Source organism: Sturnira hondurensis, unplaced genomic scaffold, assembly GCF_014824575.4.
Source record: "Sturnira hondurensis isolate 20B ecotype Veracruz unplaced genomic scaffold, ASM1482457v3 Scaffold0008640, whole genome shotgun sequence".
Lineage (NCBI taxonomy): Eukaryota > Metazoa > Chordata > Mammalia > Chiroptera > Phyllostomidae > Sturnira > Sturnira hondurensis.
In genome coordinates this window covers 968564-1040652 of record NW_028081271.1, presented here as the reverse complement: position 1 = coordinate 1040652, position 72089 = coordinate 968564, and the positions used below count along the sequence as shown (strand labels likewise).

Sequence of the window (72089 nt, the reverse complement as noted above, 5' to 3'; positions counted from 1 at the left end):
GTAATTGGGGAACCATCCGTGCCAGCTAATTGGCTTTATCCAGAGGAAAACCAAACTTCTTGTACCTTTCTGACAGGAGGTAGTTCTGCGACTTGGAGCAAAGATCCCGCTGATGGTCTGCCCCTGGCCCCCCACAGACACTGGGAGACAAGATGCTACCTCTCCAAATGCGTGCATTTCAAAGAGACGGTTCCCGGGTCCTTGAGAAACACTCCTCTTAGTCAATAAGCTGACAAAGGGCTTCAAAACGACATATATACATTTCAAAGAGTAGAAGTGCTTGCAAGTTTTCTAAAGCAAACATTCTGAAAAAAGATGGGGAGAATCTCATTTTCAACTGGGGGAATTAAGCCATTTACTTTTCATTGGTTTTTCTCCTCATACCTGTCCAGGGGGGAAAGGAACAGAGTTCAGAGAGGGGGATGGAGTGCTGAGAAACGCACACCAGCTGTCCAATCCCAGGTTGCAGACGCCACCAGTGCCCGGCAGGAGGACTCTCACGAGGCTGTCCTCGGGCGGAAACCAGATGGAGTGAGCCAGAGTCAATATAAAGAACTTCAGTGACATTAATGATATTGTCTGGGAAGAGAGGACAGGGCGGTGGGACGAGTCAGAGGTCCTCTGCTTTTCCTTAGGGTGGGAGGTACCCAAACATGTTCCAGACTGATGGGGAGGGTCTTGGTAGGAAGAGTGAACATTTCAGGGTAGAGGAGCGGTGCTCATTGGGGTGAAGTTCCTGAGGATGGGAGGAAGGATGGGGGGCAGGTCTCAGGGAGAAGGATCGAGGCCCCCACACGAGGAGGTTGGGTGCGTGTACACAGTGCCATGTCCTAGGAAGAAGCACTGAGCATTTTGATGTTTTGAAGAGAGATAGATTTTGTTATATCTTCCTGCGAGGGCTGTATTAACCATGATCCCAGGAGGAAAGAGCATTTAACCCCATGTTAGTTCAATGGAGAGACTTTCATGAAGGAACTACTCACAGAAGGGTGAGCTGGACTGAAAAAAAAAAAAGCGAGCATCAAATTGCTGGAGTTCTTGGTGAAGACATACCGTTTCCAGAGGCAGGGGCACTGGGCTCGCCCAGCACTGAGACTGTGGGGCAGGGGTCTCAGTGGGGGCTGCACACTTGCTGAGACAGCCCTGCTGGAGAGACAAACAGGGGTGCCACTGCTCTGCAGCCCTCATCTCTGTCACCGGCTCCCCAGTCCCTGGCCACAGGACTTCTCCACTGGAGATGAAGGGAAGGGTTCCCCCAGCCTCAGGGGCAAACAGCTGAGCACAGACCAAAGGCAGGAGTGCCGTGAAGCCCTCTGTATTCTTACTACACCTTTAATCTTGAATTTACTTGAACTTTGTATCTGTCTTCTTTGGGAAACATTAAACACACAGCAAAGAGAGTGTGCCAGCTCTGGGTGCTCCTGGGGTGCCCTTCCCCTGCTTTGCTCTGGCTCCTCTGATACTCCCCAGATTTCTCCTCTTGTGCCTCAGCCTCGAATGTCCCCCTTCCTCGAGCTGGGTGCCTGTCACCCTCTCGCACATGCGCCCTCCTCTGTCTCCGCCACTCCTGCGGCTCCAACGCTCCAAGTCTCAGCCACAAAGGAACGGCTCCAGTACACGCGCTATCTCTCTCTCTCTGAAACTTGGACTCAGAAGTGCACACCCCTTCTGGAAAGCCCCACTGGGCTATCCCACAATCATCCCAAACTTGTCCTATACAAACGGAACTTACTTCCTCTCTAGATAGCTTCCCCCTACCACGTTTCCCATCTCAGTTCAAGACCTTGGCATTCTCTGTCACCACGCAAAGCAGTGGGAGTGCACTTCACCCCATAAATACTTCACCATCCATAGGTCTTCACCACCCTCGGGAGTACTTAGTTACGTAGATGGTCCATCCTTTTCTCTCAAGAAGAATGTTCCAACTGCTACCTATGTACCCGATCTTCCAACCTCCAACCATGGATCTTCTCTGATCCAGTCTCTGAACCCCAGCCAGAGCACTCTTGCAACAACCCAAACGTGATAACAAACACACTTTTTTTTTCAGTAGTTACATTGGTGCTAGGAGAGAGGGCTTATCTTCCACATGCTGCTGACCGCCCAGACTCACTTTGCACACCTGACCGCTCCTTGCGCTCTCTCCAACCCTGCCCCCTTTGTGCAGGGATCTCTCCTGGACCTCCCCTCTCCCTATGGTAAACTGCACCAGACTCGCTGGGGCTTGCTCACCCTCTTAGTCCGGACCAGCTCTCTCCTATGGGCTTGCCTTCATCGTAACACTCACCGCACTGATCTGTTGCTGCCTGTCATTGTCTTTCCCAGATGATAAGACAGAGAACCACTTCTGTGTTAAATACCGTCTCCCCAGTTGCAAGCATCATGCTTTAACCTTAGTCGAAAATCAATAGACATTTTCATGCAAAAGAAGAAAGGGAAGAAGCAATAAAACTCCCATGGAGTGAGATTGGGAATGGCCATAAGAGAGTTCTGCGGAAGTATAGGGTGCTAGAGCAGCTGACACTGACGAGGAGATGGGTTCAAGTTCAGAGAGCCGGGCCGGACAGACTTGTTTATTACTCCTGGGACCTGTAGGCAAACGGATCTTGCCTTCTTGAGCTTGAAGTCAGAGGGAGAATTAATTATATTAAAGCTTTCATCATAAAAGCACATTTATTAGTGATGAAAAATGGTCTCTGTGTACATTGGTATATGACAGTTTAGTAGGACGTGGCAGGCTGTGAGTCTGCCTGCGATAATCCATGCCGTGGGCGTTGTGCACACGCGTGGTAACACCTGCCATCTCTACAGTAGGCAGGATTTTTAAATCCAGCCTCTAACATGTTAAATTTAAAGTTTCCCTGTAAAAATATTTTTCCCAGATATTTTTTTCTTTAAGTACTTTAGTAGCAAGCAATGTAGAAAATAAAACAAAAAAAAACCCTGGATGTTCTTTTTATATTTACTTTCTGGACTTCGATGAACAACTTCAGAATCCACTACATCTCTGGTACTCGGCCAGGTGGAACGGTGGGCACAGGAGGAAGGGAGGGCTGTTCCAGCTGCCTCCCTCCTACCCATCAGTCTCTGCACCCCCTGCAGCTTTCGGCCACCTCTCAGGAAAGGAATTCCTTCCTGCAGTGGCTGCAGCCCAGTGGCTATTTCGATATTTTCTTTTCTGTGAGAGAATATCCTTCATCTTTTCGGACAGCGTGTCTCACCTCTTGGTAAGGTGGGGAGATGTTCCTAAAACAGGGGCTTCCTGTCCAGAGACAGAAAGTGAGAGAGGAAAAATGTATACCTCTCGGGAATTGTCCTTGGCAAAATAATTAAACTGTTGAGGATTCACTTTTTGACAGAACATAAATGAGAGAATATATTCATCACATTTTTTTCTCCACACATTGAAATGTCTATAATCAGCATGTTTGTTTCTGTCTAATGCATAGGAATTAGACAAAATTCTATGCTTCAGGGAATATAAAAGATGCAGGTCTGTGAATATCATTACGTTAAAATTTTGCCTGGGTCAGCTCAGGCCAGATAATATAACTCAGTCAGTTAGGGCATTGACCCCATACATCAAAGTTCTGGGTTCGATCTCTGGTCAGGGCACATATAAGAATGAACAAAAAAATTTTGGCATAAAATGCATAAATAAGTGGAACAACAAATCGATGTTTCTCTCTCTTTCTCTAAAAAAAAATCAATAAAATTTTCCCCTGGGTTCACTTTGCTCCCCGATGAACTCTGTGGCCAAGCGCCCTTGCTTCTTGCAAGATTTACTTGGAAGTCGTTTTCCTTGGTTGCCCTGGAAACCCCTTCCTGGAAACCTTTGCTCTAACGTTAGACCACCAGCAGGCTCGTTCTGGGACCCAGTGGACCCACGGCGGAGGACACTCTCGTGAGTGGATTGCACCCTTCCTTGGATCTGGGAGCAAGGGGTTTGGCGCATCTTCTTCCCTGCAGCTTCCATCTGCATTAGCTCTGAGTGCACATTAGCCCACAAAACACCAGATAGAGCAGCTTCTTTGTGGATAAATCTGCCGTTTTTTATCTGGGCTGCTGAGTCAGGAAATTGGTATTCTACCATTGTGCCTTCAAAAGTATTTGCCACAACTTCATTTTTTTTCCCCTCTGACAGGGGAAGCAGAAAGGTGGGTTAGCTTTCTTGATTCCAATTATCTTCCTGGTGGTATATCGCTGATATGTGACTGTGTCAGATAAGTCATGTGAAGTAGAAGAAAATGTCACCTGGTAAAAGTGACAGTGTTTGGAGGAGGGCTTGAATGGTATTTCTTGTTATTGATGAGTCTCCAAGAACTTTTTTTTTTTAAAGACCGGTAGAATTCTTTTGAAATATTTGAGTTAGATGTCTTTTTTCAGCCCAATGTGCTGGAAGATTACCCCGCAAATGTCAACTTTCTGTTTTTAGAAAAGACACAAACTGAGGCGGTGAAGTGTTTTACTTGATTTCATGCCACAGTCCAGAGTTGGACTGGAAGGTGTGCTTCATGGCACTTGAACTTGGCTTCTTTATTTTGTCAGACAGTAGGTCGTCTCTCAGAAAAGTTAGCTTCTGGCTGCCACCAGGTGAGAGATTTGGGACAACGGTTGGATAATACCTGCTGGAAAGGTGGCTCCCTGGGCTTCTGTTTCGTGGGGGGAGGCGGCGACCCAAGGCGGAAGCCGCTGGGTGTTCGTTCAGAGCAGAGAGCAGTCGGTGCACAGCACTGCCGGCAGGTCCAGACCGTCTGGGGAGGCGGGTTCTCCTCTTTTCCGCATTTGTTTCATAATCACTTATGATCATTTTAAAGATGCGTAGCATTTTCTGTTTTTCCTGCTGAGTCACCCTTCTCTTCCCACCACATTGAGAGAATCTGAATCACAGTTAAAGTGTAAAGTGTTATTCCTGTTTTGGAGGCAGGGATCCATCCCTGGACACTCTGTAAGGTGAGGAAGACACCAGGGGAAACGCAGTGACTCTTTACAGGGACTATGGGGACAGTGACGGCTGAGCGCTAAATCGGGGGTTGTTTGCCCTATGGGTCATGTCACTGTGTCTTTGCGTGATATCAGGGTATCACTGTGATGTGAAACCTGTGATCAGGAGAGGTGGCCTCTCTGGGATGATGGGAGATCAGCGCATCGCCCCCTCACCCCAGTCTATGACCCTACAAAGGGCTAAGTACCTGCCAGGGAAGAGGAACCCAGCAGCCTCGTCCCCCACGGCGGCCAGTTCAAGAGCAGCTGGGTTTCTTTGCACAGCAAGCCCCCACGCTGACCCCAAAAGGGAAGTCTGGGCTCGATCATAAATTTCCCAGAAACGCAGTCTGAAGAACGCAGCCTCCAACTCTTGAAAGACCTTAGTAAACGTCAACCATTTGAAAAGTACACTCCAATGCCACGTCAAGGACCGCGCTGGCTGGAAATAGCTCATTTATAATCTGAGGGGAAGAGTCGGAAATAAAATGTGGGAAGGCAGCTTTTAGGGTATCGTAGCAGTTGAATCTTGATAGGATTGATGTTAGAAAGTTGCGGCATTAATGATATTTATCACAACAGCCCGCGATGAAGGCATCAAGGTCACTTTTAAATGTTCTTCCGCGGCGTTGCTTTCCAGAAGTGTAAATATGACGGAGCGTCTAGAAGCTGCCTCACAGTGGTTTCATCATAAATTCTGAGTGATGAACGACTTCCAGACAGTCCTCAACATCCCACAATGGGTTCTAATGACACTGGAGGAAAATTTTATGATGAATACAAATCACCCCTAAAGCCCATAATACATCATGCTGAGCAGTATCACAATAAGGAGGGAAGAGAAAATGAAAGTTTAAAGAGGCACACGCTTTTATGTACTTTGACTGGCATTTGTACTTTCTCTACCTATGCCCTCAATCCAGCAATAAATACTACTATAAAAAAAATAACGAAATATCTTAAATACCTCTTTGAAAAATAGACTTGGAAAAAGACAAATACAACACTTGTATTATAAGATATTCACATTATAATATTTACTTCGTAGTTGAGTAAAATGGCAAAGCTTTGCACAGGCTCCCTTCTGAAAGGATTTTTACTCGTACTCGTATTTAAACTTTAATAATAATCCCATGTTGTAGACAAGGGAACCAACATGTTAATGAAGACTCTTTGGCTGGCCCACAGGTTAATGAGTGAGGAAACGAGCCACAGGAACCTCAGTTGTTTGCAAATCATAAGTCTGCCTTGCTGAGATTCATATAAATTAATTGGGTAGCTACTGCTGCATTAATAGTGTTGTGCGAAAAATGATTCCCAGTTTCAGAGGGGTTTTATTTTGCTTTGCTCGTGACTGTGAGGAGTCTGGGAAGGGCTGGGCTGAGCAGGTTTCCCTGGGGACTCTCCCATGCAGCTGTGGCCCAGGTGTCAGCTGGGACTACTGTCACTGGGGGCCCTGCGGGGCCAGGGGTCCCATGCGGTCATTCCTATATCTGCATTGGCGACTGCCTGCTGGCTGGGAACTCGGCTGGTGTTCTCTCTCTGGGTCCCCCAGAAGATGCTTATCCACCCAGTGGGGTGCTCAGGGTAGAAATACCTCCTCCATAACGCCTGGCCTTCCTGCAGAAAGAGTATCTCAGAAGAAGGGGGGAAAAGGCACTGCCGTGATGATCTAGCTTGGGAAACCACAAAGCGTGTCTTCTATCACACTCAATCCATATGAGCAGCCCCAGGCTCTTCTCGATGTCAGGATGCCCGATAACCTGTGACCTTTTATTTTTGAGCACCAGTCTCTAAGGTCACAATGCACCTCTGATTGTGTTTGAACCAAATATATCTCACCTAAGCTTATGATACATCTTTTAATAAAACTAAGGAACATCACTGAACCAATCCCTTCCTCTGGAGGCAAGACAACATTCCAGGTGACTCCATCAAGTAATTTTAAGAGGGAAGACATGCTTATTTTGCTTTTGTGATGGAAATAAAACAGTTCTGATTAAGAAGATGACATTCTAAAATCTGTCATGGCCACAGGGAGGAACAACAATGAAAGTGATAGCTCTTCCCCCAAAGAGAAAATAGGGTCACAAAAAGATAACAGAACACACACTTCTGGAATATTTATAAAATAGTGGTTTTTCCCCTTAGTGACAGTTTAGCACTTCTTTTCTAAAAATGGGGAGAAAGAAGGCTGTTCACCCAGGCATTCCCTGTAACTAATGGTCCCGTGCAGTGAATTATAACATGGCCTGTCTCAAGTGTGCTCTGTAGCCATCTCAGTTTTTTCTGGACAAAGGCATACACACACCACAGGGCACTTCCTACATCAATTCTTCCTTAAATTCAGTTAAGCTGCTTAGAAATGAGAGATGGGAAAAGCCAGTGCGATTAAGTTTAAGATACGTTATTTGGCCCTGGCCGGGTAGCTCAGCTGGTTAGGGCACCAAGGTTGCGGTTCCATCCCTGGTCAGGTGGGCCCACAAAGTGCCCTGTCTCTCTCTGAATAACAATGACAGCACTGCCACTAATAAGGACGCGTCATGTGGCCCTAGGCACTAGTTGATGCTGGTATTCTGTGTTCAAGGTTTTGAACTGTTTCCCCAGGCTCAACCGCTTTTGACCCCCACAAGAACCTTGCACAGTAGACAGGATCAATGCTTGTGTTCATATTTTAATGAAACATATGTAAGGTTTGTAAAGGCCACATGACTTTCCCATGAAACTCCCACGAGTGGGTACAGGAAGCCTGCAGCTGGGGCCTGACCCATCCAATACTCTCTCCATCAGACTCCGGACAGAGGGGAAGCAACTGGACTATGAGAAAGGGGGATGTGACTGGTCTGGCTGTTTGGCCAGAACAGGTCGGAACTTTTTCTGAAACCTAGTTTATTTGGAGAAGCTAGGTACTTCAGAAAAGAAAATATGCACAGTGAAAAAAAGGGAGAAAGCATCAGTCCAAGAATTGAACAGCGGGGAAATAACCGGTGACATGCTTTAAACTCCCCAGTGAGCTGCTTTGCATTGCGTATGATGAATAGACCACTTTAATTTTTCCTCTAGAATTCAGTGGGTCTAATCAATCAGCATCTTCTCTCAGTTATTCTCAAGTTTCAAAGATTATTTGCTACGTTAACACTCGCAGGCTTTGAGAAAGGAATGGATCAGTCTACAAGATATAATTGCAACTATATAAAATTATGTAAGTGAAAGATAGCATAAAAATAGATGCTGTTGTGGTAGTTAAAACCCTTAGGGGATATATTGCTGCTTTTCAGTGTTGTTAACATATTGTATTTTCAATTTAAAAATAAACTAGATTGATTCCTAAAAGTCTAGCTTTCAGGAGAAATGATGTTAAGTATAACAATACATGCAGTGCTTCCTAATTGCTTATTTGTGAGTTTTGCTCTACGTTTTATTTTGGGGGCGTTTTTACAAGCAGGAGGTAAAAGAGTGGATTATATGAGTTTGTAATGCAAGGTTTTACCCATGCCGTAATGGTAAAACCTCTCTTTTAGGCAAGAATCATTTAGGGAAGGATAAATGGCTACAGACTTGGACAGCGCCCACGCAGTGACAACGAACCTTACTGGAAGTATCTGTGGCTTAAGCCACTACATGATAGGAATCGATGTCTCCTTTCAGAGGAAACACTTTAAAAACATCTATCCCTCGGTTACACAGCTTTAAGAAACAAACTATGACAAAATACAGGCATTGTGAAGCAGAATCAATAATCAGCAGGAAATCTATACACTGGTTAATAACACCCTGGAGCAAACCCAGGAAAAGTGTGTGAATCGAGGAAAATGACTGCGTAATTCCTTGTCCCCCTGCCCTGCCTCCCTTCTTTCTTCTGCCCACCTCCCTGCCTTACGCTGCCTCTCATTTTCTCCCGCCGATTTCCACCCCCTCTTCTCCAACTTTCTACACAAAGAAATGCACAGATAGCAAGTTCCCTGGCAAATAAGAGGCGAGTGTTGTCAACATATCTTTTCAAAGATGGTTAAGTTTCTCCAAATGAGAACCCCAAATCCACATATCGTGGTGGGTTAGAGACGAACTAGGTTAGACATCCAGAAGCCAGAATAATTTGGGGTGCGCTAACAGCACCCCAGCCATTTAGGTTAAATGTCTTGAGGTTCTCGATTATTCTTTTCTTCTTCATTCCCTCCATCTCCATGTTCAATCTAATTGCCTCAAACCTCGGTTGTAATGACTACAATGTCTGGACCACTTCCTATAAACAAAAATGAATGTACTTCCTCTAATGCTCAAAGCAACAAGTAAGGTGGACCTCATAACCCTCATCTGGGAAGTAAAAGTTCTAAGGCTCAAAGATCTTCGGTGAACTACCCAAAGCCACGTGACTGGCAAGTGCTGAGAGTTGTATTTCAGCTCACAGTCCTTTCACTAACTCGCATCCCTTTCAATGCTAACTCGCCCACCACCGGCGTGGCCTCATCCCCCCTTACTTACTGTTACTGCAGTGACTTTGAGATTTTTCGACTCAGCTCCTTCTTTCAACCCACTCACAGCCGTTCCAAAATAATTTCCCGAGCAAAGCTTTTACATCAGAAATAATTTGTGACAGCTGTTTGGTGCATACTTCCAGAAGAGGGTAGTGGAAAGCCAAAGGATCAAAAGGAAGGTAATTAAAGAAATGAAGAGAAAGGAGGGGCAACCGTGTAATCAAGAGTAACTGAATTGGGACTCTGGAAAGTTACAGCTGAGAGACCAAGGACAGATGCCAAAAATGAAAGAAGAGGAAGGGGGGGAAACACAGCAAGTCAGAGAAATGCCATGAAGTGGAAAGGGGCATGACCGGGAGAACTTTCAAAAGTCTAAAAGGAAGAGCCATGTGACAAGATGAATAACAAACTTCTGGGAAATTCTTCTGTGGGATGTTAAGTGTAAAACATAAATGGCTTCAAGATGGTTTTGGATACATCAACAGAGAATGGCCTTGTAAAGGACCATTAAGGGGAGCTTCTAGTCCATATTCGGGACAGTCGTTCTTCCTCTTTGAAGGACACCCTGAGGCTATGGCTGGAGATGTGGTCCTGGGCAGAATGGCTATGAATCCCCGTCTACAGGGGAGGTAGCCTAACTCCAGTGACACTGCCACTTACTCACCTGGTCAGTTCACATGTTCTGTCTAAGCCTGAGGTTCAGTAACTACAAGACAGGGGAGACGATAATTCCTACTGTTACTGTGCTTGGCTGGTTGTTAATAAAGGAAGGGGGGGAAGGGAAAGGGATGTTAAGCCCCATCAGCTAGAGAGCCGAGTCAGACTACGTACGAGCCTGGGTCACAAGGGAACTGCGGCACCCACAGGCACCGCCCTCCCCGACAGGCACCGCCCTCCCCGACTGCTGCGTCCTCCGCGGAGGGAACCTGATCCCCACAGTGGGCGGGAACAATCAGCTAGTTACCAGTCATTGGCTGAGATTACCCAGAGGGAGGATAAAAACGGCAGGGGACAGTCCTTTGCAGGGTACATGCACATGAGACACCGGATGAGGAGGCTGCACTTTGAGGCAAGGGCTCTGGGAGCCAAAATGGTGACACAGAGGGGTAGAGCCTGGCCTGGGGGGGAAATCACATTGGATACGGGCGCAGAAGCCCAGAAAGTCCAGGAAAGGGGCTGATTTCGGGGGAAAGCCCAGCACAAGCTTGCACAGCATTAGAAAGTAGGTTGGACAGTTTGAGAGACAGCCTGCTTGTCCCCCAAACCAAGAAAATATATGGAGGGTTGTCAGGAATCTTGAGGAAGCTGCTGCTAGGGCCTGCCTACCCTCTACGTCCCCAAGGGCGTGTTATTTCCCCTGCACCCCCACAAATCTTGCCACTACGTTTAAACTTCGCCCATGTGTATGGCCTTTGAAATTCTTTTCTTGCAACACCACAAGAATCTATTTTTGCTGGTAACACTACCTCAGAGTATGATTGTGAAAATGAAATATCTCCAAATATATATATGTATATATATATGTACATATGTTTATATATATATATATATATACATATATATATATATATTAATAAGGTCTGTCTAGAAAAAGTCCTGCCATTGTCAATATAGCAAGAATGGTTTGCACGACATCAATGTACCCTGGCAGCCAAGGACAGTGGCCTGGAATGTGCATGTGTGAACAGTGACGACTTCACTGTACTAGTCAGTGGGGGTGGTAGATGCCCTTGAGTGAGCAGGTGTACTGTGTGGCCGTCATGTTCAAAAGGACTGAGCCAGCAGAGCAACAAAGCTGCATCAAATCTTGCATTAAGCTTGAACATTCCTCTGCGGAAACCACCGCATTTTTCCATGTATAATGAATGCACTTTTTTGCTTAATTTTTTGAGGGAAAAATAAGGATGTGCATTATACATGGGTAGTGCTAATTGTGTGTATATATAAATGCTTTTAATTATTTTATGTATGTTTATGTGTTAAAAGTGCAACTCTAGAAAGCATTAATGATATCTATATGCAGAATAATACCATGGAATATGATAATTGGTTGTTTCTAGAGGTAACTAAATAAAAAAGTTGAACTAAAAAATGAAAATGAAAGATTTTTTCCTGAAAGTTTGAGTCAAAAATATGGGTGTGCATTACACACAGCCAAATAAGGCATTTGAATGATTTCGAAGGCCCCAGCTATGGGCAACTGGTGATTGGCAGCTTTGTCACAATAATGCACCTGCTCATACATCACATCGCATGCAGAGTTTTTGACAAAACATCAAATCATCCAGGTGACTCAGGCCCCTACAGCCCAGATTTGGCGCCCCATGACTTCTAACTTTTCCAAAATCTAAAATTACCTTTGATAAGAAAGAGATTTCAGACTGTTGATGAGATTTAGGAATAATGATGGGGCAGCTGGTGGCTATTGGGAGAACTGTGTGAGGTCCCAAGGTGCCTACTTTGAAGGGGACTGAGGCATCATTGTCCTGTGTACAGTGTTTCTTCTATCTGTATCTATCTTCTTCAATTAATGTCTCTATTTTTTTCATGTTACATGGCTGGACACGCTCAGCACAGGCCTCGTATGTTGTGCATAGGACATGTAACTAACAGTTAGAAATATACGACCCTTCCCCATGACTTTGAGATAAGGAAGGGAACCAGGAAACTAGAAAGTAGGAAGGAAGGGAGGGGGGAAAGAAAAAGAGAGAAGGGAAAAGAGATTTTTAAAATGGAAATAAGTCAGGATATTTCAAATAAGAAATTTGCAGCATAATAAAATTGAATAAATTGAATACCAAAATTGCTCTGTTAAACAGTGGATGTGGACATTGCATTGGAAGAAAGGATTAAAACACAAAGCATCCAAATAATCTGACAAGTTAATAAATCCTTAAGTAACTCTGCAAGGAAGACAAAAAAAACCTCATAAGATTCTGTGCAGATGTGATTTACCCCCAAGACATTCCCAAAGTGGTGCTAGTTGTCTTCACAGATAAAACTGTAGATAGCTTGATACAGGGTGCAGCAAAAGGGGGGGGGGGCAGGAAAGATTTGGAATGGTGTCCAGAACTCAAAGTGTATAGGAATATTGGAAGAAATATTATTGAGATGTCCTCACCCCACCCAGGTGTCAGTTGGGGGAAGGGACGAATGGAGCAGGGCCATGAGAGCTGTTTTGCATAGCAACAGTTTTGCAGCTAGCCTCTGGAATGGTCATTTAACATATCTATAACCTTTAACTGGTTTCATAGATATGTTAAATAGCTGTGGCCAAGTTTTGGGCCAGGGAGAAGTGAGTGGCTGCTACCCAGGATGGAATTGGGGGCTGCTTCTCTGAGAGAGTGCCTGCAGGAGAGCCATGTGGCTTTAGTAGAGTGAGGACCCCCTCTTGGCCAGGTGAGGGGGAGAGCCACACTGTTTTGGAAAGATGTAGACCCCTGTAGCCATTAGGGGAGAGAGCCACATGGTTTCAGCAGAGTGCAGACCCCCTCTTGGCCAAGTGAAAGGGAAGACCACGCAGCTTTGCCAGAATGTAGATCCCTGTGGCCAGGTGAAGAAGAAAGACACGCGCTTTTGGTGGAGTGCGGCTTTGGTAGAAGAGACCCACGCGGCTTTGGTGTGCTCCCTTTGGCTGAGTGGCTTGGAAACCAGGAGAGACTTTGACTGGAACTTGGTACAAAGAACTCTTGCCAGTGGCAGGTGCTGCATGACTTTGGATTAATTGGAGATCCTGCCTGGACAGGCAGGCGACACAGCTCACAGTGCCAGCCACCTGAAAAATGGACGTGTGCTCTTTTCNAGAGAGGAATGGAGCAGGGCCATTGAGAGTTGTTTTGCATAGCAACAGTTTTGCAGCTAGCCTCTGGAATGGTCGTTTAACATATCTATAACCTTTAACTGGTTTCATAGATATGTTAAATAGCTGTGGCCAAGTTTTGGGCCAGGGAGAAGTGAGTGGCCGCTACCCAGGCTGTAATTGGGGGCTGCTTCTCTGAGAGAGTGCCTGTAGGAGAGCCATGTGGCTTTAGTAGAGTGAGGACCCCCTCTTGGCCAGGTGAGGGGGAGAGCCACACTGTTTTGGAAAGATGTAGACCCCTGTAGCCATTAGGGGAGAGAGCCACATGGTTTCAGCAGAGTGCAGACCCCCTCTTGGCCAGGTGAAAGGGAAGACCACGCAGCTTTGCCAGAATGTAGATCCCTGCGGCCAGGTGAAGAAGAAAGACGCGCTTTTGGTGGAGTGTGGCTTTGGTAGAAGAGGCCCATGCAACTCCAAGGTGCTCCCTTTGGCCGAGTGGCCTGGAAAGCAGGAGAGACTTTGACTGGAACTTGGTACAAAGAACTCTTGCCAGTGGCAGGTGCTGCATGATTTTGGATTAATTGGAGATCCTGCCTGGACAGGCAGGCAACACAGCTGACGATACCAGCAGCCTGGAAAAATGGACGTGTGCTCTTTTCCTGATTTATGGTACCCGGAGTTGGGACAGTGGGAGAAGGGAGCGCTGTGTGTGTGTGTGTGTGTGTGTGTAGGTGTATACCCTTAAAGACTTTAATATTTTAAGGAAGGCATTAGGCCTGAATAGCATTAAATAAACATTTTGTTTCCTTTTCACAAATCTCTGGCATTGAGAGATGTCTTTCCAATTGGCGGCGGACAGAAGAGCCCAATAGATATTAGTATATCATCCTTGGGAGGGGCCTCTGTTTTCTGAAGCAGTTTTTGGCATCCCTGGGTGGGCCAAGTATTGCCCCCTACCTTGGGCCCTTGTTTGGTAACAAGCTCAGGTCTGCACCACAGAGAGGTGCCCGCTGGCCCAGCCAGGGAGGAGGTGGCCTGGGACCCTGGTGAAACACACAGTGAGTCCGGAAGGGGAGCACCGTGGTGGGATCTGTGTAGTATTGCTTCCCTTTTTTGTAAAAGTTTGCTGTACTGAGAGTTTAAATTATGTATTTGAAACAAGGAGAGAAACAGAAGAGACAATAGTGGTAATGAATAATAAATAAAAGAAAAGTGGATACTCTCCAGTCAGGTGAACCTCAGGCCTGGCCTTTCACTACTTGTCCAAAAGCATCCTGAGAGTTCCTTTAGCCAATTCTCAGAGCCACAGCCCTGGAGTTGGCCTCCGTGGCAGCCAGCCCTCAAAGGCCACGGTGGGAAGCCAGCAAAACTTGAGACACCTCTGCCTGAAATTCTTCTTCCCGTCAGCGTGTGGTCCCCGGCCCGCAGTGTCTGTGTCATTATGGATGGAATGAGACATTCACACAGACTACTCGAGTCTGGTGGAGGAAAAGGGACAGCATAGCTTTTTCTCTTAAGGGGAGCAAAAGGCTCGGCCTTTGCCTTGACCAGCTTTTATCGGGTTTCTGGGCACATTATGTGATGGTCCTCATTTACTATGCACCGGTTGCTTTAGATGATTACCTTTGACAAACAGCAAAGCAGCCAATACCACTAATCACATCACAAAAGAGGGATATTTGCAAATGAAAAGGGCAAAAGTTGTTGAGCTGGTTACACTCATCTTTGGAAGGTTTAGCACAGATTTTAGGAAGTTACTTTGCAGTAAATGTTTGCCACAGATCCCGGTGAGGGAATTGGTAGCAAAAAGCAAGTCTCAAAGTGGCCTAGGCACATAGCAGGCCTGATCCGTGTGCGGGTCCTGTGCATCTCCCAGTGGGAGCCAGGCCCACGCCATACAGGACGGTCTACACCATTGTCAACCTCTTGCTATATGCTTAAATAAAACCCATTGTCCTCTTCTTCAGACCTGAAGGAACTCTTGCCTTCTCTTTCAGACTCCGAAGAGCAATCACTTTTTGTCATTCTCAGACAACTTGCAAACAATTCAGAAGTACGATTCCTGTAAAGGGAGGAAGTTGCTGCCTCCCATTTCCGTTTTAAGTTCCATACGGTTACTTGTTCAAATGAGATTTGGGGACTAGGGTTATTGCTGGGAAGAGTGTAGCTGGCTTGCTAGCAGGCTCGTGCACTGAAGCCCGTAAGCTGGGTGCATGGATTTTTGGCATTGGCCCCAAAGGTCGTTGGTCATTGTGGACTCTCAGCCTTTTAATTTTTTTTTAACGAAGGAAAAGTGTACTTAAATGGGAGAGGAGTGGCATGAAAAAAGATAGGTTGTCTTTTTATGTTTTTCGTAGGAAAAGAAGTCATAAACAGAAAACTTATTTTTATGAAACTGTTAACCTTTGCTTTATAGCCTAATTTTTATTAGAAAATTCTGTCACTTGTAGAGAACTGTTATGTGATTTATAGCAATAAGCTCAACTCTTTGTCCACACGATGCCAGGATGTTCTAAGGAACAGTACGCAATCTTCGGGATTCTGACGAGTTTACTCCGAGAGTTTGGACATCCTTCCCGTCGGGTAACTGTGAGAGGATGCGTTAAATCACTACTTACTCCTAGTCTCTTGGCTTCATTTTTAAAGAAAAAAATTGAGGTAAGCTTGAAAAAAAATCTGTCTTTGAATTAATTGTACAAGCTAGGGCGATAGTTCATTAACGCTTCATTTTTACTACTCTAATTAAATTCTGAAATGTCTTCTTACAGAATATAAAATTTGAATGAGTTAAGAGAGTGATTGTGTTCTCAGCACATCAAAGAATTTGGAAGAAGACAGAATAATGAAACCAGGAAGAAGGGACATGGACTTGAAAACAAATTCAAATACCACTGAGACTAGACTTCAGTTTCTCAACTTTGCTGATGGTAGAAACAGCTGGGAAGCTTTCAAAAATACGGATGCCCAGGCCCTTCCCTCGATGGTTCTGATTTGATTTGTCTGGTTTGACCCCGAGAACAGGCATTTTTAGAAAGCTCTCTAGCCTTTGTTAACGTGCAACCAGGACTGGGCCGCCCCTGCCCTAGGCCAGCACTTGGAGAGTGTGGCGTGTGGGCCCTGCCAGTTCCTGAGACACATCCAGATGGCCCACGAAGTCCTGACACCTGTCATAACGTGGGGAGGCTTCCCTTTCCTCCCTCCCCACGATGACATCCTCAGTGACGGTGTGAAAGGAATGACCGGTCAAACAGTCAGCACATTAGCACAAATCAGGACGCCGGCATCAGGCCGTCCTCATCACCGTCCTACTTTTCACCATGGCACGCTTGAGATTCTTAAAAAATGCCAGGTTCTTATACAAATGTCCTTGGTGAATCAGAAAATAGTATTCATTTCATAAAATGCCCACCCTTGACTGTAAGTCTTCTTAATATTCTGTTTGACGGAAATGGGAATTATGCTTAAAGTAGATTTGTTCCATTCTGAGGTAGAATGTTGTCCTAGGAAAAAACACCATGTAATGGAGTTGTCAGCTAAAATTAGACAATGTTTCTGCAAACACCATTTGGTCTGAGGGAATGGTTATATGGCTGTGGGTGCCTGGAAGACATTTTATCGAAGATACATAAAGAAAGCCCTGATACATCGAAAGAAAACAGCTGTCAGGATGCATTATCAATGGTAACATTTGAGTTTCCATGTGAAAATTAAATGTTGGGAGAGTTTCCCACAGCTTAAAGATTTTCTTATGAGGTCAGTGGTCATAATATTGTTTTTGATTCTAGTATGATGAGTTCATCAACGTTTGCGACAATATGCAAGTCAGTTACTCAATGTTTTCCAAATGGCTCAATGCATGATGTTGCAATATTATGCATAGGTACAAGATAAACCAACAGATTTCCTTGTAATAGCAAAAAAAAAAAAAACCCATTGATACAGTTTCTAATGTAATACATTGCACAAAGCCTTTAAGAAACTACCAATGGTGAAGAACTGGTATTGTATCGAAGTAGAAAATCCAAAATTATTTGAAAAGTACATTAAAATACTCTTCCCTTTTCCAATGGCATAGTTGTGAGAGGCCGGATACTTTCTGAAACCGCAGTTTAAAGAATACAGAATGCAGGCGTGGAAGTGAGAGACTACCTTCTCTTGCTAAGCCAGCCATTAGAGAGCTGTGCAAAAATGTAAAACAGTATTATCCTTCTCACTACATTTGTTTTGGGTTTGGAAAAAAATAGTTATTTTTCACAAAATATTTTATATTAACATGTAAGTTTTTCTAATTTTTAAATGAATAAATAGATGTTTGCAATGTCTGCATTTTAATTTTTAGAATGGCAAATGTCGACAGCGTGAACACATGTTCATGTCGCCATTCTCAGTAATCTGTAAGAGTGGACAGCGGTTCTGAGACCCAAACATCTGAGACCTACAGCACTAAAGCCAAAGAAGTAACAACACGTGCTCAGAGAAACACGGTAATGCAGCTACAACCCCATGGAGGAAATGCATTACATGAAGGAAAACCCCGAGGAACTAAAGGGACATTTGATACGACAGTCGAAGGGAATCCAGGACAAGTTTGGAGGAAGGATGCGGCGTGGTCACAGGGATGGACCAGAAATGGGGTCTTCACGGTGAAGACAGAGGTCCAGGCACAAGAAGACACACCTCGACCAGGGATGAGATTCTTTTTTTTAAAAATTTTTTTCTAGATTTTATTTATTTATCTTTAGAGGAGAAAGGAAGGAGAGAGAGAGAGACATCAATGTATGGTTGCCTCTGGTGTATCCCCTGCTGGGAACTGGCCCACAACCCAGGCACGTGCCCTGACTGGGAATTGAACCGCGATCGTGTGGTTCGCAGGCCCTTGCTCAATCCACTGAGCTACGACAGCCAGGGCCAGGGATGAGATTCTGATCCACGCAAAGGAAGACTGCACATATTCAGGCATCTCTAGAGGAAATCATTCTGATTTTTAAAGCGAGGAGTCCAAATTTACTCTGATGCGTTGTCTTTGGGTGACTGCTATGCAGGCAAATACCCTGCGGTGTGGAAGGGGTTGCTGGGAGGCGAGGCCTGATGGGGCTGGGGTAGAGAACACACAATATACAGGTGATGCATTGTAGAATTGTGTACTTGAAACTAATATGTCACCCAAGTAAATGCAATAAAACATAAAAGGAAACAAGAAGGAACTATATCCTGTTTTGCTCTGGTAAAGTTGATTCTTGCCCACCTTCTCTGTGATAACTCAGCTTCTTGTCCTGTTTTCAGTATCATTAGACAGTGTACCAGGGTCCCTGAATACACCAATTTATCATCTCAGGCTTGGGTGTGGTGGACAAGGTGGGGGGTGGGGGAGAAGCCTGTGGAGAATACCTTATGGTCTTAAAGGAAGAACTCGCTCCTCTGTGTTCCCAAGAACCTTAGACCACAATCGGAGAAGGGCAAAGAGTCGAGGCGATGAGCTGAATGAGGCGGAAGAGAAGCCACCTTCAAGCTTGGGATGTCATCTGCTTCTCAGAAAGCTGGGATTGTTTCTTCAGTCCGTGATACTTCAGTAGGCTTGACAGGATGCATTTACAAGAGCTGACTGGCGCACGCTCTTGCTTACCCATGCCTTCACCGAAGTGCTCCTTGAAAATCAAATTGCCACCTTCCATTTGCATCACCCGGGGCGCCTGCACTGTGGTCCTTTGAAACAGATTGGTCAGGGTGTGCTTGCTACTCACAGAAGAGCGATAAGCGACCCGCTTGATATTGCCACTGCGTTTCTGCTCTCCTTGAGAGAATGCCAAAGTAAATGGTCAAGGACTATTCCTGCAATAGAAATGAGCCTGTTCGGACCAAGTTGAGTATGAAAAAAAAAAATGACCCACAAGAAACAAAAACCTCTCTCCTGGCCTAAATGCCGCGTTATTCAGCGGCAGTCACTACACTCTCCAGGGAGAGCTGAAGAGTTCCGCTAGGGACTCAGAGGGAGGACCCCATGGCCCTGACTGTTCGACTACCACAGTCCTGACCCCCTCTTCCCGTGACCTTCAAGCACAGTAGCCCTGTGCAGTCACGGGCCACCCAATGCTGCAGGCAGCCGGGGGCGGCTGCCAGGCAGTGAAATTGGATTCCATTTCCTCAGCGACAGGTCTAAAAAGTCTGTTTTCAGGAAGTCGACTAAATGGCTTTCTGAATACTGGGTTCCTCCTGGGATCCCACGTGGGGCAACACAATTTCAAACTGGCCTCCGATGGATGCGGCCCAGAAATCCGATTGGAGATACGGCAGGATCAGGGAGGCCACTGCTGTCCATTAACTGCTCTTCAGAGAACAGTAATATCACAAACCCGGAGAGTTGCTCACTGTGACTGGGTACGATAGCATGATGTTTAATTAATTAACTTAACGGTGTTTCCAATATCGGAATTAATAAGGCTTTTAGTGGAATCATAAAATTTTATGAAATGATCAAAATAAGGTTTACTTTTTCAATGTATTGATTATAAGAGGTTGTCTAATGATGAATTGACTTCGCAGAACAAATGAAAGTACTACGAATCAATTGGCATTAGAGGATTTCTCTGAAAGTGACCTACTGACAAGATTTCCTCTGCTCAAGGCAGGTGGCAGCTCGTTTGCGGCAGAGGAAGCTGATACAAGTTCTCCTCTCCTTCCTTGTGTTTCTTCTGCGACCCAGACAACAAGGTAGTTGGGTGTAAGCGAGGGAGCGGAAGGAGGTATTTAGAGGTTTGATGTTGGAGGGGAGCAGAGGAACTAGGGCATGATACCCAAGAGATTCAGAAGAGGATGGATCAGGACTGCTGGCAAGTAGGAGCCCACTCGATATTCATCACTGTAAATGTCAAGTGAGACCAGCGGGGGATGGAAACCCAGTCACATTTAGATTTGGGGGTGCTGACCCGTGACAGAGAGATGGATTTGGGCGGGATGATGATTAAGACTGACCACGAACTTAACATTGGATAAGACCACCATGGGAGCAAGTGGTGAGCAGGTAAAAAGGTAGGAGGTTCAATTCATATTAGGCCTTGGTTGACTAGAAACAGGGTTAGAACTGAGGAACTAAAGGGAGGTGTCTGGACAGAAAGGGAGAATTAGAACTTTCTCAACACGCCATTGGCCCTCGCCTTTCTTAAGATTCATTTGGGTAAGGAATAGATAAGTATTCTGTAAATGAATCCTCTTTGTCCTGATTGTTTATCATGACCAGAAAGATCTTTCCATTCCAAGTTTACAAAGACAGTTGGGCATATTTTTAAAATCTAGTTTGATAGCTTTGTTTCTCAACATTTAAAATCTTTGATCCATTTGGAATTTGATATAGCATAAGGAGCAACAAAAGAGGGAAGTTAGAAGTTATATGAGAATTTTTGACTGCGTGGGGAGGAGGTTGTTGCCCCTAACCCCCTGCGCTGTTTAACGTTCTCTGTATGCTGGTCTCAAAGGAATTCTGTTGACCTCTTATTCTGTAGTTTGAATCTGTTCTCATTTCTGGAACTTTAATGCCAATTGATTCTTCAGTCTTTAAAGAACACAGTCCATCTTCCAGTTATGCTAGCCAGTGACTTGGTTTTGGTCTTTTTCCTTCAAATTTTCCCAAGGGCCCCAATAGCTCAGTGATCCTGGACTTGAACTTCTTGTTTCCTCCTCTGCCTTTTCGTCTGCCATCCAGTCCTGAACATGTCTAATGCCTGCCCTTACCAGAGTCTGGCCTACGCTGATGTTCTTATTTATATCTTAATCATTCTCCATATCAAATACCACTTCTGCCTCATTTATAGCCTTCTTAAATCTTTAATCCGTGAGTTTCAGATCTAGAATTCTGTGGCTAAACTATGTTCCCTCTCCATTTTTCAAAGCTCTATATTTTTGACCTTTTCTATAATCTTTGATGGTGCCTTCATCCGTTTTTTTTTTTTAACTCTCAGTTACTAGCTCACTGGCTTTATTCTTGATATCTTTTTAACTTTCTCATCTCCTTCTCTTGAAATAGCCCCATTAAAAATGTCACAATATACCATACCTAATTCCCAGAGCGTTTCCAGGGAGTTCGTTTTCGTTCTCATTCAACACAAAGCAGTTGAACCCCTGTAGCCTGGGCCAGAAACTGGGCTGGGTACCGACTAGAAAATACTATGCTATCCACAGGGCCTCTCTCATTAAGTATTTGCTACACTGAATACTCAGCGTTATCACTAAGAACATGAATTACTCCCCTATGCCGTAACAAAGGGAGGATGTTAACCAGGAGTGTGATAGGAAGGTCCCCGACAGTTTGAATGCTTGATCTTCGTTTTGTACGGTTTCCTGCATGTTCCTGTTCTTTGCTTTCATCAGTTTGGATACCAATGAGCAACCCCTCACCCTACCTCCTAGGTCTGTTCTCGTCTCCCGAGGTCTGGAAGCACAGACGACAGGCACAAAGGGTAAGTAGGCTCAGAACCTATTTAAGGCAGTAACAAGTCCTAGAAACTTAGTGCCTGGTCTCGGAGGCCTGTATTTTATCTCCTCAAAGGCACCTTTTGCTTGCCCTGCGGCCCTCTATTTCTATGCGACTGTGGGATACAGGGGTTCAAAATAAGATGTTATTAAACCTGTCAGTGAGGTGTCTAAAGGCAAGACGAAATGTTATTCCGTCTCCAAAGTGCGTGTAACATGGCCACACGCTTGCATGAAGAGAACAGTCTGGAGCCTTTGGGGAATGGCGATGTTCAATATCAGAAAGGTTGATTGTGAAATTAAAAAAAACTACAGAGAACACTATCCGTAGTTCTGTTGTTCCCTTTTAAATAATTTTTTTAGGGGATGTGTCAAGAGATTACATTTCCTACAGGTTAGGGATGTATGAGAAAATACGACAGAACCATGTTTGCATGTATTTTACTTTGTAAACTGGTACCGCTCCGTTGTGTCTTGAGAACAATCCAAGGGAAGGCTGGAGACAGACACGGGGAGGGTCTGATGGCACAAATGGGAGGGGTATCAAACACGCCACAGAACTGGGACTCGTTTAACAGCCTGCAAGGAAAATAGACCAATGCCATCATAACACACAGACTAAAGGGATTTCAGTCACTAGTATTTACCATGGGGTCCTTCAACTCTACTGAATCTTCCGGAATTTTTTTAAGACAATGCCTAGCTAGAGGATAGCATTTCTGGAGGAGCCAGAGGGAAGTCTCTTCTACCTGGTTTCTGTGAACTCCAAGAGAAACCTTTCTGCTGATCTCCCAAAGGAGAAATATCTATGAAGTCAAACTTGTGAATGAATGCAACCTACATGATGGTTCATTAACCTCCTAAATCAACAAACAGCAGAGTCAACGGGCCTCCCACTGGAGGGCCGCCCAGGGCTCTGTCTCTCAACCGCTGTCCCCACGGCAGGGAGAGCCAGAGGAGGTGCGTGCGTTTACAATGATGATCTGAGCCCACGTCACCTTGGGAAAAGTGAGCCTGAATGTGTATCGAGCTGTCAGAAATTTTTATTATTATTCTGTTAACAGTCTGATTCTGACTGTTCTGCTCCTCTTACGTGTAGAAGGCATTGACATAAGCTCAGGTCCTAGGCCCCTGATAAAGAATTCATAGAAATACACTGACCTAAACTCAGGCCCTAGGCCCCCGATGAAGAATGCACAGAAAGCTCTCTGACCCTTTGTCAGGAGTTACATGTAAGTCTCTACCAGCCCTTGGTGACAAAGAAACAGCGTAACCCACCGCTCCATTCCTTCAATACTGTTCCTGTTAAAAGGGTTAATGTAAAAGATGAACGGTTCAGTCATATGGAACCCGAGGCTAAGTGGCATATTTGTGTGAGAGTTCCGGGAACTCGCACCGGGGAGGCAGGCTAACTCCAGCAATGGGACGTTCTGGTCCTGGCGGACCTGCTGACTCTCAGCCATCAAACCGGCCCTCTGCTTGACCAGTTTCGAGAGGATCGTAGGAAAGGACTGCTGACTTCCACGCAGAAAACTCTCAGCCCCCTCCCCTGATCTCTTTATTCTACTTTCCCTCTTCCTAATATAAACCCCTGCCTGTGCCGAGAGGTGGAGACGGGCTTAGGGATGAGAGGCCCCCGTGCCCTCAGGTGGCCAGCACTTGAACAAACCCCGTCCTTTCCACCAGCACCTGTCCCGCGAGTCCAGCTTTTTGCAGTGCAGATTTGCTTAAACAGTAGGGCGGGAAAGAAAGAAGAAACTGGTGTGTTGCTCCACAGCCAATGGAGTTATTTCCCAGGCCCCGTGAGCCCTGGCGAAGGCAGGGGCACCACCTGAGGGTTTTGAGATAAAGCCGCTGAGCCAGAGTAAAGCCAGGGAGCTTCCAAAGGGAACAGAGGACTTTAGCTATCTGTCGAAATGACTTACCCTAAGGAGTGGCCAACAAGATTATGCGGAAAAATGTAGAAACACCCTCAGGAATGTGACAATAGCTGAAGCTTGATTGTACCCACTTATTTACAGCAACAATCTAATCAAAGTAAGTGGATGAAGTGGTAACATGATCCAGGAATAACTTAATCAGGTATAGTGAACAGATTAAGTGCTCTCATCACAATCAATTGCATTGTAACCCCCCCTGGAGAAGGACTGCCCTAACTCAAGGTGTGGGTTGTGGGGGTGGGTCTGCAGATGGGGCACAGTGAAGCCAGAATTCATCTGCCACCCCAGCTCCTCCCAGTGTGAGAAGCAGAGCCCCAGGGCCCTACTTAGTAAATGGGTAGGCCCAGGCTGTCTCCGTGGTGATGTGGACCAAAGGCCTATTCACATGTAGATTTGTCCAAAGAGAGTCCACCTATCAGCCAAGAGCAGCCTGTATCAGTTTTGAGGCCAAAGGATTGCATTTATAGAATTATAATAACAGCCAAAAAGCAGTCAGTGAAATCAGGTAATGGGAAAATATTAACTCAACAACCATTACAAAATTTTGCTGTTGTCAAGCCACTGGCCTAGGAGCTGGTAAGTCAGTGCGGAGGGAAGTCCATATCTGCAGTGAGCACTCATTTCAAATCCGCAGAAAGGTGTGTATTAATCAGCCAATTGTACTGATACAGGGTGCAGCCAAAGGGGGGGGGCCAGGAAAGATTTGGAATGGTGTCCAGAACTCAAAGTGTATAGGAATATTGGGGAAATATTATTAAGATGTCCTCCCCACCNCTGTCCCCCCCCCCCCCCCCCCACCCCGCAGGTGTCAGTTGGGGGAAAGGAGGAATGGAGCAGGGCCATTGAGAGTTGTTTTGCATAGCAACAGTTTTGCAGCTAGCCTCTGGAATGGTCATTTAACATATCTATAACCTTTAACTGGTTTCATAGATATGTTAAATAGCTGTGGCCAAGTTTTGGGCCAGGGAGAAGTGAGTGGCTGCTACCCAGGATGGAATTGGGGGCTGCTTCTCTGAGACAGAGTGCCTGCAGAAGAGCCATGTGGCTTTAGCAGAGTGAAGACCCCCTCTTGGCCAGGTGAGGGGGAGAGCCACACTGTTTTGGAAAGATGTAGACCCCTGTAGCCATTAGGAGGTAGAGCCATGCGGTTTCAGCAGAATGCAGACCCCTCTTGGCCAGGTGAAAGGGAAGACCATGCAGCTTTGCCAGAATGGAGATCTCTGTGGCCAGGTGAAGAAGAAAGACGCGCGCTTTTGGTGGAGTGTGGCTTTGGTAGAAGAGACCCACCCGACTCCAAGGTGCTCCCTTTGGCTGAGTGGCTTGGAAACCAGGAGAGACTTTGACTGGAACTTGGTACAAAGAACTCTTGCCAGTGGCAGGTGCTGCATGATTTTGGATTAATTGGAGATCCTGCCTGGACAGGCAGGCGACACAGCTGACGGTACCAGCAGCCTGGAAAAATGGACGTGTGCTCTTTTCCTGATTTATGGTACCCGGAGTTGGGACAGTGGGAGAAGGGAGCGCTGTGTGTGTGTGTGTGTGTGTAGGTGTATATCCTTAAAGACTTTAATATTTTAAGGAAGGCATTAGGCCTGAATAGCATTAAATAAACATTTTGTTTCTCTTTCACAAATCTTTGGCATTGAAAGATGTCTTTCCAATTGGCGGTGGACAGAAGAGCCTAATAGATATTAGTATACTGTCCTTGGGAGGGGCCCCTGTTTTCTGAAGCAGTTTTTGGCATCCCTGGGTGGGCCAAGTATTGCCCCCCACCTCGGACCCTTGTTCGGTAACAGTACGACACATTATTTTGTTACAATTTTGATTGTTTCCACAAAGAAAGTACACTGATGTTCTTATTTATATCTTAATCATTCTCCCTATCAACTCTACGGGATTTACTTGAACAACAACAAAAATCAGAGGCGCCTGAACTGACCCGAGGTCTAGAGAGCTTTTATGAGGCTCCCTGTGGTTGATTTTCATGCATATCTTATAAAGGGGAGCGAGATGGAGAAAGCCAAGAACAAATACAAGTCCAAGGAGTGAAATGAGGTGGAGACTGCGAGGGAAGAGGCTCAAAGGCAACCTGCGACAAAACCACCACCCACTCAGAGACTATTCAGAACGATGGTCGCTAACGTTCCTGGCAAAGTAACGTTCCTGGCAAGGTAACACAGAGCAGCCACGTTCCAGAGATGATGTGCCATCTGGAAATGAACTCCTGCCAGTAATTTTAGGATAGGTACCAGCTTTGAAGATTTCACAGCCCTGAACTTGACCATGGACCCAAATGATCTGCGTTCGCTCCTGAAAGGAAGTGAGAGTGTTTGCTGGACGCATGTTGTGGCCACAGCAGTTGGAAGGCACTGGACAGGGAGCTACAGCAGACCGACCAACAGAGGGTGCAAGGCCACAGGGCGGGACGTGCCCTGACCGCAGACTGATGGTAGAATAGAGCCTTCTCCTGTCACTTCCTATCTGAGGTCAAGGGGGGTATGGCAAAGCTTTAGATGCACCAGACACAGGCTCTTGGTGGGTCTCGAGGGCACGCCGGCCAAAGCTGCATTACCCAGGTCGGTGTGAGGAGCGGAGTTCCGAGACATGACACCCACAGAAGGCAGGAAAGCAAAGCGCTCACACACACATATAGCTCCCCGGCCAGAGATCACTCAATCATCACCTAAAGGGAGCAGAAGCGCAGGAAGCAGCAAACGTGTGCATCAAAAACTGGGAGCTGCTTGCAAAACACAGGTGAGCTATTTTGGAAAAAAGCTCCAAGGGTTGTAAAGAAAACTGGTTTACTGACCGTGCCCCGGTTATAAGGCACTAAGCATCGACTCTTTAAGCAATTATTTGTGGTGTTATGGTAAATGTTATGGGCGGGTGGAGGAGGGTTGCCAAATCCTTCCATTAGGAAGTTTACCGTTTACCATGTGCAAGATTTGGTGACAAAGCAGTTCTATAGGAAAACAATCAGCACACAGAAACCTAAGAAGATGGTGAGGGAGGAAGGAATGGAGAGAGAGAGGGAAGGAGGGAAGAAAGGAAGAAGGAAGAAAGGAGGGAGAAAAAGAAGGAAGAAAGAAAGGAGGCAGGAAGGAAGGACGGGAAAAAGGAAGGATGGAGGATGGAAGAGTGGGGCGGGAGGGAAATCTTCAGGCACTGTGCAGGAAAGGTCAACTTCTTTCCCCGGGTCTCCTCTAGCTTCCGAAATCTTAACTTCAGTGTGTCCTTGTTTTCTCTGAGTTCCACCCCCTGTCGATTGTTCACTTGACATTCAAGACAGGCCGTTGCACATGCTGAGATGAGTGCTACTTGTTTTGTTTCTAAGAGTCTACCGGGGAGTTTTAATCAGGGATCCTACGTGGGAGTTAACATGTAGAAAAGTAAGAGTACTTCACCTTAAACGGTGTAGTGAGCCCACCACTGACTCAGAGGGGGGGTGGAGCAGAAAGACGAGCAGCTTTAAAAGTCATGGGTGGAGAGCACAATGGCGGAGAACAAGCGGGAATGATTTCCGAAGACACAGCAGCCAAAAGACTGGAGGTGAGCCATCCCAGTAGTAGGGGGCAATGCAAGTAACTACGGTTAAAATCCGCCCAGGACCACAGTATTTTACACTGGGAAAGGCAGGGAAATAACCAATGTTAAAACCTGTTCATGACCCCAGTATTTTACACTGGGAAAGGCGTTTCAGAATCTTCCGATACAACCTCTTTGTTTTATGGCTGGAGACTCTGAGACCCACGTGCCATGGCTTGGCAGTTACAATGTACTGAGCAGCAATTATTACTGTTGCTTGGTGCTGGGGCTGGAATTGGAAACCAGGTCACCTGACCCAGTCCATTCCCTGGGCTTTTCTCAACCTCGCAATCCCTTTCCACTTCAAATTAATTTTCTTAGTAATACACAGTGCCAAAAAAGAATCACCCGTTTATGCAAATGTAGTCAATTAAAATCTTTTCTCAAACTCATGGGCATACTACTTCCCTTTCCAGAATGGTCATCTGGAAGGCTGGCTAAATCAACCTTTCTGGGCCTTAAACCCGGAGAGCCTAGCAGGCTCCAAGGTGAGGCTGACATTGCTAAGCCACCGTCTCCTCCCCACCTGGACTAGCACCCCTCTGGGAGACAGTGGGTGTAAAAGCCCACTCGGAAATTTGGGTGAGAGCGATCAGTAATTTGCAACGCGTGAGCAGCATGAGAATAATGACCAGAGCTGGTTGATTTTAGCTCTGCTTACCTTCAGCAGGCAAAATGCAGCAGCCTCCTCCCACGCCAGACAGGCTTTTCCAAACTCCTGGGTCTGCCTACAGGCTCCTCCCAAATGTGACCTGGCAAACTCATCTCCAGCCTCCCCTCGGGGGTGTGCCTCGGGGGGTCTTTCATGTTGCTGCTGGAGTCCCTTTCCCTACTTTTGCCCTGCACCCCATCTCTCTCCACCCTGCTCTCAGCACATCGAACTGTAACTGCAATTATTGCTTTGAATGTATCGTTCCCCCCAAAGTGGGGGACTCTTCTTCATCTCTGCTTTCGGCCTCACCCAGGACCAGGCACAGAAACAGTCCCTCAGTGAGTGCTTATAAACATGAGGATAACTGGAGAGAAACAAATATAAAATACATATAACAGAACTAATTCACTGTGCGTGAAGCTCAGTTCTTAATTATATGTATGAAGTCTGTCCAGAAAAAGTCCAGCCATTGTCAACATAAGGAGAATGATTGGCATGACTTCGATGTACCCAGACAGCCAAGGAGAGTGGACTGGAATGCACATGTGTGAACAACGACGACTTCACTGTACTAGTCGGTGGGGGTGGTAGATGCTGTTCAGTGAGCATGTGCACCATGTCACTGGCACATTCAATACGACTGAGCGAGTAGGGCAATGAATCTGCATCGAATTTTGCGTTAGGTTTGACCATTCCTCTGCAGATGCTGTACAAATGACTCAGAAGGCCACTGCTCCGAGCAACTGGCGATTGGGACCTTCATCATGGTGCACCAGCTCATGCGTCACGTCTCACGCAGGTTGTGGTAAAACATCGGATCACCCAGGTGACTCAGCCCTGCTACAGCCCAGATTTGGTGTCCCGTGACTCCTGGATTTTCCCAAAACTAAAATCATCTTTGAAAGGGAAGAGATTTCAGACTGTTGATGAGATTCAGGAAAATACAAAAAGGCAGCTGATCTTGACTGGGAGAACTGTGTGAGGTCCCGAGGTGCCTACTTTGGAGGGGACTTGAGGTGTCATGGTCCTGTGTACAATGCTTCTCATATATCTTATCTTCTCCAATAAATGTCTCCACTGTTCATATTACATGGCTGGATACCTTCTGGACAGACCTTGTATGTTTATTAACATCCATCCATCCATCCATCTACCTACCTCCTCATCTATCCATGTCATCCTTGATGGGCCAATAAATACAATAAAAACTAACTTCTGTCGAAAAATTAAGAACTTGTGCTAAATGTGATTTCACATGAAACGAGATCTTCAATGCGAACGTTCAGGAAATACCACCTAAAGGTTTAGCACCATCGGCGATGACACAATTATTTCTTGGTGAACCACCTCCCTTGGAGGTTTAGCTCCTACCGTTTTCCCATGGGCGGCCCCTGGCTGAACCTGAGGTCCCACTAACCATATCCGCCTGGGAGAGGCTGGTCACTGAGTTTACCTGACAACACCCTGGCAGGACCTACACACTGCACAGTGTTTGTTTCGGTTTTACGAACGCTTCATTTTAGAGCTTTGTTTTTAAAATTAAACTTATATCTCTTAATTCTGTTTCTCTAGATCTCTATGAAATAAATGTAATTCTTTCTTTTGACTAACAGCTCCTCGGATTTCTAACGGTGGTCAGCATGTTCTGTCTAGCAATTTTTCTCTAGGAAAACAAGGGATAGGGAAAAGGAGACTGTGTTTTTTCTAATTTAAGAAAGGGATACATGAATACATTTATTTAAGTGCACCTATACATTTACTGCACATACCATCGTTGAGATTTTTGTCTGAATACAGTCTCAGACAGAAGAGATAAACAGGAAATATGGAAATCAACCCAAACTGAGAATACAAACACATAGGAATGATATGCCTTCATCACAGGAACCATCTTGATTTCTCTACTATCCTGTTCCATTCAGTGTTCAGATTTACAAGAGAGTTCCGCTGGTTGGAGATATCACTGCTTTCATAGCTGTCGCTCAGAGAACCACACTCACGTGAGCATTAGGAGTGTCATCAGGAGAAACGTAAAGTGGCAGCGTGTCATCGCACGTTCAGCTCTGCCCCTAGGTGTCCCATGGTGACACTCCCACCCCGACCAAGACAGAGCAGACAAACCTCCCTTCCAACCTGAGGTCTCCCTGTCTGATAAGAAATGGAGTTCTTGAGCCTATGCAGCTGTTCAACAGCTAATTATCTGCAATCATTTCTGATTACTTAATGGGCCATGGTAGGATGTGTGTTTGCGACAACGTTGAGTTTACACATTAGGTTTAATGTGCTGATACGGTTAATCGTTGTCTCGCTGCTGCCTGCTAATAGACCATTCCTGAAAATGAGACCATATCTCAATGGGATTTGCTTGTTTATTTTAAATAAGTAATAACTACCCACTCAGATCCTAGACCCAGTGTTTACCATTTGAAGAATGCACTTTTTAATGCTGGATCATTTCTAATGCATTTCAATTATTCAAGTTTGGAGAAAATGAGTTCTTAAACTAATGAGTCAATAACCAACTCCAATACTAGATTTAACATTTTTCCTGCTCTGTACAGTTTCCTAAACTGTTTTCTGCCACGGGGAGCAAAATAAATTCTTTTTAAATGCTAAATGTAATAACACGATAATGACAAAAATATACACGTACTAGAAGCAGACAAGTATTTGTTCATACGTAAACCAGGATGCCGGAGCTGGTGGCCGGGAGTGACAGAGAGGTTCACATGGAAAGTGGACATGGACTTGTAGGGGACTGTGCAGCTGCTTTGCAGGCTTCGAGTTGATGATAGCATTTAGTCCAAAAAGCTAGGGTGTGGTTTTAAAAATTCAGAAGGCTACTTTTGGGTTGGCTCTCCATAAATTTGTGTTTCCGATGGCCAAGTGGATGTGAGGTGTTCGAGAAAAGTCAGGGGTGTCCACTCTCTGGGCCACACTAGAGGGAGAAGAGCTGTCTTGGGCCACACGTGATATATGCATCGTGACACATGATCACAGAAACATCTCATCGTGTTCTGAGCGAATGTATGATTTTGTGTTGGGCTTCACTCACAGCCATCCTGGCGGCACGAGGCCCACGGTGCAGGTGGACGCCCCGGCTTGGTTCCGTCTTCCCCTGTTAGAGGGTCTATTTTTCCCTTCCATCACTTTTTCATTTCTCCATCTCTCGTAAACTTCCTGTCATTTTCCCCCCTCACTGCTCTTTTATTAGAGAAGCCAACGGGACTCAAAGACTCCAGCGTGTTTCAGCCACCAAAGCCCTTGGCTCTCCTTCTCCCGCTTCCAAGAACAATAGGGGTCTTGCATTCTGGGTGCTCCAGGCCTCGGTTTGCCTTGGACGGGAGATGGTTTGACGGTGGGTGGGGGCACCCAGAGCGATGTACAGATCTTGTATCATAGAAAGGTACACTCGAAACCTGTACAATCCCATCATCCAGTGTCAGCCCCATACCTTTAATTAAAAATGCATGAGAAACAAAATTAGATTTTGTAGAAGTAGATTTCAACGACTGGGACCCTGTGGACTGCTTGGGCCCATCACTCTGGCGACACACGTGATTCTAAGACCTGCTTCCCAGAAACTCGGTCTCTGCCCTGTTTCCCGTTGCTTAAGGCCGTCATCTCAGGCTGTCAACAGTCAGATGATAGGACCTTGTACCTCTGACACCTCATGGAGAGAGAGCGTGGGACTGAGAAAGTGTTCACAAAAAGAGCGACCGAAAAGCTCCCAGATCTGGCGGCAGGCATTACACCCACGCACTTAACAAGCGCTGCTGTGGTGCCGCTCCCCACGGAATGTGACAACTTGCCGCCTCACAGGTCCTTCGACCTCTCTGTCCTTAGGCCAGAGGCACCACACGCATTGTACCTGCACGCACTATACCAGGGCACGTTAGACGTGTTTTAAACAGTCTCATGTGTTTTAAAGACACAGAGGCAACGGTGCTGCTCTCTCTTCCTTTAGGTACTTTCCACTCGGGGTCCCTGATTGCTTCCCAAAGAGCATCACCTCCTGCAACCTGAACCGGGGGAGCACACTTACAATCGCTGCTTTACATCCTCCCTTGCCAACGCCAGCATCTCTGTCGTCTCGCGTCAGTCGGCGGCTAGTCTTTTCTCCGGAACTGGGTCCCGTTATCTCGGTTCTCGCGTTGCATAATTCAGAGCAACTTCTGAGCGCTGCGAAGGGCAGTGGTGGAGACCGGGTTTGGTATATTCCCCTACAGAGACTGTGGAGGTTTGTGCCTCAGCAGGCGAGGGCTTTGGTTGGATTCAATCTGGGAAGTGCCTTGGGCAGCAGATTGAATCTGGGGGCAGTTCTTTTATCTGTCACGGCTCTCTGTTTTGTCTGCCCCGCCCATGCATGTGTGGCTCAGGGGTGAGTCGAGGACCCTCTGGGCTGACATGCAGAACTCAGGGCTCCCCCTCCGGATGTCCCCTCCCTTGTGCTGGTGGCCCTGGTGGCCCAAACTGCCTGCCGGCTCTTCAGGCCCAAAAGACACTGGATTTTCCACATAGTTTCCGCCAGCCTGCTGATACCGACGTCCTGCGCCCTCAGGATAAAAAGTATAGAAGATGGGAAGCCACCTCCAGCTGCTCCCTCTTCTCAACTCTCACCTCTCTCCAAAGCTGGCCTGCTTTTCTTCCCTCTCCAGGGTTGTTTTTGATGTTGTCCAGAATCTAGACTGGGGTTCAGTTGGAGCTTCCTCTACAAAGGAAGCAGAAACCTCCTTGAGATTCTGATGTTAAGTTTTGTTAAAACTCAAAATTAAGTTTGGAAGAATGCGATTCTTAAAACACCCATCCTCGCCCTGGATGAGTGGCTCCGTTGGTTGGTGTCGTCAAGGTTGTGAGTTCGATCCCCGGTCAGGGCACAAACAAGAGGCAACCAGTGAATGCATAAATAACTAGAACAATATGTCAAAGTTCCTCTCTCTTCTCCTAAAATTCAAAAAATGAACACACAAAAACACTCACCACCTCTAACCAAGATCCTATTTTGTCTGTCCATCTGGTTCTTTGAGGCTGCTGAATACAATTTTCTTCACATAAAGTACACACGTTTCTTACTAGATACGCATCTAGGTTTGTCCTATGGAAGTTGATCAGTTCATTTGCCTACTATTTCCCTGTAACTCCTTTGCTTATTTTTGGAGACTGGCACTTAGAGTGACCATAGGCCTTTCCCCTCCTTGTCACAGTTAATTTGCAGTTTCCTTCTGAAGTCACACAGGGAATGTCACAGCATGTCACTGAGCTCGTCCAGGGCCCAGTCTGGTGCCTGGTCTGCTCCGCAGAGTCACTGCCCTGTTGAGCTCGTAGGGCTGAGACCACTGATCTCAGGCTGGTCTGACTGCCTGTTCGGGGTGGAGGTCAAGCTCATGTAGGACTAGGAGGCAGGCTCTGGCCTGGCTGGTGACCTCACCTGCTGCGAATTTCTGGAGCTCTGTTCAGGGACAGAATGGAAAGGATTCAAGCCAGCTTCCATGGCTCTGCTTTTGACTTTCTTTTTCTCTTCTTTTTAATAGATTAAACCACTCTGAACAGAATTTTCCACAAATATACAGAAATACCTCAAGATGGAGGTTCTTTTCTTTTGCAAAATAATCATATAGTTACCTGAACTAAATCTGAAAGGAAAAAAAGAAAGTTAAAACTAAAAATAAAATACAGCGCATTATTGAGTTTTTGAAGTTGACTTATTTTTAAACATTAATAGATATTAAAATCAAGATCAGAAAAATTAAAACTGATTTTCTTCTAAAGGTATACTGACAGCTTCTTTTTATCATTTTTATTAACACTCGAATACAGTTGTCTCCATTTTCCCACCACCACTTCCCCCCACCCACTCCTAATTTCTCTTCTTAAATGTTACTGGTATATTCTGAGTCACCCTAGATTTCCACGAAAATGCATTTGAGATAATACAAGTGTCGGGCACACCGCCAGCATGCCACGGGAAACTGGCGTTTGTTGAATAAAGTGAAGAAAATACTCTTTTCCATTAAGGAGACCTTCCTTCTTAAGTTTTATTTAAGAAAGCAGAAAATACCCTTATTATGAGGTAATACCTTTAATAAAGGTATTATAAATACCTTTATTACTCACATATTGAGTAGTGGCGACACCTGAGAAAATGACTCAGTTTCAAACAGAATAGCTTATTATTTTATTGTACTGCATAGTCCTCTCCGAAAAGAAATAATTTCTTACCCAGGGAAGTTACAAGAGACCAAGTACATACTAAAAATATTTTATTGCCATTAATAAATCCATTAAACACGCATACTAAATGTAATGTACTATACGAATGATAAAACACAAACAGCATTCATCAAGGTAAATTTTAAAAAACATAAAATAGAAAGATGGCATACATTTAAAAAGTTTTCCAACACTGCGATAACTTGATAAAGCACCACAGATATTCTACACCCTTTCCATTAACCAAAAGAGGCCAAACTTGTATTTTGAAGAGATGACAGGAGGGGAAAGATTAGCATCCTGGAGGAATGTTCATTCCCGGTCCACTTTTCGCCCACTGGAAAAAACTGCACTGGTTTTCCTTACCCAGAGGACACGCGAAAAAGGTCCTCCCGTTGTTCGGCCCCGTCTTCAACACTGTTCTCAGGATAGAGCGCTGGCCATGCTTGCAGAGTGGGAAGGACAGGTCTGCCCACTGCGGGGACAAAGGGGAAGACACAGAGTTTAGACGGGGGTGGGAGGGACGCGGGCCTGCGCCTGGGCACCTCTGGGGAGTGCCAACTTGTCTTGACTCCCCTCACTGCTCATCTGACATCGTAACGTCCGTGCAAGTCATCGGCTGTTATGCTTTAAAACGCTTCGATCCTACAGGAAGCATCTCTTACAATCTTGCTGGAATCACACAGAATGTTGCCCTAACTCTGAGCGCCCCTTTATCTCACCATAAAGCAAACACCAATGTTCCTGCTAGGGATGTTTTAGTGAAAACCACTCAGATGGAACTCATGATTCTAATACTAAACTTCCTTAGACTCCTGTGAAAACAAGGAATCCAATACAGAACCACTCAAACTAATTTAGGCAGATGCTACTGTATTACTCTTACTAATTTTGGCCTCAAGACAGGCATAAAACAGGCTGGGATATTATTAATGTTGCTAATAATATTTTGTCCATTGCATCTACAACAGCTTCCTGAGAAGGCAATTCGTGTAGTAGGATGGAGCCCACTGTGTGCAGGCGTGAGGATCGGAAATCATTATCACCTTTTCCCAAGGCAGATACCATGCCGAAGACATCTTTTCGCTCTCGATAAGGCCAGCCAGAAAACTGCCCCAGCACCGAATCAGGTCCGAATTTCCTTTTTTTTCGGTTACGAACACAGTGAAGCAGTTGAGAAACATGTACCTCTGCTCACGAGAGCCACACCCAGAACCGAGGAAGAGCAAATTGTCTCCATTATTTAGCCACCTGGAAAATGACTCGGTGACTTTCTGCCTTTGTAAACCAAGGGCTGCACTTCACACTCTGGCTGCAAATAGGAGGCACTCTCCTGAGACAGGAGCCACTATTTGATTCATTTTTTTGATAAACCTCCTGGAATTTTAGCTCAATTCAACATTCAGGCTTTCAATTGGCTATTTAAATTTTAAAGGCAAAGAAGGAAAAGGATTTCTGTTTGTTACATTTTCGTAACCTAAGTATCCAACTACATTGCAGCAAGCTTGAGACATCTTACACTTACTTCAAAAAATCCACACTGTGCTTCCCTGGGCAGAGAACACGCATAGAAACGTCTGCCCTTGTTCTCGCCATCCTTCCTCACCACGCGGAGGACGCAGGGGCGGCGGTGTTGACCACAGCGAGGGACGCGAGCTGCTGATGCACCAGCATCGTCTGTCCTGCTAGTCTGAAGTTCACTGCAACAACAGGTTACAAAATAACTGCAGCATAACAAGGCTAAGGGGATCGCTCACTGCTCCTCACCCCGTGTTAGAACCCTGCCCGTGCACAGAAAACTATACTTGAAAAATAATTAAATAGAGGACTTCCGCCAAGATGGGGGCATAGGTGGAAACACTGTGCCTTCTCCCACAACCAAGTTTGAATACAACAAAGGTTTGGAGAAACAAAGACACAACCAAAGGACAGAAAATTGAATTATACGGAAGTCCGACTACATCTAACCATTCAACGGGGACGGTAAGAGGGGCGGAGCCAGCAGTGAGCAGGGTCCGGCAGGACAAGGCCCCTGACCCAGGCGCGCAGGCAGACGGGAACCAGTTGGGGTGCGGGGCAGACCCCGGGCGCACATTCCCGCACAGTGAGACGGACCACGCAGACCCCAGGGGGCGAGGGCTGACAGGGGTGGCACACTCACGTGCAGTGGGACGAAACGCGTGGGCCCGGTGACGGCAGCAACTGTGGCACCGGTGAGGGCCGAGGCGCCAGACGGCGGACAGGACGCCATAGTCCCTCTTTGACCCCGCCCCCACATACAGCGTCACAACCCAGCGACTTAGTTGCCCCGTACTAGTGAACACTTTAGGGCTCTGATCCTGCTATGGAACAGGCACGAACAACCCGAAAGATGGCGCAAGAAGAACTCAAAGTCCCAGAGCCAATAACTCTAAGCAACGGAGAGATTGCCAGCCTCTCAGAAGCACAGTTCAAGACACTATTTGTCAGGATGCTCACAGAACTGGTAGATTATAGTCACAAATTAGAGGAACAAAGTCACAAATTAGAGGAACATACGAAGGCTAAACTAATTGAAATGAAGGGAGATGCCCAGGAAACCAATAGCGATGGAAAGGAAACGGGGACTCAAATCAATGGAATGGACCAGAAGAAAGAACAAAACATCCCACCAGAAAGGAATGAAGAAATGAGAATTCAAAAAAATGAGGAGAGGCTTAGGAACCTCCGGGACATCTTTAAACGTTTCAACATCTGGATTATAGGGGTACTGGAAGGGGGAAAGAAACAGCCACGAGTGGAAAACTTATTTGAACAAATAATAAAGGAGAACTTCCCCAGTCTGGCAAAGGAAATAGACTTCCAGGAAATCCAGGAAGCTCAGAGAGTGCCAAAGAAGTTGGACCCAAGAAGGAACACACCAAGGCACATCATAATTACATTAGCCAAGACTAAAATGAAGGAGAGAATCCTAGAAGCAGCAAGGGATAAGGGGACAGTCACCTACAAAGGAGTACCCATCAGACTGTCAGCGGATTTCTCAAAAGAGACCTTACAGGCAAGAAGGGGCTGGAAAGAAGTATTCCAAGTCATGAAATCCAAAGACCTACAGCCAAGATTGCTTTATCCAGCAAAACTTTCATTTAGAATGGAAGGACAGATAAAGTGCTTCTCAGATAAGGTCAAGTTCAAGGAGTTCATCATCACCAAGCCCTTATTATATGAAATGCTAAAGGGACTTATATAAGAAAAAGAAGATGAAAAATATTAACAGTGAAAGGACAGCAAACACACAGTTATTAACAACCACACCTAAAACAAAAGGAAACCAAGAGGACGGCTAGATCAGGAGTGGAACCATAGAAATGAAGAACACATGGAGGGTTAGAAACAGGGGGGTGGGAGCGGGAGAAGACACAGAAAATAGCATAGATGGTAGGTAGAAAATAGATAGGGGGGAGGGCGAGAATAGTGGGGGAAATATAGAATTCAAAGAACTTGAGACATGTGGTTATAAACTAAGGGGGGGAGAATGGTGGGGGAGGGAGTGTGCGGGTGGAGGAGAATGAAGGGGGGAATAGAACAACTGTAATGGTATAATCAATAAAATATATTTTAAAAAAAGAAACATAATTAAATAAAAAAATTGGAAAAAAAACAAGTTGTGATAACTATATATGGTGCCAGGTTGATATTGGAAATATCAGAGGAAACACTTTGCAAAGTTTATGATTGTCTAACCACTATAATGTACACCCAAAATCACTATTAAAGGTAAACTGTAAAAAAATAAAATAAAGAACATAATGAAGAAAAAAAAAAGAATCCTGCCCATGCAATGAAACTATCAAAAAGTGGACTGCGGTCAAGTCTAGGTAACTACACAAACTGCTAAGTCTTAATTCTTGGCTTTCCCAGGTAAGACTCATTTAGTTCCAAAGCAATCTGTAGACCTAAAGGATGTCATTTAAATTTGTCAAGCGTGAAAACCCAGCTGAATTATGCATGCAATACGTCCACATTTGTAAGTTTTCCTTTGTGATCACTGGTTCTTCCCTTACCCAACATCAGTGTGATGACTTTTATTTCCTCTAAAATATTCCTAAGGCCAGCCGCCCGCTTCCACCCACACAGTAAGTAGACTGACACTCTCCTCTGTTCTCTCATTGGTGGCAAACCCTTCGCAATTGTTCTGACAAGGTCAGAGAAGTCACTCTTTGTACTCTCCACTCTGCAAACAACTGGGTATGCTTTCCTTTGATCAAGTGACTCTAATTGTTGCTGTCCTGTTTTGGCAAGGAACAGGTGGCCTGGCAGAGGAACGGAGTATGATGTGAAGCAAATTGGGAAGCTTCCTAGACCATGCCCCACCCCCACCCCCCCACACACACACATTAGGATCAAGAGCACCTGCAGGCTCTTCTGCACAGAAGGCCAAGGCCAGAGGCCCCTGCCCTGCAGCTGTGTGAGCAAACTTGCTCTTTGAAAAGAAACTCCATGATTATTTTTAACCTTTTAAAATCTGTTGCATATTTTTAATAATGCCCTTATATAAGAGTCTTTTTAATAAACTAGCTGAAAAGAGAAAGTGCTCACATTAATTAAAACCAGCAGTCTTTAATATCCCCATTTTGTAACCTTTTAATGATAAAAAGATTCATCCTTTCTCATGCTTTAAATTAATTTCTAAGGAACGAAATAGGGTTCTTAAATAATTTTGTAAGAATACTTTTAAATCAAAAGTAGTTATTCCCCTTTCTTTCATTCCTAAACTAGATGCTCCTTGACTTTTGAGGAACCCGTCATAATTCAAAAGGTTCTAAGTCAAAAAGGCATTGAGCACACCTCCCCTACTGCACAACTCACAACACAGCTCAGCCTATCACAAATGGGCTCACAACACACTCCCAGACAGCTGGCCGAAATCACCTGATGCCAGCCAAGCCTGTTCTCTAATAGCGTCGACTGTCTCATGGAATTTAGTATGGGTATCTCTTTTGCACCGTCTGAAAGCTGAAAAACTGTGAGTTGAGCCCCAGTGAAGTCAGGGACGATTTCATCTGTGACCTCCATGGACTCGCCCTCTGATGCTGCCTCAAGGCACCGTATCCAATGAAAATGTTCAGAGATCGTCCCCTCCCCCTGTTTTGTTGAGATGTCCTTGACATATAAGAGACCTTTCGTTTGTGATGAAATTGGTTTAACCTTGTTTCTAAAACGGATGCTTCAGTACATTGCTTTAAGCAGACTTGCACATTCTCCTGCCTGGAATGGACTCCCACGTTCTGGGGGGCTTCCGAAAAGCGGGGGGCCGGGAGCATCACTGAGGAAATCAGGACTGGGGTATTCCGCCACAGCTTGTTTGTTGGCACATTTTTCAGGGTAGGGAACAGTGGCTTGTATTTTAGAATCCCGAGTAATGCCGGCCAGAAAGAGGGAAGCTGAGAGGCAACACACTCTTCTCCACCGGGGTCTCTATCATACCACCCCAACCCCCCTGAAGACAGGAGATATTCAAACTTGAACTTCAAGAGAAGCTCCATATCTGGACGGCTGTAGAGACAAGTCAAGAGATTTCAAAATTGGAGCCACTGGGTCATCAACAGAGCTTTTGACTTTTTCTTTAAGGAGGAAAAAAAAAAAGGCTAAAATACTAACAGAAAGGAATAAAATGATGCTCTCGTTTTTAAAAAGGGCACCTGGAAAATAGTTTTATCTGATCTTTTGAAGGTTGCCGTCTGAGATAACAACTCGGGGCGCGTTTTCTGACCCACCTGCTGCAACCTGGTGCCCCCCGGGGTCCCGGCAGGTGGGAGGGAGGCGGAAGGCGGAAAAGGCCCCGCGCCGCCTCTGGGTTTCTAGCCTCTGTATTCCGCTCCGCTTCTGCCTCCGCATAGAGTTGAGGAGGAAGAACCAGCCGCACGCTGTCTGATCCTCCTGTCAGAGTGTGGTCCACCGACTGGGCGCACCAGGGTCAGGAGGGAAGCCCCCAGACCTACAGGAGTGTCAGCCCCTCCCCGGAGCCCTCTCGGGACCAGAGTCCCCATGGTAACAAGGCTCCGGGCAATTCACTGTCACACGAAGGTGCACAGGACCGAGTTAATGTAACGAAGATACCCATGCCATCTGTCATCACACGGGCTCCCAATATGCACAGCGAATCTTCATGTTATGCCAGGAAACATGATCCGAGACAGTGAAATGTTACGGTTAACTGAGAACATCTTGGTCCCTCTTCGTTTCAATCATTATTTACAAAATTTCCAACCTGCAGCACAGCATTTCCTTAGGTAGACTCGTACTTTGATAATGAGGATTATAAACGGGTTTTTAATGTGCCAGATAGGGGTGGGCCCATCTTTTCCGATAACGCACACTTCAGGTGGGCGGGTCCCATGGCTTCTGGAGTTGCAGCCACAGAAAACAAGGCAGCCAAGGGGAATGGGTTTGTTCCAAAAAAACTTTATTTGCAGGAACCGGTGGTGGGCTGGATTCAGCGCTGCTGCTGTCGTCATTTGCTTGGCTAGAGGTCATTAGAACCCACAGCCATCCCCTGGCTGGTGCGGCTCAGTGGACTGGGCACCAGCCTGAGAACCAAAGGGTCACAAATTCGATTCCCAGTCAGGGCACATGCCTGGTTTGCAGGCCAGATCCCCAGCAGGGGGCGTGGGAGAGGCAACCACACATTGATGTTTCTCTCCCTCTTTCTCCCTTCCTTCCCCCTCTCAAAATTAATAAATAAAATATTTTAAAAAAATTAAAAAATAGGCCCTGGCTGGTATAGCTCAGTGGATTGAGCACAGGCCTGCGAACCAGAGGATCACGGTTCGGTTCCCAGTCAGGGCACATGCCTGGGTTGCAGGCCGGTTCCCTGCAGGCCAACTCCCACCAGGGGACGCACCAAAGGCAACCATACATTGATGTTTCTCTCCCTCTCTCCTTTCCCTCTAAAGATAAATAAATAAATAAAATCTTTTAAAAAAATTAAAAAATATAGCCTAGAGCAATCAATGCTTGGTACACAGAGTTCTCAATAACTACTAATTGATTAATAAATAAACAAGTAAGAGAGATCAGATTAAAACTATTATTAGGAAGAGGGACATTATCAATTCCAGGTTTGTAATTTTAAAGTGGATATTATTTTTTCAGTGATCAATTTATCATGGTTTAACTGATTTTGTGTTGTCCAATTTTTTTTAATGAATTGGTTTCATTGGTTGTAAATTTTGTGGTTCAGCACTGTTACGTGAATTAAAACAACCAACCAGAGGTTAAATGACTCATCCTAGATGGACCCTGGTGGCTCTGAAATCCTTGGGGACTGAAAATTCTCAGAGGTGACCCAGAACAGGTACAGTGCCAGCGTGTCACTGGTGAGTACGGGTAGAACGTGGGCAACCAACCCTGGCGGCCGAAAACTCGAGAAAAGTGGGCGGTTCTGTCACTCGCATCTACGTGAGCCTTAGCATCAGTCTGGGGAAAAGTTTAACCCAGAACACATGTATGCTTTGAAAAAACGCATTTCCGTGTTTCGCTCAGTATTTACAGTAAAGGGAACAAAGACTTAAAACTGTATCTAGCATTTACTCTTCGCAGCTTAAAAATGGGTTAAATTATCTAATTTATAATCCAGTAGCTGGATAAAATTCAAGGATACCTAAAGATCAATCTGAAAGACGCCTCATCTCCATGTGTTGAGGAGATCAGTAATTAAAAGTACTAAAGGCGAATTAATTACCCTATAATCATTAAAGAAAGACTAAGCTGGTGATCAATTCTCTGAGTGGACCACCTGCTCTAATCCTATTACGCTGTGAGCTTCCACTGGGTGTCTTGTCCACGAGATGAACACTGTAGCTGCCAGACAGGGAGAAAAATGAAATAAATGACAGTCATTTGCAATTTATTCCTGGGGAAGTAGCTGGGTGCAGAAGGGCTGCTGGGTAAGCGTATTTCATCACTTGACATTTATTTTGCTAGTTGATCTTGACCGATTTTAGAAGCTTGGCCCTGGGCTTCCTGCGTCGCCCACACAGAGTGGCTGCAGCTTTCTAGGTCATGTTTGTCCTGGGACTTATCACGTGACCCTATTACTAGTAGTTTGTGAAGAAACCATTTAAATTTAAGGCCACATTAATGTTTTTTTTTATTTTTCAAATCCCTACTTCATTAGTTAAATTGTGAGAAATTTTCCAAAGCGCTAAGGAAATAAAAATATGCCGAGGTATTTCATCTGGGCACAGCAAATGCCCCACTATTTTTAAATGATCACATCTCCTGCTTCCCACTGAAGCCACAGCACAGAGAAGCCTGCTCAGAAATGATTTTCTTACAGGATCGCTCCCAGCTCAGACACACGTCACCGGCTCCTCCGTGAGCTTTCATTGGGAGATGTTAATTCAGGTGGGAAGGAGAAGGTGGTACCCTGACTGACCCAAGGTTTGGTCTCCTGGCTTTTTAACTCAAATGTCTATCATTTGAGAGTATCATGGGCAGAAGTTACACCAGTTATTATAAATGATTATAAACAAAAACTTTTTAAAAAAATCAGTCAAGAATAAATCGTCAGGATTAACTGATGGTGAATTTAGAGTTGGAGGGGAAACTTGACCTAAAAGCACCCATCCATTGACCAAAACTGTCTCAGAAATCTGCTAGGCTGAAGGGAATCTCGGAGACTGTTCTAGGAGCATGCACCAGGCAGTCCCTTCGCTCGCTGCCTGAAGCAAGGTCTGGGCATCGGCCCAGGCAGAGCTCAGCAGAGACACCAGCAAGCAGCATCCCCGAGACATAACTTCAGATCCCACTCACTCACTCTCCCTGCTTGCTGCCCACAGGCAAGCGAGGACACAGGGCAGAGGACACTTGACCTTCCCTTCCCTTCCCTTCAAAATGCTGAATACACAGCATCCTCTTTCTGAAGGAAGGAGCCTGGGAAGGAAAACTGTGGAGAGGCGCCTCTCTGGAGGCTACCAGCAGGCTGGGACACCTGGGGCGGGGGACCCAGATCAAGGACTAAACGAGGCAGGAAGGAGCGTAGACACAGAAGCAGTGTAGACAGGGGAGCAGGGTAGACAGGGGAGCAGTGTAGACAGGGGAGCAGTGTAGACACAGAAGCAGTGTAGACAGGGGAGCAGGGTAGACAGGGGAGCAGTGTAGACAGGGGAGCAGGGTAGACAGGGAAGGAGTGTAGACAGGGGAGCAGGGTAGACAGGGAAGGAGTGTAGACAGGGGAGCAGTGTAGACAGGGGAGCAGTGTAGACAGGGGAGCAGGGTAGACAGGGGAGCAGTGTAGACAGGGGAGCAGGGTAGACAGGGGAGCAGTGTAGACAGGGAAGAAGTGTAGACAGGGGAGCAGTGTAGACAGGGGAGCAGTGTAGACAGGGGAGCAGGGTAGACAGGGGAGCAGTGTAGACAGGGGAGCAGGGTAGACAGGGGAGCAGTGTAGACAGGGGAGCAGTGTAGACAGGTAGGGTGGGCACCCACCAATTATCATCACAGAATGAGAGATGGCATTGTCATGAAATGTTCTGTGTCCTGGTGAGAATCCGGGGTCTTCTAGATGAGTGGGGAGCCTCGTAGCGCATACCTGCTTGGGCAGCATTTACTGATGGGAAGCACAGCTCCCTACCTTCAGACAGCCATGCTCCTCGGGCCCTTTTGGTTGAAAGGAACCCCCCCCCCCCACCTGGCTGTTGGACATGCAGCCATTTTCTGTAGCAGAAATGTCAATAAAAGAACCCCAGATCCTTCTGTTTGGAATAGAAGACACCTACGAAACTGTTGTAATTGGCAGTGTCCCTTTTAGAAAAACCATCTTTCACTGGAAGGCGATTAGAAAAAAAGAGGTAACCGTGGTGACGGATAACCAGGAAGATTACGGGCTATTTAAACATTTTCCTTTAGACTGTCTGACTCTCCTGTGCAGTGTGTGGCTGCAGTCAGAAAGGAATGACTTTCTCCATTTCCTCTCCCCTCTCACATTACAACCCGGAGAAGCCAGAAGTACCGGACTGTAACTGTCGCTCAGGGTTTGCTCACGTGACTGCCACCAACTCAACTGCCTTAGCCAGGGAGCATTTTTTTTGCCTTCTTGAAACTTCATACAAATACCCTAAAGACCAAGGGGAGAAGCATCGTACCTGTTAGAAAGTCCAGGGCTGTGGCCTTCGAGACTTGGCGATGAGTGGTGGGTTGTTCTCAGTTTCTTACACGCTGGGCTGGGTAACGGAGACTGAGAACAGACAGTGACGGGTGCAGTTATAGTGGCAGGTCGGTGAGGTGGGTTGTGGGCTCTGTCCTCGGAGCGGGGAGGTGTGCCACCGAGACGAACGTTAGCGGGAGCCGCGCTTTCAAATTCCCCATCTGGTATCTGGTGTTGGCTTTTTCTTCTTTCCAAAGGGCTAGATTTATTGCTGAAATCAGTCAAGACGAGGGTTGTAGTTCCAAACGCAGTTTTCCTATTGATCTTCACTTCGGTACCAGGTTTTCCAAAGCTATTACAGGGGTACTTCACTAAGCTGTTAAAGGCAGAATTTTCTTCCTTCTTCAGTGTCCAATCTGGAGGGAGAGAGAAGTCACTCTGTAGTATAAACACAATACTCTTTGAAACATCTTTTTATTTGATTAACTATTTAGTTTATTTATTACAGTGAACTAACATGTAGAACTAATAACACAAAGTTAGCTTGAGCAGTTCACAGTTAAACTTCTGGTTAAGAAATGACGCACGAAGTAGAACGTTTTCAACCACTTGGACTCAGAGCTGTTGAGTTTAACAGAGATTTACTCTGGTTTCGCATTCCCTTTGAGCATTGAAAGGTTATTTAGCTCTCCCTTCTGCCACCGCTGGGCACAGAGTTAAGGCAGCGCCCAGGAGGTGATTCCGCTAAAAGCTTTAGACCAGCGGGCAGGGCCAGATGGTCCGGAATGTTTCCTTCAGTGACCATACAAAGAGAAAAGCTCACCAAAAATAAGCAAACATGAATTCCAAAGACTTCACCTTCATGCAAAACGTTTCCATGAGTCATCCCAGGATTTTAGATGCTGTCCTACAGTATGACCTGGATTATAGTTAAGATAGATGTCTGTCCTACTCAGAAAGAGAAAACAACAAGAACGCAGCAACACGTGGAAAGGCGTTTCAGGATGTTGGAATAAACCTGGAAACCCGAGAGGGCGGTTTTCCGAGGGCTCTCTGTCGAAGGACCCCGAAGAGGGAGAGACAGAAAAGGGCTCCGTCCCTTTCCGGCCCGCAGAACGAAACATGGTACGACAGCTTAACACAACTGGGGGGTCAAGGATGAACTTTCTCATGTCTAAGTGAAGAAAGAAATAACACTTTGAGACCACAATAGACGTCGCATCAACAAGATGGTTCTTAATCGCAGGTCTCCTCGCAGGTTTTACTCTCTCCAAACACATACAATTGTGAGCTACCCAGAGTGTTATTTTGAAGGGTTTCAATGAAATCAGTACAATTGTCTGAGTAAAGATTTTAATAACAAGGGGTAGGAAGGATAAAGAAGGGAAAAAATTCCGCCTTTTTCTATTCCACCTGCAGAGACATTCTTACAGAAATCCACCCTTTCAATTTACGAAACACTTGGGCTGAATAACAAACCCCAAAGTTGCTGAAATCTGCATGACGCGAGGCTTTATTGAATAATTCATCAGCCACAGTAGCGAACAGATGCGAGCGTGTCAGTGTTGTGGGATACAAGAGGCTCATACTTCTTTAGCTCAAGCACGTTTTCCTCCCTCTCAACAGAGTATTAGCGTGGTTTACACGCAGAAGCTGGCAATTTCAGTAAATCTTTCAGAAAGAAAGCGTTTCCCTTCGTTAGGAGGTAGCGAGACAGAACAAGGAATATACCTGACTTGGGAGAATGAAACCTCCTGGAGAAGGAATGAGTCCCGGGCACAGACTCAGTCTTACCGGGAGGCCTGGCCGTCAGGCAAGCATCGCAGGCCTGGGAAGCAGGCTTGTGGACGAGCGTGCAGGCCGAGGATGCCCAGTACTCCTCACTTCTCCCGGCCACGTGGTCCACAAGACGTTCCGGTCTGCTGGACGTCTGGCTGAGCGCGGTGCTTCTGGTTGGCAGCCTGCTGCAGAGAATGTTTACAGCGAACCATTAGCATTGTAGCTATTGCTTTGTTCTTGTACATTCTTCGTGTTTTAGAAACTACTGCAGAAGCCCACGCATATACCCAAATGCTACATGTTTATTCTTGCACGCCAGTTTGAACTGCCTCAACAACACGTTTTCACTTGGGCCTTGCTGATGGCCGTTAAAGACAAATGCCAAATCAAAGATTTTATTCAAAGAGTTGTGGTTATTTTTTTTAAACCTTCTAAAAATATTGGACCTCATTACTAGGAAGCATGTCTCAAATAATGTTTTAAGTAAGTGATACTCTTCCCAAAGCAAAACTACAATATCTGAATTCAGCCAAATCAGAGGAGAGGAGGCGGCACGTGGCCATTCGAGCACAGAGAGTCATGAGAGCAAAGATTGACGTTTCCGTCATGTGCCTCTAGGATTTCTCGACAGTCCCTACAAAGCACCGTGTCAGTTAGCTGTTCCATAGTGGCAGCCAGCATATCTGGGCTCCTGTTATTTTTCTCGTCGGAGAAAAGAGTTTCCTGTTGAATATCTAACCAACAGACTAGTAAGGAAACAGCAAAAGCAGCCCTGACTCTGGCCACCAGTGCAAATCGTGCGTCTCCTCCTGGAATCCTGACCCCAGTCTTCCCTGTAACCCACACTGCCGCCCCTGGCAGGGCTGTGTGTGACTCTACTGTTCAACACATCGCCCAGGTCTACGGGCAGGTGTGCCCAGTTACCGACACATCTACCCCTCCTCGCAATCACTTTACAAAACACGTTAAAGCCAAAGGCTGGGTATTACCCTCTGAGCTAGAAATCGTCTACTGAATTCACAAATGATCCAAAGGATGACCTTTGGCTCATTCTGGTTCTTTGGTGATGGCTTTTACTATTTCCCTCCAAGGGCTCAAACACGCCCGTTCTGTCTTCTGTTTAACAACCTGACAGTCAGTTATGTTTTCTTATGAATGGCCGTTTAGTCAGCGGGCTGGGGCCCTGAGTACGCCTGACGATCGCACATCTCACCGTACATCAACTTGTTGTGGGTCTTCTTTCTGGCAGCGAGGACAGAAGTACGTCATTCTGTGATTGTCCCCTAAGCGACACACAGTTATTCTGCAGCGGCACCGACCGCAGTTAGGACGCTTATAAACCTTAAAGTGTTTGGAAACAGCAGATCCCCCTTTACGGCACTGAAAACAAACAAATAAACAACATTGTAACACTATCTATAAAACAGGGTTGCTAAGGAGCCAAAGACAAGTTCTTGAAAGTCATTTCTGAAAATAATTCTTTAAAAACTCTTGTCCATATGTCCATATACTCTCTTCTCTCACCGGAGAAAAGGGTATTGACAAGATTCAGCAACACTGGTCAACTGAGAATTGTGTGAAATAATTAAGTCATTATTTGATTACTTGTTAGTGTTGAAAATTGTTCTTTGAAAAGCTTTACCTTCTTATCTACAGGGGATATGAGTTCTTTGATTTAAAATGTCTTTTGTGCTTTTACAGCGTTTTAAAAAAATTAGGCATAATTATGTAGTCAAAAGGAAAAGACTAGCTTTAAATCTGATTATTTTTAGAACGCTTGGGCTGCACTTAGTTTCAACAACCAACGGAAAACAGAACAAGATTGTCTTCTCTGTTGCCCCGACCAAGGAGAGTTTGCAGTTTTTCATCCCGCGGATTCACTTAACCAAGAAGATGAAAACTCAAACGCCACCCTAGCAAAGCACACGATCCATTTTGGTCTAAGTTCTGTTTCAAAAGACACTGGGTACTCTCTGTCACAGTTTCATTCTGCTCACATACATTTACGCTCCTACAAAAGAGTATTTGGGGTTTGCACCAGCAGTGTGGAAATTTGAAAGCCCAGAAATATGGCTCAGCATCTATAAGCTAAAAACCATGCAAACAGCTTACATTAATGTAAGCAAAGTACGGAAATACCCAACTTAATCTGGGCAGAAAACAGGTGGTTGTCTATAATTATGTTTCCTTGGAAGAATAAGCGAGTATATATGGCCATGGATACCCGAGGCCAAAGTGTAAAGCAAGGGGTTCATTAATATGCTAGGCCAACTAATGAAGCATCCCACAATACCTGCCTTTTGAACACAGTGAAAATAAAAATTTCGATACAGGAAATAGATTGTAGGAAAAAATATTTTGATACTTTGTTTGAAAGATAAAATGTGTTTATTGAACTCTCTATGTATCCATCTATGTATACGTGTGTGTGTGTGTGTATAAATGCATATATACAACTTGCAAAATTTGTAGTTTACCGAGAATTTATTTCATATTCAAAACAGTCTTTGTGGTAATAAATATTGTCCCACTTTACAGCTGAAGAAACTAAACTTAAAGTTAACTAAACGATCTCAACCACACAGAATATAGTGGTGATATCTGAAGTGAGGTCTCTTTAAAGAAACTCAGTCAAGTCAAGGGCTAACAGAGATGCTCTCAACTTGGCACAAAGATACTTTAATGCAATAACAGACAAGTTTGGGCTGACCCATGACCTAAATTGCGAGACGTCAATCAGGCCCCTAACTTGGCGCTCTCCATTATTGCACTTCTACACTCTTGCCACTAGATGGCTATACACTGCTTTTACTTTTTTGGTGTCACTGAAAGGGAAAAAACCTGACATTTTATATAACTGAAAAATATTTGCTCTTACCCTGTAAAAAAGAATGCTGAAATCACGTATCATTTTCACAAGGTGATGGACCTGTTCATCTGTTAACTGACAAACCTTAAAATAGAAAAACAACCAAGGAGTTTCATAATTCATTCACTGCAGAAAAAAACACCACCACTTGCCAGTTCAAATAGATTTAAAATGCATACCTATTTTTGAGAACTTCATTTCTCACATACCTATTTAGTGTCATTAACAGTGGTTTTATTTTTAAGTGACAGTACTACAAATAAAAAAATTCTTATTTATAAATTTTAATTCTAAGTTCAAGCATTTGTTGACTGTCTCGCCTGTACAAGACATCAGCAACCTCCCAGCGCTGGCCGTCAGTCCCCTGAAAAAGTCTTACTGGGTTTGCCAAAATATTAGAGGAAAGGAATAGAAAAGAGAAAGAAGGAAGCAGGGGAAAATAGGCCTAAGAGGAGATGACCATGAAGATCACTATCAAGCTTTCAAAAGACAGGAATTTGTACACACACAGGAACATCGATGTCCTCGTTAACCCAGGGAAAAGCTTGGAAACAGGCCTGGCTGCAGACCATCTCCGTGATGCAGCTGGCGTAAATCTGTCACCCTGGAGGAACTAAAGAACATGTGGCCAGGTGGGTTCGAGGTATCTGCAGAAGAAATTCTGTCTGATACCCGGAGCTTGGGGTAGGTATAGGAAGATTATCTATGGCTCCATGTAGGAGACATTTCTGCGTGGCCTGGGTCCAGTCTCCAGGGGTAAACATTTACTGCAAAGTAACTTCCTAAAATCCTTGCTAAACCTTCCAAGGACCAGTGTAACCAGTTCAACCACTTTTGCCTTTTCCTTTGCAAATATCCCTCCTCTGTGATGTGATTAGCAGCATTGGCTCCTTTGTTTTCTGTAAAAGGTAACCACCTAAAGCAATCTGTGCATAGTGAATGAGGACCATCTCCTACTGTGCCCAGAGAAACCCAATAAAGGCCAGTCGAGGGAAGGGCTTTTGCTCCCCTTGAGAGAAAAGCCATGCCGTCCCTTTTCCTCCACGGGACTTGGTAGTCCGTGTGGACGTCTCATTTCATCCATAATGACGCGGACACTGGGGGCCGGGGTCTGCATGGGTTCCATACAACAGGAACTCATTTATCAAAGGCTGTAAAACTGAAAGTCACCTAATCCACAAAATCATTCTAGAAGTATAATATACACTTTCAATGATTTACTTTAAAACTTAGGTACTTCTCACATTCATTTTTTTCTTACCCTATCTTATGTACTATATTCAGTTATATCTTGAAATGTTCAACTACTTTTTCAATAATTATACATGTCATTTTAGGGGGGTAATGGCTAAGTTTCAGAAATGCCATTAATATTTAAGCCCTCAGACATTATAAGCGAACGATCTTTTGCTAGATGAACATCTGGAGGGATGGAATGGAAAGATAAAAAGTAAATTATCGGCTTATCACAGATTATAAGAATACTGTAGAAAACAATACTCTATTGTTTTTTTTTCCAGAAACATTTTCCATAGAAGTCTAGGCGATTTTTAAAGGCCAGTTGTTCAAATTCTGTTTCATCGTTCTCACATTACAGAAGTGTGGCTCGTGTGTTTAAAGTGTCACAGAGCAAGGCTCAGTGTAGAACTATCATTAGTGGGTTTCTTTGAACACTTATTTCCTACTGATTTGGATTGCATGAAAACGACCCAGGAAATAATTACACAAAATAAAAAGGTGTTTTTGGAATCGTGTAGAAAAAATGACTCCGTAATAGACACCATTTGGGTCTGGACCAAGGTCGCAATGGATACAGCTTCCCTGGAAACGAAAATGTAGTATCCCTCCATCTGGCTTCAGGTCTAGCCTCTCTGACCTTCTCACAACTTTGTCCTGTCTTCTGCAGTTTTAACCTCTCCTGTTCTATCCATATTTTTCTGTCAACATATAAATAACTTCACATCTCTCCAGCTGAAGAACAAGAAAGAAACAACAACAACAAACCCAGTTCTTGTCCCAACAGCTTCCTCTCGAAGGCTAGTATTTTCCCTTTGCTCCAAACTGAGCTATTTTAACAAGTACTCCAAATTCTGTTTCCAGTGTCTCACTAAGCACTCATTCCTTAGTCCCTGCTACCTGGCTTCCATTCTTATCATTCCACTGAATCTGCATTTTCTAGGAGTCAGGAGGGTCTGTTGAGCGTGCATTTAATGTGCCAGATACAAAAGGAGCCGTGCGAGCTGAGTTCATTCCCACACTCCACGAATATTTCTTTCACGCCCACCCTGTGCCACACTGCATCCTACGTGCTCTTGTGCCTCAACGAACGGAGACACACTGGCCTCCTGAGAGACTGCATTCTTGCAGAGGAGAGAGATTTCTTGAACAGTCAATATAACAAGTAAAGAGTACACAGTGTTTGAAAGGGATCCATGGTGTAGGGAAAATAAAAGCAGAACAAGTGATGGAAGACTGGGAGTATGAATCGGGAGTGGGAAGGCAAGAACAGTTTTGAACAGTTTTAAACAGTGTGGGCCGGGCTGGCCTCAGAGAGACGGACGTGAGCAAAGACCTGACACTGGTTTGGAGAGAATGTTACCACCATGCAGATTTAAGTGTTCCATGTGGGTCCCTTAACAGTATTTAAAAATACAGACATTATTAAAAAAATACATGTGACCTACTTGCACCGCTGGGTGGAGACCACTGTCAAAGAGAGCTTCGTTTTTGATGATATTCCCCACCCCTGGCAGGACTCTCTGGTCCAGTAACACATCGCAGAGCATCCGTCCCATCTGCTGTTTCACCTCGTTTTCGGCTCGGGGGAAGCTAAATTTCGGCGAACAGACATCTAATCCTTCCATCATTCGTACTCTTTGTTGGCTTTCTGCTGTGTTTCTATAGGAAGGGATATAAGACACATTAATCATACATCTGGTTACGACTCCACTGAGCATCATTGAAAATGAGCTTTGATAGAAGTATAACCCAATGAACTCCAGTATCTGAAGGCTCTCTTAAGATGAGCTTTTATCAATTATAAGCCATTTTTTAAAAATTCCATGTATTTTTTATTTCCACATGTGACACCCCAATCAAAGCTATAGATCCAAGCCTTAGATTTTTGAGGCTGAAGCACTTTTGTTTTATTTTACTTTATTTTATTCTATTTTTCACCTGAGTTCCACCGAGCAGTCGAAGAAACAAATCAAGTCCCGGGTGAGCTGGACTTCCAACACGGGAGACACTCCACTTTTATTCTTGTACTCAAGTGAATTAATTGTGGTGCAGCCTTTCATTCCGAAATGAATCCTGGAACAAAACCGAATCCTTTTTGAGTGGCAGGAAGCACACCACGCATCAGATTTCTGTTGCTACTCTTTGCTTTCTGGGTTGTAAGCAAACAAATGTTACTCAGAACAGGCACTTTGAAAGGGCAAATGGTGGTAGCTAACATTATATATTTTTCTGATATGGCTTTGTAGCTCTATAAAAACTAGCAGATGTGACCATCGGGTTTTCAATCTGCAAATAAAACAAATTCTTAGAGAAAGAACAAGGCCTCAAAAATAAGCCCAAGAAAACAGACCTAATTCTATTCTTCTTGTCAGATGAAACATCTTTTATTCACAGACCGGTCTAGCATCCTTCAGCTTTTTCTCGGGTTCAAAAGCTTGGGATGAAATAAGGCTAAATTTGAATCGCCTACAGTTTGTGTTTTTATAAATTCTACAAAGCCACTGACATCCAAAGTTCTTATTTCTAGCCACAATGGTTGGGAAATGTTTACCCACTCCAAAATGATATCTTAACAGTTTAAGACACTTAAAAGTCTTTTCATCTCCCCTGTTTTATTCTACATAAAATGTTTTGCACATTTTTACACATCAAAAAGAGAAAAAAGAAAAACTCAAAATGATATCGTCTTCAGTTCTTCTAGTTTTCTACCTTTCTACCAATTCTTCTACCTTTACATGTATTGGGAAGAGGGAATTTATAAATATTTACGGTTAACTAGAAAGCCACAATGCAGTGATAAAAAATTCATAACCTTTCAGTTTTTATAGGATTGATTAGCATGTCCAGTTTTAAAAAAAGGAAAATGGTTTTATGAGACCTCTGATGAAGATCAAAAGTGATTCTTGAGATGAAATACTGTGTTATGCCTTTCAAATCCTTCTCCTTACAGCTTCGTTGAGTTAATAAATATGGCTCTTTTGGCAGCAAATGTTACTGCTCGGTGCTTCTAATTCCAAAGCGCTGTGTTATAGTACTGTACAAGGTTAACTTTAAAAATGTGGGTTTTAAACTCTCTATGCCCTACTATCAATCATGAATGCATTTCACATGCCTGGAGCTCTTGACAGGAGAAATGTGTACCCGTAAGGACTCCATGATTTAGCGGACGGAGGTTTGGCCCTGGTAGACGGTATAAGGCTGCCGTGCCCAAAAGCCTTCATCTCTAGAATCTTTCCAGCCACATGGCTCATACAGGGGATTCTATATCACTTTCTATAATGAACCGCACCTACATAAAAACATCAGAAAGGCTGAGACCCAATTCAGATGGAGGAGTTGTCCCAGTAAGAACCCTGAATCAGGAAGTACACCCTTTTTGGTCTTCTACATAAATCTAGTCCATTTAGGGGAAAATGTGCCTAGAAGGACTACTTTTCATTTTGTTTTTATTAAACAGCTAAACTGTGAGAACTGAGCCCTCACAAGCCAACTGTTCATTTTGTGTTTATTGTTAAGGCCCTTTCAACGTCCATGGGGAGAAATCTGCATGGTGAAAAGTGCTGAGGCGCCATGAGTGTCTCTGGTGTCAGACCCACCGCCACCCAGCACAGAGCTCCCGTGACCTTCAGGTTTGAGAGCTAAAGTTGCTTCTCCACAGTCCTCATTATAGTAACCTAGTGTAGAAACTTTCTAATTTTTTGACTGAGTGATTTTAGAGAGAGAGGAAGATAAAGTGGGCCGGGGGGAGAGAGATCAATTCGCTGTTCCAATTACTGATGCATTCACTGGTTGATTCCGGTATATGCCCTGACGGGAGATCGAACCTGCAAACTTGGCGTATCTGGATGATGTTCTAACTAACTGAGGTACCCAGCCAGGCAGGAAAATTTCATTAGAACCTTATTTCTATCTTTTGATCCTCTCAAGTTCCTTCCACCCCTCCCATTCCCCCATCCAATGGACCCCCTCTGCACAACACGACTCTGCCTGACCATGGTGAGTGTTAGGCCCAACCTGAAGTGGACTCTGTCCCCTGCTTCAGACACAGGTGACTCTGGAATGGACACCTGAGTCACGCAGGATCCATCCGTATCCAAGCTGGATTCCTCAGAGTTCTCCTGATGATCTTACGGATTGGGGACACAGAGAGGTCCGCTTCTTTGCAGTTTTGGGAGATCTAATATGGGAGCGGTCCCTGGGAGCATTTCCTGACGTGGACACCAGGGAAGGTCCAGGAGGCCCGTGTGCAGAGAGGAGGCCTTGGCAGATGTCCGCAAGGGCCAGACTCGGGGAAGGCAGTCCTCGCCGCCACCAGGTGTAGCCGTGGCTACACTTAGCGACTGCTCCCAGTTCCCCGAAGCTCGACTGCATTATCTTCAGGGATCATACGACATCCCAAACTCTTATAATAAATAACTGCCAAACTTGTCTGAGTTCGGTGTCTGCCACTTACAACCAAAGTCACAATACAAACATTTTCTCCAAACTAAACATTGAGGTGATAGAAAGAAACTCCCTCTGCTTAAAAACAACTTCCTAAAGCAAGCCAGGATATAAGACCCGATTCTACCGGAAACATTAGCCACATGCACCCAGGCTACCCCGTCAGAATCATCTGAACATCCTTCAGTGGCATAAACAACATAAACGGCGACTCTGTCACAGAGTCACATTAATGACAGTGACACACTGCTAATAAGATGACTGCTTATGAAAATTACCATTGGTCAATAGGATTCAACAGAGCTGAATAAAATGATTGTAGTTCATGCTAGGAATTCAGAGAAGAGGTTATAAAAGAACCACGATCTTCACCACGTTGAAGAGGAAGATGGGTGGCGTGCTTTCTCCTTAGACTACCGAAGCTGAACGCGACTAGAGCTTCCACCCCAGCAAGGAGAAACAAGAAATCACGTTACTTACAAAATCACAGATGTTCCTGAGCCCAGCAGAAACATGAGTTTGCAGGCAGCCGGGGGAGCTAAATTCCAGTGAGTGACAAGTCCTCTGTGGAAAGACAGACAACTGTCCCACTGTGGCAGAGCGTGAGATAAAGAGACGGCTACCACAAAAATGCGTAAGAAAATAAAACAGCTACATTTTCAACAGACTTGAAAGTACTGAGTGTGGCTGGTAGGCCAGTTTAGAATTCTTAGAGGGGGATGAATGTTGAGTGTGCACTCCCTCTAAGCACTTTCCCATATTTTCCAAAAAATTTCCATATTTTCTCCAGTTACACATGGAAGCATGTGTAGCTGAAACAGAAGAAAAAAGTTACCATTTCAAAAACTGAAATATTTAATTTTCTGCCTAAAATGACTTTAATATTAGCTTCCTTTTTTTCATTAATTCAATCATTTATTAGAAACTGAGGTATTACTGACTTATATTGAGGTATAACATAACATGTTATCTATAACATAATAGATAACATTATATTACTTTCAATTGTACTACACAATGATTGTATAATTGCAAAATAAGCACAATAAGTCTAGTTAATATCCCTGACCTTACACAGTTACAAAAAGTGTTTTTCTTGTGATGAAAACTTTGTTGATCTATTCATTTAGCAACTTGCAAATACACAGCCTTATCAAAACTACCGTCACCATGCTGCACATTCTGCCCCTATGACTGACTTAGCTCATAGCTAGAAGTTTGTACCTTTTGATACTGGTCAGCTTCCTTAAGTGCAAGTGACAGAAACTCCACTCAAAAAAATGTAGCCTCAAGGACTTCTTGTAGCTCACAGAATCCCAGGAAGTGTGGAAGATTTCAACGGCTGGGAAGGCAGAAACGGGGCTGGATCTCAGGAACAGTGGAGTGAGGGCCTAAAATGCCCGTGAGGCTCTCTCTGCTGTGTGTGGGCTGGTTGGTCTACCCGCACCTCGCACTGTCTTCTTGACAGGCCGAGGCACTCAGCCACCTCCCAATTCTAAAGCCTCACATCCTCAGGTTCCTACATCAGAGAGGTGGACCCTGCTCCCCACCAGGTCAAAAAGTCTCAAAAACCTATGCTACATTTACACAATGGAAAACTACACAGCAGAAAGAAAAAAAAAGAAAAAAAGAAGGAGCTCCTACCCTTTGCAACAGCATGGATAGAACTGGAGAGCATTATGCTGAGTGAAATAAGATAGGAGGTGAAAGACAAATACCATGTGATCTCACCTAAAAGTAGAACCTGACCAACACAACAAAAAAGCAAGCGAAATATAACCAGAGACATTGAAATGAAGAACAAACTGACAATAAACAAAGAGGGAGGGTAGAGAGGGATAATGGGGGAGGGGAAGGGGATGGGCCATCAAGGAACATCTATAAAGGACACATGGACAAAACCAAAGGTGGATAGGATCAAGGGTGGGAAGTGGGGATGGCTGGGGTAGGAGGAAAATGGAGACAACTGTACTTGAACAATATTAAAAAAATGTGAAAAAAATAAGAAAGAAAGTTTCAGGGAAAACTCAAACTGAGTACGAGAGCAGAGGTTGGTAAGATTATATTAACGTCAACTTGAATTCTCTGGTTACTGTAGCCAGACGACCAGCTTCCAGAACAAAAAATGTCCCCAAAAGACAAGTGAGCTTGTTGGGCAGACTACAGTAGGTACTCACTACTAGAAAGTACAGAACTTTGTTAGCGTCTTTATCACACTTTTCTGGCTAACCTGTGAAATGACAGATTACAAAACCTATGTCTAAACTGCAAAATGCTTTTGCGAGCAGCGTCTGATGGATTCCATAAAGACTGTTTTTTTAGCGCCCTAAAAAGAATTGTCACATTATCTCTCGCATATCTGTCTAGAGGATCATATCACTTAAACTGCAATAAATTGCAAAATCGATAATGTATAAAGTCCCTCCATAATGGCAGAGCCTCTAAAATATATCAGACACAGTTTCTGAGTACGGGTGGTAATTGCTAACATTTAGCGTCACGCACATCACAAACTGGAAATAGTGAAGTGTTTTGGAAAGAGAGATTCATTAAAAATATATATCTTTTAAATGTTGGTGCAAGATGTAACAGCTGTGTTCATCGTGATCGCCAACGGCAGCCTGTCAGTGGGTGTGTCTGGGTGAGTAGACGGGTAGACGCACTCACCCCCGAGATGGGCGCTATTTGCAACACCACTTCATTGAGATTGAACTTCATTGAGACTGAACTTCATTGAGATTGAACTTGGCAGTGGGATGGGGAATGTGTACGTTTATTTCTGCTTGTCCTTTATTTCTCAGTTTGCTCTAACGAGTGTTCGTTACAGGTATAAAAAAGTTAAAAATGATTTTTCTTTGTTACACATGAAGAACTTCCATACAGCGTTCAGGAGAAGCGCAGGTATTAATCACACCTACTACAACTGCACACTTAGAACGAACGTGCACAAGCACTTGAGCACTATGATGCATCTTTGCGGAAGACCAAGAATCACTAATTTGCATCTTTGGATACCTATGCAGCACAGTCTCTGACAGAGGGCTATTCCTGACTTGTAGACACACAACCAATGCCGTCCCCCACCCCCCAAAGGTTCACGGTCTGCCCTGTAAGAGGCACTCAAACCCATGGGCAGTTTTAACTGTGCAAAGCTGAGCCCTTGGGGAAAACTGTAAGCGATCATTAAGCACAAGCGTGTTTTCGGCTATAAGGTCCGTAAAGGGCAGGCCAGCCCTTTTCCTGGGCAGGAAACAGAAGTCCAAAGTCAAGATTGCGTTTCTGTCTCCTGCCCACAGACATGCACACTCACACAACAATTCCATTTCTGCGACAGTCCCCATTCTCCCACAAAACACAGGTTGGTGTGCACATTTTTAAACTTCAATTGTGAAATGGGCTACAGTTGATTTTAGGGTGCTCAGCTTCAAACAACTGATCTGTCATTGACCTTAAATTGTTATACCAAACAGTCATGAAGGATGTAGGGAGGTGAAAGGAAGCAGCCCCTATACTTCTCCCGGGCACACCCTGAGATACACCCCACACCCCCTTGGGGGCGGCACCACTTCCTTAGTTTGAAGAGCCACTTCCCCTGTCCCTGTCCTGACAGTCCTGCACGGAGAAATGCTGCCCCTCGTCAGTCTGGTGGGGAGCCCCGGAGGGAAACCACAAACAACGGAGGGTCAATAACACCTCACGGTTTGCACCTGCCCTTACAGGACGCCATCATGCCCAGCTCTGCTCTGCCCACCCCAGTGACTGGTCAGCCCCATGTGCGCCAGGAGGCACACGCTGATGTTATCACCTTCAGACGGGAAGGGACAGTGCTGTCCAGGGGCAGCCACTGCTGGCAATGCGGGACACCTCCAAGGACAAGCCAGGACATAAATACTGAAGTCCTGTAAGCACACGGCAGATGAGATGCAATAAATAACAATCCTATTGTCTCTGATTATCTCATAATAAGGTCACGTATTGTCAACTCATGGCCATTCTTTACCTTCAGTTAGAAGCAGGGAGTCCAGTCATGAGACTTTTCTTTTTAAAGAAAAGATTAAAACTGTTAAATGTCTTAAGGAAACATCCAGTACATTCAAGGAAGCAGTGCCAGTCCTTACAGTTTGCAACGGCTTAGGCTGCATTCTGAGAAGACTGAGATTGGAGAGGCACACTCACCCGTGGGCCCTTTCTCGTTTTTCTGCAGGAATGAACAGGGGATCATGCTCTGCCAATGACATACATCCCAACATTGTTATTACCAAGCCAACTGAGGCAGGAGATGGAGCGGCCTCCCTGGCACACAAGTTAGCAATGAGTTTCCGTAAGCACCGGGGAACAACACGGAGCCTGTTCCCTCCACAGAAAGTTTTTGAACTCTGTAAATAAGTTTCCGATTCTATTTAAGGCTTCAGAGAGAGAATGCAGGCAGAAAAATATAAAGATATCAAGAGATACACCAAAACCAAGCTAGGAGCTGTCATAAATATCAAGAAATTGATGTTGCTAATGCAATATACATTTGGTGCCATAAGACAGGAGAAGAGCCAAGCAGGGGGTTTGGAGGAGAGCAAAGCAGAGCTGTGTCACTCTGATATCTCTCAGAGGGCCCTCCGAGCTGATGCATTTTTTTAAAAAAGAAATAAAGTGACTAGCTCTCCAAGTCACGATGACATCACAATCCAGTCTTCTGCTTACTGCTTTCCATGACAGAATCTCAACCTCTTCCGTTAAAGCACTCTTAAAAGTGGAGTACTTTCTATGTGATTAACTGTGACACCCAGCAAATTGCAAGAAGAGCCTCCTACCATCGTTCGGCAGAGAGGCAATCTGTCTGGTACAGGTCTGTCTCACCGCAAAGCCTTCGGGCCGAAGTACAGGAAGAGCTCCTTCCCCAAAGTCTCAGAGCCATGGTACACGGACCCACGCAACAGTCTCCAGGCGTGCTGGCTGGAATCCTCATTCTCCTTCACTGCAGCAGCCTGGCAGAAAACATATATGAAAACACACATAGAAACTCTAAACAAAATTATAATTTAAATCTTAAGTGCATTTCTGTTCCTCCCTGTCCAGGTGCACCCCAATGAGAAGAATTATCTGCAGTAAGTCAAGGTAATCAGCTTGTTCACGTACATTTGGTCAAATTATTATGCAGGCCTTTAAAACCAGAGAAGCCAAAGAAATTAGGTGACCAAAAAAAGTAATCGGCACATGACCAAAATGAGATTCTTCCAGGACAGCATAGCTCTGCCTAGATGAGAACGACACATGGACACATGGTGTGAATGTGTTAAAACTATTACAATACAGTCTGCCCTTTCCACATGTATAGCCAAGGTTCTCAAAGGAACAGTTGGGAAGGGTGGATAAGACATGATTAAATATTCTGACCTGCAATGATGAACTCACAAGCCAGCAAAAAACCAGCAGCACCCCAAAGCCAGCACTCCTCAGAGAGGCGTTTACAGAGCCTACAACAGAACGAGAGCTTCACTCGTCTCAGCCGCACGGGGGCAGGGCATCAGACAAGTCGAGGGCCCGGCTCAGAGGAGGACTCTAACGGGAGGCCTGCCCCTCTCCCTCCGCAACAATGTTAGAAGTAAAGGGACGTGAAACCCACTACTCCTTCCCCTCACCCCCAGGAAAAACCAAAGTGCACATGTTAGGGTCACAATCAACACATGGGACACTGTGAAGAGGACCTCGGAAACTGTAAACATCACATGCCAGCCCTCCTGTGGGTGAGGGAGGCGGATGGACTGGGTTTAGAAACTGGTGATGTTCTCCACAAGCTGGGCATAATGTGCATAGGTATTGTTTGTATCATTCTTCATGCTTGAGCTACGTGTTGTAGATGTTATTTAATTCAAACTCAAAATGTTAGTAAAAATTTTATACTGTTACAAATGCACAACTATTATGTTAGATACAATAGGTAATATCCACACTTACTGCCAACTCTTATTTTTCTCAAGTGGACCAAAGGATTCTCAGAAGATCCCACTGAAATCTTGGTGGGGGTGGGGCGGGGTGGGGGTGTCAGCGGGTAACTATAAAACAGTTTGGACATAGTCCAAGAGCAAATCACAACTTTCCCTCCACTTACAGTAAGATGGTACCTCTCAGTTATTCTCAAACTTCTGGTTGACAGATACCTGTCATTCTAAACATTTAAGATAGTAGGCCCACTCTAGTCTTTAGTTTACTAACCAGCCCTTTTAAAAAAAGATTCAACTGTGGCATTCAGTTCAAAGGGATAAAGGAATAATTGGTATTTTTGTTTAATTTGGAAATGTCAGGGACTGAATTGTGTGCCCCTCAACTATGTGCCCCTCCAATCTTGAAGTCCTAACCCCATGTGACTGTCTTTGAAATAGGGCCTTTAAGAGGTGATTAAGGTCTAATGAAGTCGCAGAGCAGGGCCCTGATCCAATGGCATTAGTGTCCTTATCAGATGACACCAGGGAGCTAGCTCTCCTCCTTTTCTGTGCACGCACAAGGCCAAGTGAGAAGCAAGTGGACTTCTGCCAACCCAGAAGAGAGCACTCATCAGACACCAAATGGGCCAGAACCTTGATCTGGCCAGAACCCTGGACTCTTAGCTTCCAGAACGATGAGAAAATAAATCTGTGTTTAAGCCACTCAGTCCATGGCCTTTTGTTATCAGAGCCCAGGCAGACTAAGGCAAGAACAGATGCTATTCTCCAATGCTATTCACCATCGTCATGGCTACAGCCAATGCCAGAACTCCCTGCCTGCCTGGAGGTCAGGGGTTGGGGTCATGCCCCTCCTGCCCACAGGACAGACTAGGGATGCACCGGAGGTGCACAGTGACCAATGAGCAAACGCACAGGAGTCTCCCATTCGGCACCAACCACAGGAAGAACCCCTGGGAGATTCTAGCATCAGGACCTGCAGGGACACAGGTCACCACAACCTCAGAACTGCTGCCTCTGGGGGGCGCTGCAGTTCCTTGGATGAGCCACAGGACCTGTCCGTGACCTTGCGCACAAGTGCAAGAGGACCTGTCCGTGACCATCAAGCACTGGCCTGGTACCATTGAGTCCTCAGTGAGGAAACACATGCTTCGATGCTCACCTTGTTTTCACAAAGTAATCCGTTACGGCCTTGAATTGAGAAGCACCAAGAGTCTGGATGCTTCTCTGCCTCACAAAAGACTTCACTCTGCCACTTCCGCACACTCGGAGCCAAGTACAGATTAAGATGGTAGGTGCCAGTGTAGGTTTCCATGACAACCAACCAGCAGGTGAAAAGTCCTCACAAACTAGCCCGGGGAACTTTTTCGATGATGATACACAGAGCAGAGACAGCGCTGTTCTGGGTGAACTTTGCCCCAGTGAAGCTTAGGTTTTATATTTTTAGATTCTCGAATAGAAGGTATTTGTGGCAGTGGGAACCTCCACTCCTGAACGGGTGGCTCACAGCCTTCCTCCTCCCACCCCACCGTCAATGAACCCCCGCCCTCCCCCAGTATTCTTTCCGAAGTCCCGTATGACCATGTCCTCTGGCTTCTGCTGGGGCCGCCAGCAGAGGCTGGGTGGGGAAGGGGACCCCACCGCATACGGCCAGCCCTGCACTTCCCGGTGGCTGTCCTGCTTCTTGGTTGGGAGGCTGTGGTCATTCCAGTCAATCTCCCTTCCATTTTTAAACTTCCCAAGTTGTCGGGAAACTCAACACTTACGTAAGATGCTGGAAATGGCCATCGCGTGCAGTCTGTCACCTCCCTCCACCTTTGCACCTGCAACATCTCCTTCCGGGAGACGCACGGCTGTCACAGCCTGTGCTGGGTGTGTTGCCTTGTGAGGTGTATTCCTATGTCCCGTTGAAGCATCTACATGTCAACAGCCCCCAGGCATGTCCCCCCAACCTTCTGTGTTTCAGACCCCAGCAGGGAGGGGAGCAGTCCTTCCATGGCAGCACAAAGTGGGGTACGCGCTGTCATTAGGAACTGAGGCGTGGCAAGGGCCAGATCTTGCGCACTCTCTCTGCCTTCACTGCAAACATTTGAACCCAGTATTCATGGTCTCTTCTCAGCAAATTGGCATCAGGCCCTGGTTTCTTCCAGTGGCGCTTATCTGCCTTTCAACCTTATTAATATAATATAATATAATACACTCATGTTATATTCTGTTGTCTTTGGCACAGCCCCCACCACCCAGGGATCAGAGAAACACAGTATCTGACTGGCCCACTGAAGAGCTCTCTGCCAGCTGTCACTCACTGCTGCTCACAGCACTGTCTAAATGCCACTGCCCCGCTCTGCTCCTTCCCAAGACGGGAAGCCACAGGACAGTTGCACTCAGTCCACGGCTTCTGTTCCCCGCCCTCCCTCTCCTGAATTCTGACTTCACTGTGTTTTCTATTGGCTCCTGGCAAAAAGCCAGAGGAGGTGACCTTGAAATAGACGCTGCTGTCACAACACCTAGCCAAACAGTCAATGAGGCCCAAATGTTGCATGTGAAGTCGGCTCACATTGCGCAAGGAACAGCTTTGACAAGAGCTTCCACCGTTTAGTCGAAATCCCTCCCAGTCAACAAGGATCATCGTTCATGTCACTCACTTGGCTGTGTCTACAGCTCTGACGTTCTGACAACTAAGGTGCCATGTGGAAAGGCACCCGCTCATTAAAAATTCACTGCGCATCGCATTCGCTCATGTTCGAAAAGTCTGTTGACCTTCCCCTGTGTCTGAGGCCTTATTCTAGATGCTGGGGATGTGTTCATGGAAAAATGAAACAAAACAAAGCAATAAAAGAGCCCCTGGCCTTCAGAAAGTTTATATTCTACTGGGGGAGAGAGTAAGCAGGAAACAGAACTACAGTGTACGGGGACATTTGGGAAAGAAACTGAGATGAGAAGGAGATGGACCTTGGGGAAGGTGTAGCAGGCCGCAGTGTTAAACGGGGCAGGCATAATCTCATCGGGAGGCTGGTGCTTGGGCACATCTCAAAGGCGCGGTGATGGAGCCACCGCCAGGTGACAGGACTAGCGATCAATACACTTGCCCTACCGCAGAGTGTTGCCTGTGGATAGCTAGCAGGCAGGTGGCCAGGGCACAGAGGACCGGGAAGATGGTAGGCAGATGGAGTCAGACATAATGAGAATCAGACCGTGTGCAGAAATCAGATCCACCCGACAGAAGGTGGAGAAAAGATAGGCTCTACATTACTTTTTGCAATGCTCTTCTGGATGCTGGGTAGAAAGAACCAAGGCTAAGGGGTCAAGGGTAGGGGCAGAAATTTCTATGCACTAAAAAACACAGGTTTTAGGTCCAGGATTACTTCCTCAAGGCATCGAAGTTGCCCTGAAGCATTCATCTACAGGTTTTCCAAATTATTGTCAACAGCCAGAGATTTCAGAAAGTCGAGGGGACCTACCCATGAGAAGTTGGGCTACTTAGGAAAAGAAAGTCCCAGAGGCCAAAACTTGATGGTTACTAGGCCGCATATTAACAAAAGTGCAGTGTGTGCCCTTGTAAATAAATTCTGTTGTGCACAGCAGGATGAATCCAGAAATACAAAGGGAAGTATACTTAAGATGCACGAGACCATTTTGCCTCTTCTCACAGCTGTCAGTGAAAAACGCAAGGCGCCATCCTGGCTGACACAGCCTCAAAGGGAACTGGAAACCAAAGCCTCCAAGGTGTAACATCTTACTTCCTTCACCCATCCTCTGCCCTGTTCTCCATAATTACAGCTAACATGCACTACGCCACCCAAACAAGGAAGGTTGAAACAGCCATGCAATAAAGGGCTCCACAAATACCGAGAAGAGACATTTACGGCCTGATGAAGGTGACCGTTACCTTCGACACAGGTGTCCGCAGAAGGGTGAGTGGAGGAGGCGTCACAGGCAGAGACACAGGCTCTGGGAGCCTGCGGTCCTGTTGTTATCAGTCCCTTTGGCACAGCAGAAATGGTTCCAGCTACAGATGCTGTGTGACCTTGGCTTGCATGAGCTGTTTAATACTTGATGAGGTGTTTGGGAATTAGAATGAAATGTTAGCGTGACCTCTTCCTTGCTCACACACAGAGTCTGTCATTTTCTTGGTACTAGGATGTCCCCACCTGGGAAGCAGAACGATCCTCAGGCTTTCTACAGAGCGTAGGGTTTGCCGTAAGCACCGTCATAGGGTTTTCACCATACTGTCTTCGGTGTCTCTCCCGTGTTTGTCTATGAGCTCCTTGGGGACAGTCACGATGCTGACTAAAACCCCTGACACCCCTCCTCAGTGTCTGGGGGTCAGGGTTCAGCATCTGGCCATTTTGGGAATTAATCAGACCCCTCTGCCTTCCCTCCTATACCTGAGTGTGGCTTTAAAACACAGGCCCGCGGTCTCCCCTTCCACCAGCCCCATCTTCCTTTGCCATCCTGAGAGTTCTTGGCAGAAACTTCTACCATCTGTTTTATCTGCTTTGAAAATTATTAACACTCCAGTCTCTCATTTTCTAATTATCTGCTCGGAGTACGGTTTAAATATAAGAGGACCAAATTCTAGCGACTAACAAAAGGAAGGTGGAAGTAAAATACCGTATTTTTTCCAGAACTTTCCATAAAGTATGAAGAACTTTATAAGGGACTTAGGAGGAAGGGACTGATATATTTTTCAGCAACCAGTCCCAGCATGCCCTGTTTTTTTTATCTGAATGTTTACTTCGCGCTTAAATGACTGCTTTAATAAGACATCTATTCTGACACTTCACTTTGGAAAATGATACACAAACCCCTTTTCTTCAGTTGTCTGTCACGCCGACACTTGACTCAGGCTGTCGGACTCCCAGTGCGCCACCATTTCCAGAACCACCCGCTCCGGATAACAGACACGGGGCAACGCCAAATCCTCCCCGGGTGACTGACCCCCTCAAGCACCTGCATCATTTGGAGGGTGGGGGAAGTCCTGCTGTACTGGGCTGGTTTGTTCTACGTATTTTGAGAGTGGGAGTGTAGGAACTTGCCAAAGCTTTTCTGCATTAAACCTGAGATTTACAACTGCCTCTGTGGTGGAATCACCTTTGTGTAAGCTTCAGCTGCCCCGCATTCGAAGACTCTTTTCCGCAAGCCTGTTGTCTTTGCTATAACTACACACAGCAGGCCAATATGTACGCGACTTTCTCATGTTCACCCTTATAATCCTATTACTATATTATTTAAACATCACATCCTTTTCCTCCCTGAAATAGAGACAAAAATCTCCCTAGCTACGATTTTAAGTATGACTGAGAGGGGTTGACCTTCCCATTTTCAAGTGGCTTAATAATACAAAATTGTCAAAACAACACAGTGATCTTCAGAGACAGCCCATGGCTTACTGTGCAGATAACCATCTATCCTGTCTGTCCCGGGGGAAAGGGAGGGTGGATTCTCCCGAACCGAGTAAGGCTTTTCCGTAGAAGAATGTTTCAACTCTAGTGCAGTTGCACAGTTTCCTAATACAACACTTTCCTTAATCAGAGGTGCCTTATCTACCAATTTAACCTATCAAAGAGTCTAAATTTAAAATAGACGTCTTTAGGTCCATTCAACAAAACACAGTCCACAATTCTGTAAGAGCAGAACCTTTAGGCACTTACCCAGAGGCTAAATGCACTTAATTTGAGGGCACAAAGGATTACAAACCCCTCCTGAGGGAATAGGGCACACGGGTGAGAAAGCCCGAACTGGGAGAAAGGTATCAACAACCAGGACCCGTCCTTTACTAGGCTAAGAGTTTTGGATGTCCTCTAATCCACCTCTGAGCAAATAAGCAAAGACATGAGGATCAACATCACCAGACAAGGAAGTAACAAAGGGGTTGGGATTCAGAACCAAGATGATTATATGTTCTTTTCTCTCCATCCTACATATGTGTCGGCCTTGGATTGAAGCTGCAATGGCCACGGGAAATCACGTCCCTTGGTTTCCTGGTCTGGAAGACTCACCTGCAGCAGGTTACCTCTGGTTCTCTATAATGGTTAACCTGGATTCTCTATAATGCCAAATGCTGGTGACAATGATCCCGAGTCATTAAGGGGAAACCATGGTCGGTAGCCTTTTAAGAAGGAAAGGAAGTATATAATGCATGTTCTATAAAATGTTCAAACCCCTTTGGATTTAAAGAAATAAGTAAGTTTCCTTTAGCGGGAGAATGAATGTCTATGGATTAGCCCACCCCCTTACACAATGGCAATTAACACGAGCTACAATTTTTTTTCCACTACAAAGAAGGGGAAGGAAGGAGGAAAAATTATACTATGCGGCTTCCTTATTTTTCTTGTGGTAGGAATTTCCGTATAACTCACAAAATAAAATACACACTCATAACGACAGATTCCAAACTGAATTTATGTCTAACTCCTCAAATCATTTTGCACAATTCAAACCTTGCTCTTCTCCACCCACTCAAATGTTTATTAAATGCCTACTCTGCTCACAACACTGTGAAGGACATATAAAGATAAATATGAGTAACTAGCATATTAAACATACGTATCAAATCTTAAGGAGTGACAACGGCCATAGGATCCTGTTTCAAATGAAACAAGTGCTTATAAATAAACAAACACTGCTCTATATCCTGCTGTGTGCAGTCAGATTGAAAACACTGGTTTCACTAGAATATTGCATGCACCCACAATGAAAATGGGAGACTGACTCTGCACAGCTTACTGACCAGACCTGTTCATTTATATTCCAACACCACTTCCTGCCAATAAGGATCGTGAGCTCCAGCAGAGTTTGATGCAGTGTGCTTACCCAATAGCATAGCTTTATGCCGACAAGACCGTGGATCAGACTCAGAGAAACCATGTCCTGTACACACGACCGGCAGAGGCTGGAACCCTCTAGGGCTAGCCTTTCTTCTTCTCAAGGAGGACCAGTTGCTCCAAGGAGACACGCATTAAAGCGTATGCTCTGTGAACTTCAAACTGGAGCGAAGAGACTGTCATTGTAGGGTTTGGTTTTTTTTGGTACGATTTTCTGAACTTTAAATAATTGATTTTAAATGCCTCACTAATTTTTTAACTCTTCTTTCTATTGTGATGTTTACTGCAATGTGAAAGATATATAGCATGCAGTTACAAACTGACTTTTAAATGCTATCTTGTGAAAACTGAGCATTACAAACCAGTAGCAGAATTATTTCAGTAGCTTTAACTCTTGAATACCAACACTGAGGAAACACAGGACGTTGTTACTGGAGGTTCCTGTCAGAGGTCAGCACCAACATACCTCATTTGGGTGGAATTCGCTGTGAATCCGACCACCCTCAAAAATGCTAAAAACCCTTCATGTTTACAAAAAGTATTATTCCTTCAAACCAAAGCCCCAGAAAGTGAAGCCACGGCGAATTATTCAGGACTTTCCCAATAACCACAGAGACTGTTAATTCCACAGGATTTTCAGATTCAGTTCTCATATAACTGGTATAAAACAGGTCTATGGTTCTGACACACTATTCCAGTGTTTATCTCTTTATGTCAACGGATGAAACACAATAGCTTTAAGTGCGGGGCGTCTTATTTAAGGGATAGAGCTTATTTAGAATTGTTTCCACGTGATGCTAGTAACTGCCTGACCATCGACGAAGCGCTTGTGTTGTATTACTGGGCTGCATGGACTCTCTCGTGCAATTTGAACACAGGCGTGCAAGCCGCAGTAGGTAAGAGAATTGACTAAATGAAAGAAAACTACAAATGGGGGAGGACACAGCCCGAGACCCAAGTTCTCTTTTCTCTAGTTAATAGATGATCACTGAGCAACCTGGTGTTCCTGCCCTTGGGCTAGCCTCTTTCCTACTGCGTACTTTACAACGGAGAGAAGCCACAGTTCAGAGTGGAGGCTTTGCGGTGTAAAGGAGGGGAGATCAAACCCTGGTTAACCCCTTACTAGTCACGTGATTTGGGGGCAACTTACTGAAATTCACGGAGCGCGTCCCTTTCCTTGTCTGCAGAATCAGGTGAATCCTTTATCCCATGGTTATTATTTCTCATCAACCAAAGAAAACACAAGAGCTCTTCAAAAGCACTTCATGCCTGGCCACTAGAGACAGTCACAACCAACTGAAAACGTCCATGTCGCTGTGGCCGAAACCCCACGCGGTGATATCTATTTAACACATTAAGTTGGAGTCTCACAGCAGAAACTTTATCTTTCTTGTCTTTGCAGCCTCAGAGAGTAGCAGAACTCCTGGCACAAAATACATCACTGCTGGAAGATGCACATCAGGGTCCATAAATGCATTCAGGGTCTGTCCACTGCAGCCTCACTGCCTTTACCTCCAAGAAGTGGTCCTGTCCCCCTCTCTCCCTCTCTCCACCCAGCACTCCTGGCCAAAGACCCCCGGCAGTCCTCTCGTAACTGGGGGAGCAGTATCTATGGGCTCTCCTCCAGTCTTTTATTCTTCTTTCCAAGGTAGAGGGATCTCTTCAAAGTGTAAACGGATCTTAACACACTTCAAAGACTGCTGCCACTCCTAAGAAAAATACGAAGTCCCTAACCAGGTTTACAAAGATCTCTGCGGTCTGCCTCCAACCTGTCAATCCCAATCGCGTTTTATTTCAAACCACTTTCCTTCCATCTCATTCTCTCTCTCAGCTGCACTGGTTTTAGTTCAGTGGCTCACACACGGTGTTTGAAGCTCTCCACCTTTGCCATCATTCGGCTCGACCGGTCTCCCACCCAGGTGCGGCGTATCTGCCATCACCTGTCAGACCTNGAGCAGTATCTATGGGCTTTCCTCCAGTCTTTTATTCTTCTTTCCAAGGTAGAGGGATCTCTTCAAAGTGTAAACGGATCTTAACACACTTCAAAGACTGCTGCCACTTCTAAGAAAAATACGAAGTCCCTAACCAGGTTTACAAAGATCTCTGCAGTCTGCCTCCAACCTGTCAATCCCAATCGCGTTTTATTTCAAACCACTTTCCTTCCATCTCATTCTCTCTCTCAGCTGCACTGGTTTTAGTTCAGTGGCTCACACACGGTGTTCGAAGCTCTCCACCTTTGCCATCATTCAGCTCGACCGGTCTCCCACCCAGGTGCGGCGTATCTGCCATCACCTGTCAGACCTCACCTGGGCTCGTTACTTCCCCAGCAAAGCCTGCCTGACCATACTATATAATCCCTTACAGAGCCATGTCCCTGTCCTTCAGAGAACTTACCGAGTTACGTTTATGTTCTCATTTAGTGCATGTCTGTGCATCTTCCCAACCAAAATACAGACTCCACAAGGGGAAGAGTTCATTTCTGGCCCCCTGATGCCTATATATTCAAAATTTTGTTGAACAAGTAATTTTTATAAGAATATTTTAATATTCTTAAGAGATCACACAAGATCCATCTATGTGACATCCTGAAAAGCTTTTGAGAAGCATTATAATAAGAAGCCAGCACCCTGGCTGATGTGGTTGAGTACCAGCCTGAGAACCAAAGGGTTGCAGGCTCCGTTCCCAGTCAGGGCACATGCCTGGGGCCAGGTCCCCAGAAGCGGGTGAGAGGCAACCACACACTGATGTTTCTCTCCCTCTCTTTCTCCCTCCTTTCTTTTCTCTCTAAAAATAAATAAAAATCTTAAAAAAAAAGGAACTCGGTGCAGGCTACTTATTGACATATTAAGTCAAAATAAATAAAATGCAGTGGCAATTAGCAGATGGACAGCTTGTTATTTTTCTGAAAATGTGTTTTCTCAGACTTAGAACATCATTTATTTCAAGTTGTAAGCATATGCAACTTCATATGCTTTTCCTGTGCAGGCCATTTCCCATGGCACCTTTTCCTTGCAGGACCATATCCTATGAAGCAGCTTTGCAGGAGACTGAAGTCCAGCTCAGAGCTGAAGTCTCAGCTCATTTACTCTTTCAGCATCCCTGAAATACAGTTGTCTACACACTTCCAGGGCTTTTAAAGTGTGATGGCTTCATCAGAATTTTTTCAGTAAAAGTTCTAAACTCGCCACACGAACATCACAGCAACTGCAGTGAGTGCCAGTGGCAGAACACCATGCTACAATTTCCTTCAAAAAGAAAGAAATTCACTTAAGGGAACCGCAACTGGGTTTCACTGCCCCTTCATTAGATGACAAAATTAAGTTGGGTAGGAAGGTTAGTGCTACATTTTCTGTGCTGTTTTAGAATTATAAACTAGTTGTTATTCACTTATCAATTGCGGCACATTAGGCAAGCGTTAAGCTAGAATCTCCTGCTGGAAACATGATGAAAAAAGTCAGAGTTTGCAGAGATCTGATCACGGTAAAGGCAGAAAATGCAGCTACAGCCACAGGAAAGCCATCTTTTACTGGGTTGTAAAGAAGTTAAGCAAGGCGACAAGGAGTGGCCTCGGCCTGGGCAGATCTGGCAGCCTTACCCCTGGACAGTGCGCTAGCATGTACTAGTCCCTCCCATAAAGCTAAGATAAACTTTGGGAAAGGCGGGCTCCAGGGAACCAGGACCAGGGCGACTTTGGACCCTGGAAACCTGAAGGGGGTCTTCATTCCATTTTTTCCATAGCAAGTTATAGGACCGGCTCACCTGCGAAGACACCGCAGCCCCCGAGACAGAGTGAGGCAAGCCCGGGCTCCCCAGGCTCTGCAAGGCGCTCCCCCTCACGTCCGTCACCACCTGCCCCGGGCGCACTCGCGCCCGAATTTTCTCTCCGTTCAGAGTACAACCTGGTCCTTCCACCATCTCCCAATCCGGCACTGGGGCCCCTAGTTTCGGGAGTCTGGGGGAAAAACTGCTGCGAAATACAATCAGTGCGCGCGGGTAATGATTCCGCGGACAGGAAGTTCAAATCTCCCGCTCATCAGGCCACGCCCAGCCGGACACATGCCACGCCCAGTTCCCCGCCCAGCCGCACCCAGGCCCCGCCTAGAGCCCGCCCAGTCTTATCGGGCCGTTCGCAGCTACTTCCCTAGGCCCCGCCCAGTCCGGACCCCAAGTTCCGCCGAGGTCCCCACCCAAACCCGCCAGTGAGGGCCGGCCCCTACCGCGCAAGTGCGGTTTCTCATCCCCAGGCTCCGGACTGGGATTGTGGTTGAGACACAAGGGCCAGGTGAGTGGAGCCCAACCAAAGGAAGGAAGCCCCAGTATTGTGAACTTTATTTTCGTTGCCCAGAGGCTTTGCACTTGTCCTTGAGCTGCTCGGTATATGCACATTTTGTGACCACGTCCTCTTGTCCTGTCCTCAAATCCAAGGTTGTTCAGTCCGGCCTGCGTCAGGTGTTTTCATGTCCTATTAGGACCTGGGAGGGGAGGAGAAGGACTCAGATGAGGGTTTTTAGGATGAGCAGCTTTTTTTTCCCCTGTAAGTGTAACATGTCTTATAAAATGTGTCTTTAAATAACAAAAATATTTTAGTGTCTATATTAAAAACCCCTTCATTTTTACACACCAGAATGAGCCCATACCCACACAGCCCTCTGGTTACGGGGTTTTCCAAGATGGATGCTGTTTGAATTTGCTTTGTGAAAGGCGGGGCTCTGTGTACTTTGAGGGTAATGCATAGCTTTTCAAATTTTCACAAAGATGCGTACATA

General features: G+C 45.4%; 1 protein-coding gene across 2 annotated transcripts; it reads right to left on the bottom strand.

Moving 5' to 3' along the window:
• Positions 1–34341: 34341 nt before the first annotated feature.
• Positions 34342–71297, bottom strand: NEIL3 (nei like DNA glycosylase 3). Of its 2 annotated transcripts, XM_037055124.1 has the most exons (10): positions 71083–71297; positions 59415–59542; positions 52059–52193; positions 51566–51779; positions 48891–48965; positions 47226–47392; positions 46028–46197; positions 44232–44649; positions 35633–35807; positions 34342–34582 (listed from the first exon to the last, which is right to left on the bottom strand). In XM_037055124.1, exons 1-10 carry the CDS (start codon positions 71236–71238, stop codon positions 34400–34402), a joined length of 1821 nt encoding a protein of 606 aa, XP_036911019.1. In that variant the 5' UTR covers positions 71239–71297; the 3' UTR covers positions 34342–34399. The 2 variants fall into 2 exon arrangements, with proteins under 2 accessions (XP_036911019.1, XP_036911020.1); XM_037055125.1 differs by lacking the exon at positions 52059–52193.
• Between the last annotated feature and the right edge of the window lie 792 nt (positions 71298–72089).

Coding starts and splice junctions, on each gene's coding strand:
- NEIL3 (XM_037055124.1), bottom strand. CDS start 71,238: ATGGTGGAAGGACCAGGTTGTACTCTGAACGGAGAGAAAATTCGGGCG. Junction 51,780..52,058: donor GACTGCTCGGTGGAACTCAG/GTGAAAAATAGA, acceptor CCCTTCCTATAG/AAACACAGCAGAAAGCCAAC. Junction 46,198..47,225: donor CCACAACAAGTTGATGTACG/GTGAGATGTGCG, acceptor CATTCTCTGCAG/CAGGCTGCCAACCAGAAGCA.